The sequence below is a fragment of the Benincasa hispida genome, chromosome 12 (genome assembly GCF_027475165.1).
Source record: "Benincasa hispida cultivar pf3 chromosome 12, pf3_genome.v1.1, whole genome shotgun sequence".
NCBI lineage: Eukaryota > Viridiplantae > Streptophyta > Magnoliopsida > Cucurbitales > Cucurbitaceae > Benincasa > Benincasa hispida.
This window is the reverse complement of record NC_143489.1, coordinates 83,227,607-83,299,695: the sequence shown is the minus strand read 5'-3', so window position 1 is coordinate 83,299,695 and position 72,089 is coordinate 83,227,607. Positions and strand designations below refer to the sequence as shown.

General features: G+C 32.4%; 4 protein-coding genes and 1 pseudogene across 11 annotated transcripts; 3 read left to right on the top strand and 2 right to left on the bottom strand.

Annotated features, from left to right (window-relative positions):
- The first annotated feature begins 26,278 nt into the window (after positions 1-26,278).
- Positions 26,279-32,493, top strand: LOC120092997 (GPI-anchored adhesin-like protein, putative (DUF936)). The gene is made up of 4 exons (XM_039051285.2): positions 26,279-28,037; positions 28,419-28,727; positions 29,266-29,357; positions 31,285-32,493. Exons 1-4 carry the CDS (start codon positions 27,084-27,086, stop codon positions 32,156-32,158), a joined length of 2,229 nt encoding a protein of 742 aa, XP_038907213.1. The 5' UTR covers positions 26,279-27,083; the 3' UTR covers positions 32,159-32,493.
- Positions 32,494-34,222: 1,729 nt separating this feature from the next.
- On the top strand, positions 34,223-48,719 carry FPA (RNA binding protein). Of its 6 annotated transcripts, none has more exons than XR_016525556.1 (7): positions 34,259-34,753; positions 39,608-39,853; positions 40,337-40,429; positions 41,315-42,330; positions 43,220-44,352; positions 44,430-44,625; positions 48,315-48,719. XR_016525556.1 is itself a non-coding variant. In XM_039019890.2 (7 exons), exons 2-6 carry the CDS (start codon positions 34,526-34,528, stop codon positions 44,604-44,606), a joined length of 2,970 nt encoding a protein of 989 aa, XP_038875818.1. In that variant the 5' UTR covers positions 34,260-34,433; positions 34,507-34,525; the 3' UTR covers positions 44,607-44,625; positions 48,315-48,719. The 6 variants fall into 6 exon arrangements, 5 of the variants coding, with proteins under 5 accessions (XP_038875816.1, XP_038875819.1, XP_090164848.1 ...); XM_039019890.2 differs by having other exon boundaries at positions 34,260-34,433; positions 34,507-34,753; positions 43,220-44,625; XM_039019888.2 differs by having other exon boundaries at positions 34,223-34,753; positions 43,220-44,625.
- Positions 48,720-51,132: 2,413 nt separating this feature from the next.
- Positions 51,133-52,933, bottom strand: RBL13 (RHOMBOID-like protein 13). 2 transcript variants are annotated; one of them, XR_005479141.2, is made up of 2 exons: positions 51,315-52,926; positions 51,133-51,223 (listed from the first exon to the last, which is right to left on the bottom strand). XR_005479141.2 is itself a non-coding variant. In XM_039019990.2 (2 exons), exon 2 carries the CDS (start codon positions 52,384-52,386, stop codon positions 51,571-51,573), a length of 816 nt encoding a protein of 271 aa, XP_038875918.1. In that variant the 5' UTR covers positions 52,387-52,744; positions 52,816-52,933; the 3' UTR covers positions 51,133-51,570. The 2 variants fall into 2 exon arrangements, 1 of the variants encoding a protein (XP_038875918.1); XM_039019990.2 differs by having other exon boundaries at positions 51,133-52,744; positions 52,816-52,933.
- A 10,481-nt stretch (positions 52,934-63,414) lies between these two features.
- Positions 63,415-66,449, top strand: LOC120067920 (B-box zinc finger protein 24-like). 2 transcript variants are annotated; one of them, XM_039019551.2, is made up of 3 exons: positions 63,415-64,171; positions 65,136-65,435; positions 65,976-66,449. In XM_039019551.2, the coding sequence occupies exons 1-3, from the start codon at positions 63,989-63,991 to the stop codon at positions 66,201-66,203; spliced, it is 711 nt and encodes a 236-aa protein (XP_038875479.1). In that variant the 5' UTR covers positions 63,415-63,988; the 3' UTR covers positions 66,204-66,449. The 2 variants fall into 2 exon arrangements, with proteins under 2 accessions (XP_038875479.1, XP_038875478.1); XM_039019550.2 differs by having other exon boundaries at positions 63,417-64,171; positions 65,973-66,449.
- A 1,604-nt stretch (positions 66,450-68,053) lies between these two features.
- Positions 68,054-72,089, bottom strand: part of LOC150032245 (receptor like protein 27-like) — a 5,062-nt pseudogene continuing 1,026 nt past the window's right edge.

Sequence of the window (72,089 nt, the reverse complement as noted above, 5' to 3'; positions counted from 1 at the left end):
TCGTTCCCATCGATGATAGCTAAGCGATCGTTTAGTACTATTAAGCGATCGTTTAGTCCCATACCTGCCCCCTCTCTACCTGGTGCCCTCCTGTTCTCATCGATCATAGCTAAGCGATCGTTTAGTCCCATACCCGTCCCCTCTCTGCGCGCCCCCTCTCTACCCGGTGCCTTCCCGTTCCTATCGATCATAGCTAAGCGATCGTTTAGTCCTATACCCGCCTCCTCTCTGCCTAGTGCCCTCCTCCTACCCAATCCAATACTCGGCCGGGCCGAGACCGAGCGTCACCTACTCCTACCCGATTTTGCCCTCTTCCCCCTCGTCCTTTCCTATATTTCCCACCTATACCCGGTCTTTCCCGCCCATACCCAGTCGAAATCACTTACGGCCCGGCCGGTTTACCACCGGGCACAATCCCTCTTCCTCAAATCTATCCTCAAACTTGCCCGCTCGGTCACAATATTATGAAGCCCGACCGGGTAAGACAGATTTCTGGAAACACATTTTAGGCTCAAACTTATTCAGAAAATGCCGAACATGATGTTTTTAGGAAAAAAAATAACAGTCAACATAGATCTAATATAGATTTCAAATATTCACACAAGAACACCTAACATAAACTAACATATTGAGTGAAACAAAATAAAAATCCATACCTTAGTTGAAAAATCCCAATGATCTTTAATGAAAAGGAGAATGACAAGGAAATGTGGAATGGGAAGAGTGAAATGGAGTGAGATTGAGTTTTTGAAATGGAGAAGAATGAAAATGGAAAAAAAAAGTGAGGGTTTGGAGGGTTTGAGTGAGTTTTGAAATGTGAAGGGTATTAGGGTAATTTTCATTCATTTTCAAAATTGTGGGGGTCAAAAAAACGTATTTTTTAAAAAAGGTCCAAAAATCAAAATCAAAACTTGAAAAATGTCATTTTTGTCAATTGTCCTATTTGAAAGCGGTTTTTTTTTTCTTTTACCTTTGTTTTATTTTCGTTTTTTTTCAAAGATTCAATACTTTAAATTTGCAAAAAGAAAAACAAAAACAAAAAATAAAAGAAAAACGAAATCTAATCTTTTTTAAAAAGCAATAGATTTCATTTGTTGAAAGATTTATATTTTTTTTCTTATTTTCTTAGTGGATGAAATCACTCACACATCTCCTTAAGAAAAAGAGAGAAATCATCCACACATACTGAAACAGAGTCCTAAAGAGAAACACACACGTGATTAAACTATTACTAGTCAAAGAAACGTAAAATAGTAAATAGTCTCAAATTGGAATTACTTTGAAAAACAAGAAATTGTTAGGCACATGATAAGATGGCTCACATCCCTATGATTATGAGCTGATTTTTAATATTAAAATAATCAATAAATACCGTAGATTTATTAATTTGTAAATCAAGAAAATGATAAGAGACTAAATATAAAAAAGCAAGAATGTAGATAATACCAATCATCATTAATTTGCTTTTAACCCATATGGAATTAATGAAATCAAAATCAAAATTATGGATTAATGAAATAGAAACATAGACAGTTTCACTAGAGAAATTGGATTAAATGACTCAATTAATGATGAACATTGCAAGATAAGAGTTGAAAGAAATTAGATATACAAAATACATAAATAAAATGGATTCTAAAGAAAGATTGGTTAGTCAAATGAGATTACATGGTCGAAGATTCTTTGGTTCCCATTGATTTAGGGAAGAACCTTCATACTATTAAGATGTGCTCAAGAAGCATTTAGATGACAAATGGGAGAACTCATTTGAGATAATTAAAATAAAAATAAAAATAAATACCACAACTATCCATTCACTTTTTTTTTTTTTTCTTTTATGAATTTTCCATTTTCGTCCAACACAATTTCAAAACAACATTATTCTTCTAATTCATCCAATTTGAGATGCTTCAAAGAAAATATGCCACTATACTTAACATAAAAATTTATAAATTTATAAATCAACCTACAAGCATTTGGATGACAAATGGGAGAAGGAAAAAGATAGTGACAATTGAGGAAAAAAAATGATGAATGAAAAAAAAAATAAAACCTGAATTAATTGTGGTTGATCTTGAATTATTTTTTCTTGTAATTGTGATGTTCTAATGGTAGTGTGGAATTGAGTTAATAAAAAGAGAAGAATAGATTGATAAAAGAAAAAGTGAGTGAAATCAATGGATTAAAGAACGATTGTAGGAAAAGATTATTTATTGTTAAAAAGACACCTGATTTATAAAGAATCTAAAAGTGAAAGCTAGTCTTTAGCATATTTTAAAAACTAGAAGAGACTATTTGAGGCGCTGAAATGATATAGGATGTGGAGAGTTTCGATGTCTAGAGAGTTTTGATGTCTGTGTTTAGGTGAGGAGAGTTGTTATGTTTGAATTGTTTTCGTACTCTATAATAATTTGCATGTATGAACACTATTTTTTTTAAAATCTTATAATCCAATTATTGTATCCATCCTATTTGGAATAAGACATTGATTGTATTTTTTTATTCTTTCCAATCTCAAGATATGGTATACAGTTCAATTTTATATTAAAATAATTAAAAATGATTATATTGATAACTTATATTAAAATAATTTAAAATGATTATATTAATTACTGAAATTTATTAAGTCTAAGTAATATATTTATATTTATTAATTAATTAAGCTATATTTTTATTGTTCAATTTTTTGAAAATAAAAATCTTACACTTTTGCAAGATAACTTAGGTAACTTCAATATTAAGAAGCGTGTAAACATTAAAATAAATGAAGACAATGAAAATACTCATAAAAAAATTAAAAAATTAATAATAACAAAATTAATAACATCAAAAAATGTCAAACAGTCCGTGTGATATATCCATTGTATAATTAACACACCAAAAAATATAACTAAAATGGAATATAGGGGAATATAAAAAAAAAGTAACACACCATCCTCAAACTAATTGAATATTCCGAATTAGTTTGGGTTGCATAACAAAACAATAAAAAGAAGTTAGAAAAAATCTAGAAATACTTATAATGTAGGAAGAGAACTAGTTCAAATAGAGAAATTCCTATGTTACTCCTATAAAGTACAATATGGATGGAGTCCACGGGTTGTCAGATCAAAACAAAATGAGGCACCCTACCACCCACCAAACAACCAAAAGTTAGAAACTTAATAATATGAAAATAACTTAACCAAACATTAGAAAGTAGAGAAGGAGAAACCGAAGTTAAACAACTCACCGGGTTGGCAAAATAAATCTTGGACATTGGAGGCTTTGAGCAAATAGAGAATAACCAATGTTGTTATATAGGAAAAGTGAAGGGAGAGGGGAGGTTGTTGAACATTAAGTTTACATCATGAATGAACTCAAATCTAATTAAGAAATTGTTGAGTCATTAATGAAGTGGTTGAATGGTACTGGAAATACGCGAGTGGAATAAAATTAACAAACAATCAGAACAGTCATTACTAAATTCGGTGGCCAGTTTAATAAATGATGTAACTAATAATGCATGATATTGAAAACGTGCAAAATACGCAAGTATGTTCAAGCATGATCGAGTATGAACAATTGAGTATGATCGAGTATGTTCAAGCATGATCGAGTATGTTCAAACATGATCGAGTATGATCAAGCATGATCGAGTATGATCGAATATGTTCAAGCATTGAGATGATATACAATACATGGAAGGAAAATGACGGTAAGATACGAAACACGTTCCGAAAATGGGCCCACAAACAATTAAATTTTGTGAGATAGGATAATGGACCTCCCAGATTGTGAGGATATATTATCTCATATTGGGCCTCCAAACAACCCAAAGTTTAAAAAAGTGATTTTCTATAATTTTTTTAAAAATCTAAATTACCAAACACTTAAATTTTTTTCAAATGGTTTTTTTGACGCAGTCAAAGCAATGCCAAACTCAGCCTTAGTCCCTAACTTTTAATTTTGTAACAATTTAATCCTGAGTTAACAATTTAGTTATTGTACTTTAAAACTTGTAACAATCTAGTCCTTATTTTAAAAATTAGTGTTAAGATTTAATGAGATTTATTGCATAAATAAATTGATAAACTAATTATATATTTAATTTTTTTTATAAAATACAAAGTCTACATTATAAAATAATAAAACTTTGACATAAGTTTGTTTACAACATGGACTAAATTGTTACATACTAAAGTTTAGAGATTAAATTGTAACAAAATTGAAAGTAGTGGATTAAATCGTTACAAACCAAAATTCAAAAACTAAATTGTCACTTTAAGAACTAAAAGTGTTTTTTAGATTTAATAATTTATTTATTTATTGATCTACTCAATAGAAAATATATTACTAATAATTCAAAATATATATATATAAGGAGTTTGGCCTCCCAGTTGAGTTCTTTAAGGTTCGACTTTATTTGGGTCACATACTTCACAAATTGAGTGTAAAATAACTCCAACTTATCAACTTTCTACCGTGTAGAAAGTCTGCACGGTAGAAAGTCTGCATGTTTAACAGGAAATTCATCCTCCTCTCTCTCATTAGTAATTAAAAATTTATTTTAAACCAACTTACCAAAATTGCAATGTTGTCAAATTATAATCTACAAATTGGTCAAAATTTAAATCCAAAGGACGAGTTAAATAAATTTCAAATTTGATTTAGGTTGAATAAGTTGGGGCATGCTCGAATTTTTATCCAAATCACACTCCACCTCCAAATCTAAACCAAAATTTGAATAGAATCTAATATTTGCTTGAATTAAATTTGGACATCTTCTGACTCTATTCCTAAAATGTTTAAAAAAAATAATGAAAATTCAAACAATCTAACTTTCCTCTCAAATTAAGAAATTTTGTTATATTCACATTCGATTCCATACCAAATTTGAGTGAGATTGTTTGTTATCGCTGAAAATTTTGATTGAAATGTAGCTCTAATGATGGAGTTTGCATAAATAATAATATTTTTTTAAAAAAGCAAAAAAATGGAACAAGTTAGCCTACGAATTTCATAACTCCAAATTAAACAATTTTGTACCTCAAATATAAAAGCTTGTTAAACCTAGGTTAAAAAAAATGCATTGATCCAAACACATACTATTTAATTCAACAAAGTTGTTTAATAACTCAACTCAGCGTCTCAAATGCTCTCTAATTACCTAATATATCATCATTAATATGCCTTATATAAAAATACATCAACATTTATTCTATTTTTGTAAATAGCTTTATCTTAGGACAAATTTATTATCATATAGATCAAACCTATTATTATCACAAAAGTTGAATTTTTTTATCACTTAGGGAAATAATTACTCAAATGTAAGGTGGCGTTCATATTGAGGGAAATGAGATAGAAATAAGTGTGAGAATGGGTAAGGGATACACATCCCCTTATTTGGTATGAGTCTTGAAACTTTAGACATGAAAATAGGTTATTTACATGCATTATGTATAACCATGAATGATACCCATTCCAAAAGTATAGATTTTCTTAATATCCACTCTCTCCGTTTTCAATATATGAATTTATTTTTTTATTTTATATATTATTAAAATTAATTAATTTAATATTCATAAAAAAATTAATTAATTAATTAATATATGAAAATCAAATTTATTATTTAGAAAATTATATTGGAATTTAAATTATGATATTTGAATTTAGCTACCATAGTTCATAAATCAAATTGTTTTTTGAAATATAAATTAATTTCTTTAGATAAGTATATATATATATATATATATATATATATATATATAGATACGGATATAGGATATAACAATATGCCAATTTTTAAAAAATTGGGACACTGATACGTTGAAGATACATTTTCTTTTTCTTAAAAGAAAAACTAGAATATAGGTAAATTTAGCATACAAGTTAATGACAATAGTACAAAATACAATATAAATACTGAAATACAATACAAAAAGCAACATCTAAGATGTTGAAGTACAATGAAAATGCATTAAAAAAGTGACTCATATTAATCAAAAAAGAAAAAGAAAAAGATTAGAGGGAGGAGTATGAAAATAAACGAAATTTTTTTTCATTGAATTGTTAAATATATCTAAGTGGGTTATATTTTGGTGGATTTTGTGGGGACTTAGGGGATGTTTGGAGCAAGGAGTTGATTATTATACTCCTAGGTTATTATAGTTGGGTTTTAATAGTTTGCATTTGAGGTGTAAATTATTATAGTTTGGGTTATAAGAGTATGTGTTTGAGGTGTAAACTATTTTCGTTTAAGAATGAAATAGTAAACACTGTAGTAAAGAATAAAAAAAATGATTAATGTAGGGTTTGAAATGGTGTTTACTACAACTAATTGAGGGTTTTGAAATAGTATTTACTATAGCAAAAGTGGTTATTATAATCTTATGATAATTTTTGTCCCAAACGCCACCTTAATTGTGAAGATGAATATTAGATTATTCTAGGATTCTGTCTTTTATTTTTTTTTCTTTTAGTTTTGGTCGAGTAGTAAGTTTTTTAAATAGGTTGTCTAGTTTTATATTATAAAAAATTAGATAAGTTTCTTATTTTTTTTCTATAAAAAAATAAGTGTAAAAATAGATACGACGTCAAATCGCGTGTCAAATATCATCTGATAAGTATTTAGAAGTATCGGTATCCAATATATGTGTGATATAGATTTGTCTCAGATGAAGCATTTGTGCTTCCTAATATATATATATACTCATATTTTGATGCATTAAAACGACTAATTCATTCATAAATCATATATGTGGCTAATTAATTTTCATTATGCCTAATATTTTATGAGATTACTTTTTAATAATTATAATTAGATTATCATTTATTAATTACAATTCATTTAATTTTTAATTATAAAATGTTATATTTATTTCATCAAACTAATTCTGATTATTTTATTTATTAATAAATCATTATTATATACCTTCATCAAATTATTCCATCAATTATGTAATCATATAACTTTAATTATAACTTGTTCATTTTCCAGATACTTGTAATTAATAATTTAACTAATATAATTATTTGATTATTAAATAATTAATTTTATTCAAAATTTTGAATTGAATTTATTGTTTATCAATTAATCTACTAAATTTTTATAGAGGTGTCATGACTAATTTTATAAATTAAATATAGAGATAAATTATTTCATGAAAATTCTATAACATTTTCATGTACAAATATATGCAGTCATCATTGATTCTCAATAATCTTATTTTCATATTTTTTTATTATCAAACATCTTTAATTTCGAAACATTTATAAAATCTTAAACGAAACGATTCTTAAAAGATTTTGAAAATATAAAATTGTTGTGATCCAGACATATCTCAGAGCGGAATCCACTAAATGCACGTGCTTCCTAATTTTCCACAACGTAAAAGTCAAAGGTCAACAAAGGTAGCGTTGACTGGATGCCACCAGTTTTCACTCCAAATGTTTGATTCATCATCAGACGCCTCATAGTCGGTGGTCCATTTGAGGCCATCCTACTCCGCGGCTACAGAAAATCCCTCCCTCTTGTCGTTTTTGTGATTTGTTGATATTACCAAAAAGAAAAGAAAAAAAAACTAAATTATATAACATACCCTTGAACTTCGAATTTTCTGGAAAAAAAATATAATTGAACTTTAAAACGTTTCAAGATATCCTTGAATTTTTTAAGATGATTAAAAATATTCTTGTCATTAGTTTTGGATGAATATTGTTAGTATTTTGTTTCAAAATATTCTTGAGCATAAAAAATTTTCAAAAATACCTTTATTATTATCGTATGAATACAAACAGTTAATACTTGTCTAAAAAATATAATTGAACTCGTACCCTTATAAAAAAAAAAAAAAAAAAAAGTAATTTGTTTGAAGTTTTCTTGAATTTGAAAAGAACTAATTTTTTTTAAAAAATTATATAGATATCTTTTTTCTCTTTTATATATATAATTTCGACTTTCTCTCATTTGTTCAATTCTTACCCCAAACCAATCTGTCACAACAAAATATAAACCAAAACTTTAAGTTAAAACATACAATCCTACAAAAAATCCCAAATAAAAATATTTCTTTAAAACGTACTAAAACGACAAATAGCTAAATATAAAAAGAACGTCATAGATTGAAGTAGAAGAGAAAGAGGGAATGGAAGAGGGAAGTGATAACACGTAGATAAAGGATAACAAAACATTTTTATTTTTTTTTTTAAGGTAAGAGTACTAATGCAACTTTTGAAAGTTTAGAGCTATTTTTTTACAACGGTATTAACAAAGTTGCTATCTATATATCAATGGTGAAGGTATATTTTTGAACTTTTCTTTAAATTTAAAGATACTTTTGAAACATTTGAAAGTTCAATGGTATTTTTTAAACAAAACACTAAATGTTTCCATCCAAAAACTAACTAGAATGGTTTTTTTTAACTCTTCTTAAAGTTTAAGGGTATTTTTGAAGCTATTGAAAGTTCAAGGATATTTTTGACATGAAGTACAAAGTTTAAGGGTACTTTATATAATTCAGCTAACAAATTTGTACACTCATCTATTTGGCTCATTTAGTTGTTCATCTACAATTTTGTCATATGATAAATTTTTTCTCTTTTTTTATTCTTAGATATTTTTCATTTGTTTTTGTAGTGTTGTCTAGAGAACTGAAAATCGACCAATACATAACTCAAAATGAAAGTATTTCTTTATTATTGTTATTATTTTTCATGTAATAAATAGTAATATTACAAGTACAATAAACTAAATAATTATTAATTACGAGGTTTGAGGACATAAATTTCTAACACTGATGAAACTGAATCTAAACATATTAGAAGAACATCGTGAAATGTATGCTTTTGCATGGCAAAATATATAAAAATAGGATTACCTAGTTACAAAAAAAAAAAAAAAAAAAAAAAAAAAATTACACCGACCACATAAAATTCAACTACAAGTATATGTTTAGTCTAATCTTCAAATGATCCATATTAGATCGTTAGATTTATGATCAATATATAGTTTACATAGTTATAATGGTTGAACTTAATGATTCAGACGGGTTTTTGTTTAATGTTTTGAATATATATTTCTAAAAAGTATTTTTAAAATGTTTATCCTCACAATACAAAACATTTTGAAAAATGTTTTTTTTGTCTTTCCCACGTAGCTTTAGTAATGCGCCAATATTTAATCATTTGGTAACAATAAAGATGTGTTTCTAAAAACTAAAAAGATGGCTTTAATTGAGTTATTCTTTCAATTTATTCATAAAGGTCATAATGTTTTAACTGAAAATTTTAAATGCATTTGTCACATCAATTTTCAATCCAACGTTATCCTATATTTATTGCCTTTATTTCTGGTATGTTGTTTGACCTCGTTTATATTATTATTTACTATTTTTCTTTTCACTTTATATTTTTCTATTTGCCAATCTCGAGGAAACCCCTCAATCTTTTGCTACTTGGGAAATTCTCTAGTTTAGTTTAAATCAATTTCAATTTTTTTTAATAAGCATAAAAAAATATTTAAGAATATTTAAATTTTATAGTAAAAGGTTCTAAAATATAGAACTTAAAGTATAAATATTTTTTTGATTTTTCTATTTATAAGGATTTCATTTTTTTTTTAACTTAAAACTTTTTTAAAAATTTTTTAACTTAAATTTAAGTTAGTTTGTTTAAGCCGACCCATTTCAATCTCATAAGCTTTAGTTTAATTTTTTGAAACCAATTCCAATCCTTTTTTTCATAAGTTTAAGTTAGTTTCTTTTTTAAATTGAATTGGGGGATAGTTTTTTTTTTTTTTTTTTTTTTTTTTTTTTTTTTTTTTTTTTTTTTTTTTTTTACCATTTGAACAAAAATCTAACGATTTTGTTTGTTGAATTTTTTTTTCAAATTTTTTCATTTTCAAATTCTTATGGATCAACCTTACTAGAAAGTGGAATTTTTACCAAGATTTTTCATATAAGGATTTCGGAAAGTTAATTCTTACAGTAAAGTTTTGATTAAAAAAAAAAATGGTAAGAAACTACAAAAAGTTGTTAAAAACAACCTCTACCTCCCAACAAAACTTTTTTTAACCAAATTTTTTCTTTAAAAATAACAACAAATATACCATAAATATTGGTTGGAGCTTGCCAAAAACATAGATACAATTAAAAGGAAAAGGTGAAGTTTAAGGTTCAGAAGTGAAGCTGAGTCTTAAAGATTGTGTCAGGTAAATGTAAAATTGAAAACATTTAAATGAGAGATAATGATATTTTGATTATGTGGGCACTCGACTTAAAATTGGAAAAAGTAAGAAAGAAGTTAGAAAAAGAAGTTTTTAGAAAAGATGCTAATTTTGTCAACTCAAAAACTTATCAGGTTAGAAATAACAATTTTCCATGAATTAATATATATTATTAAATATACAATTTTATTATTTTATTATTAATAGTCTAGTTAATGTACAATCATTGTTAGTAATTAAATCAAATTATTTAGGCCCGGTAACCATTTTGTTTTTTGTTTTTATTTTTTAAAATTAAACCCATGACACTACTTTTAGCTCCAAATTTCTTATTTTGTTATCTACTTTTTCACTAATTGCTTAAAAAACCACACCAAATTTTGAGAACTAAAGAAAAATAGTTTTCAAAAAGTTGTTTTTGTTTTTTAAGTTTAACTAAGAATTTAATCATTGTACTTAAGAAATATGCAAATCATTATAAGAAATGTGGATGAAATAGACTTAATTTTCAAAAACAAAAACTAAAAACCAAATGGTTAACAAACGAGACCTTACTTATCAATATTACTCTAAATTAATGTTTAATGTAAATTTTTTTATTTGATTAATTAATTATTTGATATACCAATATATCAAAAATACTAATTTTCATGTATAATTATATCGAATTGTTCTCTTACACTTAATTAATTAATTACTTAAAAATTTTATCAACAAATGTTATATAAAGCCTAAACCCACAATATTAAAAATATAATTATGAATTAATTATGAATATTAAATAATTATTTATATTATTTTAATATTTTATATTTAATTATTTAATTTTAGTTTCTGTATATATAAACTCACAAAACAAATAGCACAAATTAACTACCACACACAAACATTTAAATTTCAAATATTCAAACTCATATCCATGAAACAATATATTCAATCCAAAATAATTTATAGGGAAATAATAATTTGACATCATTATTAAAGTGGGTTTAGTTCAACGGTAATTAGTATGACTTTCTTTTTTAAATGTCAGGAAGTTCTAAAAAAACTTAGTTATTTTTCACATTTTTATTTAGTTTTTATAAATTAGTAACACAATGCAGTTTGATTTATTTAGCTAACTAAATTTAAAATCAATCCATTGAATGATTAATTTATATAAAAAAGATATAATAACTAATTGAGTTATTTTAGTAAAAATCGTATAAAATTTAAGCTCCAGTTATTTTTTGCGAAGGATAAATTCTAGGTACGCTCGACTGTTTAACTCAATGATCGATTGAATAATTATTAATAAATGTATTTAGCTAAAACCCCACATATACCTCTCTCTATATATATTTTAGGCAACATATAGCTATATACTGATTGTTTAACAATTAGTACAAGATTTATTATAAAAAATATATATAGTATTTTTATCGAAAAGTTAAAACAAATGAGTAAAAAAATACTAAATAATTTTCTCAACTAGTATAAGAAAAAATATACAAAATAAACTGTTAATATCTTAGATAAAAAGAGAAACTTATTGATCAACATTTGATAAACCCATGAAAATGGAAGGGTAAAGATATATATATATTTTTTTCATAAATAGGTTTGGCAATAGGGCGGGGTTGGGGACTTCTCATGAGGGAAAACCAATCCCCATCTCTACCCCCATTTCTCATTATTTAAAGCGTAGGGACGAGTCGAAAATTTTAGGTTGGAAAATTTGATCCTTGCGAGGATTCGTCCATGTTTTTATGTAGATTTTTTTATTGTTATATTTTATGTTGTGCACATTTTTAAATAATACCATTTAGGTTGAGTTGGAGACTTGTTTTTAATATAAATTGCACTGAAAAAAAATTAATAGACACAAATGCATACAATTTAAAATAAATATAAAACATGAATAATACAAATCCATAAACCTACAATTATTATTATTTTTTTAATAAAGAGAAATCAAACTATAGACTTGATAAGAAACTAAGCTTCTTTTTTAACAATTATTCTTTTAATTCATATTTTCTTTTGTATATAAAATACACTATATTTATAATAAAATATATATTATACTTTTTAAAAATATAAAAATTATTCAAAAAATTAAACGGAGCGGGTTAGGAGTAGGGATGGGGTGGGGATACCCTCTCCATTCCTACCTTGTCCTAGATTGGGGAGTCATTTTGTATATTGGTTTGATCTCCATCTTCGGCCAAACCATGAAACCGAGATGGGATGGGGATACTCTCTCCATCCCTATTCCGTCCTTGATTGGGGAATCATTTTGTATATTGGTTTGATCTCCATCTCCGTCCAAACCTTAGAACCGATTCATAGGACTTTTCAAGAAAACTATATGGTGCTAGGAAATAAGTTGTTTCTAGGTAAAGTACTCAAAATTGGGTAACAAACTTGAATTGAGCTTGTATATACACTTAATACCCTTAAATCTATCGAATAATACCTCTGATCAAAGTGGGCTGAGGGAAGATTTTTTTTTTTCCCGTCGAATAATTATAGGAGCTAAGGGTCAACAAAATCCTATCATATATATTGAAAGAATGAAATATTAAAAATTCATAGTTTTCATGAAAAGTAAAGTATATCGAAATAGAGATTCTGAGATATTTGTATTTTCAAATTATTTTTCTATTTAAATATGAAAATTTAAATTTTCTCGAGGTCGTCATCTTGAGTTCATTCCCACCCAATGAAACAATCCTAAAAAGACACGTGACACATACACCAACTTATCAAAACACCTTTGAGGTAAACAGAAACGGTAAAAAAAAAAAATCTAAAATTTATAGGATTTGGATATTTAAAAAAAAAAAACAAGAGGATAAAAAGAAAATGAAAATAAAAGGAGGAGACTTTTGGGTAAGAAGGTTGAGTAGGGGTCCACCAATAGATCTACCACATGTTTGAATGTGGTAAGCATATGACCTTTGTTGCCTTTACACAAATGATGAAGAATATAAAAAAGAAGTGAATTTTGTGAAAGGATAAAGAGGAAAAAAAGTGTATGAGTTGGCCACTTGGCTTTTTTAAGTCTCATTTTTAATGGAAACAACGCAATTGAATAAAAACCATTGGAAAAAAAAAAAAAAGATAAATATTAATTTATACCTCTAAATTTTGAAAGTTGTATCATTTTTTAACTTTAAATTTGTATCAATTTGAAATTTGAAATTTGGGGATTGTGTCAATTTTAAATTCCAAACTAATAATTATATCCATTTAAACCCTGAACTTTCGTAATTGTATCAATTTAAACCCTCTACTATGTTTTATTTGCATTCAATAATAAAAGTTTAGGGTTTAAATTAATATATTTATGAAAGTTCAGGATTTAAATTGATACATTCTTCAAAATTCAAATTTAAATTGATAAGATTATTAGTTTAGAGTTTAAAATGGATATAATCCTCATATTTGCCTAAATAAAAAAGTGTGTTTATGTGTTTGTATATGTGTGTAAGTGCAACTCTCAATTATATAGTGGATTGTGACTCTTTTGCTTCTTAGCCGACACCACCTTTTTTTTTCTTTGTTTTTTATTATTATCTTTTTTCTCTAACAACTATAGCACATGCCTCCAAATGCAAAATACTCAAATACCAAGGTCAATAAAATAATCATTGACCTTTTTTTTTTTTTGCTCTATTAAATAAAAGATTATTTCGATCAATGTGTAGTTCTATTAGTAAGGTCGGATTTAAATTCCATGTTGATAAGAAATATTATTTTTACTTTGTATCTCATAAACTATTTTGATAAATCTTAAAATTACTTTTTCTTTGTAATATTGGTTTGAAGTAAATTTTATCTAAAAAGGTATATAAAAAAAAAGAAGATTAATAGAAAGTGAGAGACTACATTTTACTTTTTATAAAGTTAACAACCAACTAACCGAAATTTAATGAAAGTACAAGAATTAAATTTGAACATTTGAAATTATATATATTCATAATATAAGGAGATTTTCTAAAGTACAATAACCAAAACGGTGTCATTTGAACTTTTAAAATACAATAACCGGTATTTTATTTATTTTTTTAATTTGAACTTTTCAAGCAAGATCTATTACAATCATGGTTGTTATTTTGTCAACTAATAAATTCCTAAAATGTTTACTTTGTTACAATACATGTTTACATATTTATGTATAATCACCCTTTATCGTAATTGTATATACCTAGGTTTCTTTGTTCCCTATATATATGTAACTTTATTTTGAATAATATGTGAGATAATATATTCCAAAGTATTGAGTATACGGTATCAGAGCCTCATTAGGGTTTAAAATATTCGTTTGACAGCTATGGTCTCATAAGATTAGGGTTTGAGTTTAGATCGAGTTCGAGCGGTCGTTTGTCTATTGGGAATGGTATCCTAAATCTCCTTATAATCTCGTAGTTTGTAAACTCTGTATAAACATATTGTTGTTAATAAAATAAGTGTTATTTTATAAGCATATACTCAATCCAATAAACTAAGATCTGAGGTTATTTCATGTAATTTAAACAAGTATGTAGAGACATACAAGTGGATATTGTTTAAATAATAACCTAAATGGTCTATAGTAGATGGATAAGGTTGGGTACCTTATCCTGGTGACACTACGGATACGACCCACTTTGTAGATATTACAAGTACTGTAAAGTGCTACAAATGATCTGATCCTGATCATTCATGTGGAGACATGCGAGCGGGGTATTTTATATAAAGAGTTTGTATAAGACTGGACCACGAAATGTAACGGTGTCAATAATAGAGACTTACATTTCATTAAGATGATCATAGCTGATTGACCCGAATCTTGAGTGAGTTGTGAACTCCTGCTCATGAAGGTGATCCTTTGATTTGTATGAGTGAGAGTAGCCAGATTGTCAACTTAACAAGCCTACCATTTTAAGGATTCGTCTGACTGAGGAGCTGGGAACTCAGCTACACAAGACGAAATTCAATCTTTCCCCGATGCAAGGGCAAGTAGATAAATTGCTTTCTTAAGGGCTGATTCCGGGTCTTGAACATAGTGGCCACACCCTCTCCTAGCCCAAGAGGACTTGGTCATAGTGGGACTATGACTTATTGTTCATTAGAGGAATCAATGGTACTTAAGAAGTTAGATGTCACTACAGAGGCAAAACAATATTTTGGCTCAATTGTACTTACGAGCAATTTGTGAAAGATCATCGCACTGTTGATTGGTTATATCTAATGGACACATAAATTTATCTGTAGTTGTCGGTCTTTAGTGGAGCGGCAGTTAACGGATGTTAGGTAATTTAATTAAAGAGTTTAATTATTTATCCGAGTATTGTTGGAGCTTTAATCTACAGGTCCATAAGGTCCCTACTATAACTCAACAAGGATTTAATCTTTGGATTGATTTGGAGTGTTCAAATTAATTGATGGAATTAATTATATATGATATAATTAGTTATAATGTTTTTGATGCATTATAAGAGGAATTTGAATATGATTCAAATACCAATTATATGAATGAGATCATGTAATTAAATATGAATGTGATTTATATTGAGAGGAATAAAATATTTGGATATGATCCAAATATCATTTATATGAATGAGATTCATATAAATGGATTTAATATAAATGTGATTTATATTAAATGTCACGTATAGTTAAGAGAGAATAAAATATATAGTTTATGTTGTATTTGATGCAATATAAAACTGTAGGCTATATGTTATATTTGATATAACATATAGTGTATATATAATAAAGTAGTTATTATATATTATATTTTTATTAATTTATTTGAATTAATAAAAGGGAAAGAGTTATAACTCCTTCCCCACATTCTCTCAAAGAATAATTAACAAGTGATAAAAGAAGTTGAGAGATCATCTTCCTCTTTCGATTCACACTTATAGAGAAGAGTTCTCTAAGACTAATCCTCTCCTTCTCCTTTCCTCGACCAAGGATGCAAGCAAATCCCATAACTCCTGCTTGAATCCTATAATCCCAAAATAGAATACAAAGGGTTTTCAACTGGTAGTGTCCGTGCGTGAAGAAGAAGAAGATCTACGAAGAAGGAGTTCTGTTCGTGATTGTTCGAGGGATTCGAGAAGAAAGGTTCTTCAAATGTGATATCTCTTAAACTTGTTTCTTGTTTAAAGCATGTTGTAATTTAACGTCAAATGCATACTTGTTGTATGTTTACTGTAAATTATGTTTTCAATAATTAATGAAATTTGGACGACCTGCTTCTGCTCAAGGATCTCTTTATGTCGAGTTTCCTTCATTGTCTACTTTGCCCACCTTAAGAGAAGCGTCGTCATCGTCATCCGCCTCCTTCTATCTTCTCCGTTCGCCGAAAAATGCTGTATGTGAGGTTCACGAGCCGTCGAAAGTTCTATGCGCCATCGCCACGTGCCGACACATGAAAGCATGTGGAAGCTCCATTTTGTGCTCCATCAGTTTGGGGTTCATCTTGGGTCCCATTTTTTTTTTATTAGTTTGTGCATTTGATTCCATCAAAATTTGTTTGGGTGTGAAGATATTTGAAGAATACACCTTTGTTTCTCAGCTTTGTGGTTGTTTTGTTAATTTTGTGGCTGTTTTGATTAGCTAGTGTGGTTTTACCCTAGTCTTTAATTCTGTTTCTTTATTCTCTTTTCGTTTGTGAGATCTACGGTCTGTGTGTGAATTCATTATGAATGAGATGGAGAATTTGGTGGAATCTAATGTGATTCTCCTAGCCTCAAAGATCACATAACACAAGTTAAATGGATCTAATTACTATGATTAGTATAGGACAATTCTATTTTATTTACGAAGTACTGATATAGATAATCATATGACTGAGGACTCACTAAAAGATGATAAGAAGAAAAATGGTTGCCTTCGTGATGTCGCTCAAATTTATCTTCAAATAAAAAATTCTATTGAGAGTGAGGTAATTGGTTTAGGCAATCATTGTAATTTTGTGAATGAGCTTTTAGAATTTTTTAAATTTCTATACTCGGGTAAAGAGTAAGCCCATAGAATGTTTATAGTTTGCATGCAGCTCTTTTGTGTCGAACAGAAAACAAAATCCATTACCAACTACTTTATGAAACTTAAGAGGATAGTTGTCGAGCTTACTTTGTTATTACCTTTCATCCCAAATGTTAAAGTTCAACAAGCTCAGCGAGAAAACATGGCTATTATGATCTTTTTTAATGGACTTTTACCTCAATTTGGAATGGCTATAACATAAATTCTTTCTAACTGTAAAATCCCATCATTAGGAGATGCTTTCAATCGTGTTCTTCGCATTGAGAGCTCTCAATCTAGTTTGTCTATTTCTCAACCCAACAACACTCTTGTTAGCAAAAACAATAATCTCAGGGTCCCTCGAGGGATGGATGACAATTTGCAGAGAACTAATTATGATAATTGAAAATCAGATTCTCAGAAGATTATCTGTAACTACCGTTGTAAGCCTGACCCTTTGAAATGTGACTGTTAGAAGTTGTTGTGTAGGACTCAAAGATTTCAACATGCTCAGATAGCTTTCACTAGTGATATGATAGAGAAATCGGTTACCATGTTCGTATATGAGTTTGCTAAATTTTAGGTGTATCAGGACTCATCGCAAGCGTCATCTTCATCTAATCTTATTGCCACCATTGCTCACACGGTAATACGAAATATCTCCTTACATCATCTACCAAATGGGACTCTGATGTCACAACTCATATGACAGGTAATTTTAGCTTATTTTCAACACCGTTGTCCCATGCCTCTTCTTCATCTGTCACTTTGGCAAATGGCTTAACATCCTCTATTCTTGGTTCTAGCACCATTAACCTTACCACATCTTTTTTTCTATCTTCTGTTTTATATTTTCCTCAACTACCTTTTAATTGAATTTCTATTAACCAACTTACTCATGATCTTAACTATGTTGTCTTGTTTTTTCTTGGCTATTGCTTGTTTCAGGATCGTATGATGAAGAAGATTATTGGTAAAGGATATGAATTGAGGCGCTTTTATATTTTTTTATCACTAGATACCAAAAGTTGTGGCATGCTCTGGAATCAACATTTTCGTTTGATGTTCATTGTTGTTTGGGTCATCCATCTTTAGTCGTGTTGAAGAAACTTTATTTAAAATTTTGGTCTTTGTCTTCTTTGAATTGTGATTCGTGTCAGTTTACTAAATTTTGTCGTCTTAGTTCTAGTCCTAGAGTCAATAAACGAGCAAGTGCACCATTTGAGTTAGTTTATTATGATATTTAAGATTCTTGCCCAGTCGTGTCTCAAACAGGTTTTCGTTATTTGTTATTTTTGTTGATGATTATTCTCGTTTGACTTGGTTATACTTAATAACAAATTGTTCTAAGTTACTACCTCACTTTTGTGCCTTTTGTGCTGAAATTCAAAATTAGTTTAATGTCTCTATCAAAACTTTGTGCATTAATAATGTTGACATATATTTTTCTCATGTTCTTGGATCTTACTTGTATGAACATGACATCATTCATCAATCTTCCTGTGCCGACACTCTATCCCAAAATGGAATTGCTGAATGAAAAAATAGGCACTTACTTGAAACTGCATGCCCATTATCCTTTCATACGCATGTTCCAAAGTATTTTTGGGTTGATGTCATTTCCACTACTTACTTTTTTATTAATAAAATGTCTTCCTTTGTTCTTAATAGTGAGATTTCTTATTGTGTTCTTTTCCCTACCAAATCTTTTTTCCTATTGTTCCAAAGATACTTGATCATGTTTGTTTTTCTTAGGATGTTTGTCCTTATCGTACCAAGTTAGATCCATAATCCTTGAAATACATATTCTTAGGTCATTCGTGTGTTCAAAAGGGTACAATTGTTATTGTCCTACTCTTAATAGGTATCTTGTCTCTTTTGATGTTACGTTTTTGGAAGATATGTCCTTTAGTCCATCACCATCGAGTTCATGTCAGAAGAAGGATGACGATATTTTTATCTACGAGATTACCTCTCCCACATTATCATTTACTCCATATTCTATTGTGTCTCTTCCTTCTCGTCCATCCATTACTCAAGTCTTCTCCAGACGATTTCCCTAATAACTTTCAAGCACATGTCCTCCACCAACGACTTCTTCAACATTTGATCCAAGACCAAGTGATGATCTTCCTATTGCCATTCGAAAAGGTAAATGCACTTGTACTTGCTCTGTTTCTTCGTTTGTTTCATACCATCAGTTGTCATCGCCCATATATTCTTTTATTACATTTCTTGATCCCACCTTTATTCGTAACTCTGTGTATGAACCATTGTCTCATCCCGACCGGCATAGTACGGTGATTGAGGAGATGACTGTTTTAGATAATGATGGTACTTAGGATTTAGTCTCTCGTCTTGCAGGAAAGAAAATAATTGAATGTAAATGAGTGTTTACTATCAAGGTTAACCCTAATGGAATAGTTGCTTGGTTGAAAGCCCATCTTGTTGCCAAAGGTTATGCCTAAATCTATGAGACTGATTATTCACACGTTTTATTCAATTGCCAAATTAACTTCCATTCGACCTTTTTTTTTCCATGACTGCTACCCACAATTAGTCTTTGCATGAACTTGACATAAAGAATGTTCTTCTACATGGTGATCTTCAGGAGGAACTTTATATGGAGTAGCCACCCGAGTTTGTTACTTGAGGGGATAGTGATAAAGTATGTTGCCTTCGAAAATCTTTGTATGTTTGAAAAAAGTCCACGTGCATAGTTTGGTAAGTTTAGTCACGCACTTGTACGTTTTGGTATGAAGAAAAGTATTTCTGATCATTCTGTTTTCTATCGACTCTGATAATGGTATTACTTTGTTTGTTGTATATGTTGATGGTATTGTTATTACTGAAAATGATGCATCGGATATATCTTCTCTTAATATTTTTCTTCAGGGCTAATTTCATACGAAAGATTTGGGACAGTTGAAGTATTTTTTAGGTATTGAAGTAATGAGAAGCAAGAAAGGTATTTATTTGTCACAACGAAAATATATACTTGATTTGTTGTCTGAGACAGGAAAATTAGGAGTTAAATCATGCAGTACTCAGATGATACCAAATCTGCAACTTGTTAAAGAAGGAGAATGATTTAAAGATCCTGAAAGATATAGAATATTAGTTGGGAAGTTGAACTATTTAACAGTGACACGACCAAATATTCTTATTCTGTAAGTATTATAAGTCAGTTTATGTCTTCTTCTACAGTGGATCATTGGGCTGTAGTAGAACAAATTCTATATTATTTGAAAATTGTACCTAGACGTGGGATTTTATATAAAGATCATGGTCATACAAGAGTTGAATGTTTTTCAGATGCTAATTGGGATGGATCTCGAGAAGATAGAAGATCGACTTCTGGATATTGTGTTTTTGTATGAGGAAACTTAGTATCATGGAAGAGTAAGAAACAAAATGTAGTTTCTCATTCGAGTGTTGAATTATAATATAGGGTCATGACACAATCTGTGTGAGGAATAACATGGATATACCAATTGTTATTCGAGAGGAGTTTCAGTCTTATCGTGCCAACTAAATTACGGTGTGATAATTAAGTTGCACAACACATTGCATCTAACCCAACGCTTCGTGAATAGACTAAACATATTGAAGTTGATTGCCATTTTATTCACAAGAAAATACAAGGAAGGTTAATGTGTAGGATATGTGAAGATTGAAGAACAATTGGGAGACATTTTTACCAGAGTTATAAATGGAACAAAAATAAGCTCTTTATGCAACAAGTTAGACATGATTGACATGTTTGCTCCAGCTTGAAGGGGAGTGTTATGATACATGTTTACATATTTATGTATAGTTTTCCTTTAGCGTAATTGTACATACTTGGTCTAGGGTTTCATTGTCCCCTATACATATGTAACTTTATTATTAATAATAGATGAGAGAATATATTCCAAAATATTGAGTGCATACTTTAACAACTTTAAAAAGTTTTATCATATGCCTACACTAATATGATACAAATGTTTGAAGCTATGATACTAATAGAGTGGTCGGAAAAATTACATAAGCACTTTAAAAAAACAAAAGAACCACCCCTAAGGGATTAGTGTGAGTACTAGAGTGGTATCAAACACATTTTTTGTTTTCAAAATAGATCGACAATCAACTCGTTAAGGACACCATTGACATTTGCAAAACTTGACTCCATAATTAAAGGGCGGTAAGACTCCCCTCTCAATTTGAGGAGAAGCTAAGCCAATCTGAAAATTTAAGGATAAAAAACACTAGATATTAAAATCAAATATTTCTAATCATTCTTTTTGGTTAATAAATTTTCTAAGAAGTTGGATTCGTTTTGAAAGCTTATAGTTAAAATAAGGGTAATTGCAATGAGTAACATTTTTAGGGCTAATAGTTAAGTATATAATAATATTTTTAAAGAATTACAAATATAATAAAATCTATCAGTAATAGACTCTAATGTTGATAGAGTCTTACCAGCTATATAGTCTATCACTAATAGACTCTGAGAGCTTTATTTAAATTTTGTTATATCTATAAATTCATTCTTAATATTAAGTTATATTTACTAATATGTTGGGTCTGATTGCTATATTTGTAACTATTTCTTTAAGATATGTGATTTGTGAGCTTGAGAGATTATTATTAGTGGACAATATATTTGATAAATCAATAAATAAATATTTGCTAATTGATTTATAAGAACTTAATAAGATCTAGCATTAGACCAATTCTCTCTCTCTTTTTCTTTCTTCAAATTTATGGATTCTAGTAGAATAAGTACGAGAAAATTTAGGAATCAAAATGCACTTTTTCTCCTTTGAAAACTTTAAATTCTTTTTTTAAGGCAATAATAATAATAATAGTAATAAATAGAAATCAGATTATGGATATATATTTTTTGGGATAAATTTCTACTATATAAGTTTTTATTTCTACTATCAACTCTAAAAAACTTAACATAAGATTATGCTGCAAAATCTATATATAATAAGTGTAGAATTTAAAAAATAATATCAATCCTAGTCCAAGAAGCATATATACGGATACGGATATGATCAGACACGACAATTCATCAAATTTTTAAAAACTAAGATACAAATACGTCCAAAAAGATACATCATATTTTAATATATATATATATATATATATATATATATATATATATAACGTAAAAATACTAAATGTAATCCACCTCTATTGTTAAAAACTTTAAATTAAAGAAATTTTAAAACAGAGTAAAAAAAAAAAAAAAAACATAAAGCTTGGATATTAAAGCTGACTGGTGGAAAAAAGAGTTTTGAGTTGAGGTACGGTCGACGACGAGCTGAGACGTGGTCGATGGCAAGTTAAGGCGTGGTTGGAAGACGAAGAGAAGAGGAAGACACGACTGTCACTCATTGAAGAATGAAGCCAAAGAGAAAAGGAAGACTCATTAAAGAGAAGAGGAAGACTTGTTGGAGAGAAAAGGGAGACTCGTTGAAGACGAATAAATGGTTTTAAAGTTTGTGTTGGCCACGAGTCGTTGATGAGGAAGATATGAAGAAGAAGATCTAAATTTGAGCCGTGAGGGAATGATTATAATTTTTAGGATTTGTTTGTTTAAATTGTCTGATCATTTTTAGTTTCAGTTATTTTATTATTATTTTAGTTATTTTTCTTTTGAGTTGAGACTAAATATAATTGAAATTATAATAATAACGAATATGATGAAATTAAGTGAAAAAGTAAAGTATTGGATTGCTGGGTTTAAAATTTAGCTCAAGATGTCATTTTTTGGTCTTGTTGTATCCACTCATGTATCTGGAAATGGATACACGTATCTGATTTTTTTTTATTTAAAAAAAGATACTCTATTTCACGTATCTGCCACGTATTCACATATCAGATACGCATCTGATATCGATTCTTTGCCATTTTTAAAGTATTTGTACTTCATAAATCCTAGTGATAAAATTACTATTACATAAATGTTCTAATTAAGTTTAACTAATCTCGAATGCCTAGAAAATGTTTAATTGATGTTGAATATTATATTAATAATTCGTTAAAAGAAAGGGCATTAAATATAGTAATTAATGATTTGAGTATAAACAATTTATTGATTGTCTAAGATAAACTTTAATTTAAAGTTATTTACAAGAAAGGTTATAATATTTTAGGAATCCAACCAAAAAGCAGAAAAAAGGTTATCCATTACAAGATTATTACCTATAGATATAAATGTTTTAGAAATACCATTGAAATACATTATTATTGATATGTCTCTTTCTCCCTCTTCTTTTATTCTTTTTGTTAAAGGGTTTAGTTTTGAGTTGACAGTTCAATTTTTTAAAATTTTAAATTACTCAATCTCCATGAAACCTTTCCCTAAATTTGACAAATTTTTTAATTCAATCTTATAATTAACATTTAATGTTAAGTGCAAGAAAAGTGATTAATGAACTATTAGGTAATAATTTCTTGTCAAGTATTTAGGTAAGAATAGTTTGTTTGAACTTTTTGGCCACTCAAAAGAGTAATTAGATGGAAACATTTAGAATTTAATATACGAAAATGGTGGAAATGATGTACATAGGTTTTTTTTTTAAAATTTATTTTAATTAAAGAATCCCATATTTTATTTTAGCCTATCTCCAATGATTTTCATTTTTCATTTGGTTTTAGAATCTCGATCTCGGCAAAAATGTCAAAGTTTCAATTTTACAAAAATATTGATGGAACTATTGAAAAGAATTTATACGAAGATAGATTCGATAGACTTTTATCATCGATAGATTATTAGAGATGTCTATCACTAATATAGCTCTATCACTAGTAAGCAATTTTTTTATCTGATCGATGGATCATTTCTACATTTATTATTGATAGATGTTTATCAATTATCAACCACTTTTTATGTTTATTGTTCATTAACAAGTTTTATGTACGCTATCGATAGACTATTAAAAAGTTCAACAGTGATGCTTTTTATTATTGATAGATTAGTTATATGTATTAACCACTGTTTGTTAGACTATTTTTACCATATACATATATATTAATGATACATTGTTGTTTGTTATCATTATTGGTTTGTTATTAATATTAAGTTATCATTAATTTACTATTTTGAATACTTTGATATAATATATCAATGACACACTAAATGAGCATACAAAACGACCACTAAAAGAAAGAAAAAAAAATGGTTTAGACATCATTAATTAATCCTGGTATATTGACGATAGAAAATAGCAAATAAGTATGTAAATTATCTCATATTGAAAATGAAAGTTAAATATCGTCAATATATCAATTTTGTGTTGTAAGAAGACTAATATTCATTAGGTGGTCTAGTTTATTGATAATTATCTTCTTTCCTCTTATGTTGGTGTCAATTTGATCTTTATTTTTATAAAATTAGAGAGTCGTGCGAGGCAGGACGGGTGTTATTACTTTTGTTAAGTATAACGACTCTTGTAATTTTATCGTTCACTCTTTGGCGTGAGTAGTTCTTGATGTTTTTATCTAACCTATTTCTAGTTTAAAAGCTTATGAGACTTGCTTGAACACTCATTTTCTAGGTTGGGTGTCCTTTGCACTTAATAAGAACTTGGTTGGTTGATTCTTTCTCTTTATTAATGTTATCTTTTTTTTTAAAAAAAATAACCTTCTTTCATACAACTTTAAGTTTATATAGCTCCCTCAGATGGAGAAGATTGAGATTTTCGTATCGGAATCTTCTCCATCTGAACTACATGCCTACAAAAGGGCCATATGTAGACATTCTCTCTTATCAAGCTCTCGTACTCACATTCCAATCCTAGCATACTCCAGTCAGCATTCTCAAGGCACCAACATAATCCGAATGGAGACACTTGCTAAACAGTGAGATCTACTTCTTTCCAAGAAAAGAGATGTAATAGAATAGAGCTCAATTCGTCTAATGAAAGGCTTTGAAGCTAGAGGAGAACAAGAGAGGTCAACTAGAGTGGAAGCCAAACGACGGGGCCGAGAATTTGTGATCGATCCGAAGAACTACTGTCAAATACGATTCTGCTTCCCCTTCGTACTACCGAGATTCTTGCTCGACTTTCTTTCGGCTTAAGAAGAAAGTGGTGAGAATGATGATCACTTTGGAACTCGTTGAGAATGGGCGTTTTAGGGTTGGATCTAAAAGCTCTCCAACGTGCTACGGATCCTTCGGCTGTGAGATGGTCTTTTGGTTGGCGTCTAGATTTTTAACCAAATTTCAGAAGCTAAGTTTTTAAAATTTCTTTTTTAGTTTTCTACTTGCTTGATTCTTTTAAAACTCTTAAAAAGAAGATAACAAAACAAATAAATTAATATATAGAAATAAAATTTATACATCTTATTTTAGAAACGTAAAATAAAAAATTACATGATTATCAGATGTGTCTAATGAACAACACCCATATATACTTTTAATTTCTTTTTTCTATTTTAGAAAAAAAAATTAAGAATATAACATTAATAGAGGGGAGATTTCCTTCTCATAGACTAGGTAGGGACATGAAACATCTATTATTTAGGAATTGATATTAGAGGTGAGACTTTAAATCGTTTAACCTATAAAAAATCATTACCAATCCTTACGGTATATCTTCCCTTTTTTTTTTGAGTTTGCTAATTACATTGTGGAGACAAAACTATTATTTTCTTAGTTCAATAATTACGAAGCAAAAGATAAAATGAGTAATATTTAATATTTTATCTATAGAACTATATTTTTTTTAATACAATAATTGGAGTTGGGAATTTGAACCTCCCACCTTCAAAATAGAAGATCATGACAATTACTCAGCTAATAACTATATTTTGAATGGTCAAAAACTATCCATTAAAAAAGGATTATAAATGAAGTTAGGCTCAAATGGATACTAATGCTTTAAGTTGAGGCCAACTTTAGACATCAAATTTGTGACCAAAATTAAAAAAAAAAATTAAAAATAAAAATTCCCCTACTAGAAATGGAAGGGAAAAGACAGTGGGTCAAGTTAAAATTTGTGTAAAATCTTTATAATTTGCATGTTGTAATTTGTATGTATATGGTGGGTGTCAGACACTGACAGCTTCTCTACTTAATCATGTATTGAGCCTGCCATCATTTATTCCTTCTCTACTTTTCTGATTTCTCTGTAAGATTTTCCATTTCCATTTCTCACCATCCCCACACCCCATGTTCTTTGTCTAAATCTCTTCACACATCTCCTCTTGTTCCCTTAAAAAAAAGGGGGGGGTTTAAGTTCCTCCAGAAATTCCCAATTTTTCTTTTTCTTTTTCTATTTCCATGGTGCTTTTGCAGAGAAATGGAGTATTTGTTTGTGTCTTTTTGCGTAAAATGCTAATGGGTTTGTAAGTTTAAGTCATTTTCTCATCTGGGTTGGTGAGTTTTCTTGTTTTTCCCTGTTCTATTCATAGCTGTACCCCTCTTTCTTTCTATTGATTCTTCATCGATTTTTGAGAGCCATTTTGTTGTGTAATTTCGTGGGTTGAACCTTTACTGCCTGATTTCTACTTCTACGAGGTTCTCTGGTTTTTCTCTTGATTTGTAATAAACCGTGTGTTCATTTTTGAGGTAGCAATTGGTGAAACCTACCAAATCTGAATCTTGTACTATGCATTTTCTTTGCTGGAGATTTGTTTGATTGAATTTATATTTGGTAAAGATTTTAATCTGGGTCTAAAGGGTATCCCCCATTTTTCCATTTTTCCAATTTCTCCCTCTTTTGATTTGGATCCCCACACTTCGCCATTGGCGCTGGAAGAAGAAACTCTTCTTTCCCCCTCTTTCTTTCTTTTTTCTTGAAGAAGGGGTTGAGATTTCTGGGGTTTTCTTCAATTACTGCTTGGTTTTCAGAGTGATGCCTTCTGAAGGTGTCCAACAATGGCGAATCTCGTTCCTGGAGTGCTTCTCAAACTGCTGCAGCACATGAACACAGATGTGAAGGTTGCTGGAGAGCACAGGTCGACGTTGTTACAAGTTGTGAGCATAGTTCCGGCATTGGCCGGAGGCGATCTCTCACCGAATCAAGGTTTTTATCTCAAAGTCTCTGATTCTTCTCATGCCACATATGTCTCACTCCCTGATGAACATGGTGATCTGATTCTTAGTGACAAGATTCAATTGGGTCAGTTTATTCATGTCGAACGGCTTGAGGCTGCTTCCCCAGTCCCCATTCTTCACGGAGTTCGACCGGTGCCCGGTCGACACCCTTGTGTGGGGAGCCCTGAAGATATTGTTGCTACTCATTCTCCTGGGTTTCTTAACAATAATCCTAATTTGAAACCTTTGGACAAATTGAAACCGACCCCGAAAGTTTTAGGCCTTGGCATTGGTGGGGAGAAGGAGAAATCTGCGCCTGTGAGACTCAACGGCAATGCCAAGGAGGATAAGATTGAGAAGAGAGCCTCACCCTTGAGTAGATCCAAGTCTCAGGCGTCAAAATTGACAGTGAATGTAGATGTGAAGAAGGAGCCTCTGACGAGGCTAAAGTCGATGAATTCACGGTCTATACCCTCATCTCCAACAAGCTGTTATTCATTGCCTTCTTCATTTGAGAAGTTTGCCAACAGCATTAAGCAGCAGGGGAAGGTTAAGGCGTTGTCTAATGGAACAGCCAAGGTAGGAGCGGTTGAAAAGACGAATCCTGTTCGTTCAGCCAGTCCTGTCACCAAGAAGATGGGAGTGGGACATCAGATCAAACATTTAGTTCAGGGCATTGAGGTTGGGGCCAAGGCTCTGAGGAAGAGTTGGGAAGGGAATATGGAGACAAAAAGAAGAGACAATTCGATCTTAAGGGCAAGCAAACTTGATCCCAAGCCTGAAGCTCGGGTTACTGTAAGTTTTATCATACCCAATATGATCCTCGTTTCAGATTTGATTTGTATTTAACGTGGCAAATGTTCATTTGTCCTGCTAAAATATCATATATAGACATTTACGCTTGTAAGTTGCAACCATGAATCTTTTTGAGGCATTTGAAAAACAAAGTGGTGTATGAAATTCAAATCCTGCTCTTCATGTGATGAGCTTAAAAGATCCTGCTAAATCCACTGCCTTATTGTTCTTTTTTGTATAATTTTGTATGTCTTCTATAAAGAGCAGATTAACATGTTGCATTGTTGGACTAGTCACACTGTTAATTTGTTTACTAGCGTCTACCTCTCGACCTCTTCTCCTTTCTCTTATGTATGTCAATAACTTATTTACATTCTTCAGACCCCGAGAAGAAGTACATCAAGTGACAAGTTGCCATCAAGAGAGGAGAATAGGATTCAGATGCCTGCAAAGTCATCTAAAGATGATCATAGCGTGCACGCATCTTCAAAGAAGAATGCTGCTAATGGAGCTTTAGATAATCAGGAAAGGTCAAATAGACAAAAATCTTCTAGTGGAAGGAAATCTTCCTCAAGTGATGCAGCCGGATTCCCAGGAAACTTGGTGAAAATTCCTCTTAATAATAAAAGATTGAGTGAAGGGAGTGTTTCATGGGCTTCACTTCCATCATCTCTTGCCAAGCTTGGGAAGGTATGGAATCTCTGATATTTTGATAAGCAAAGATAGCTCTTTTTAGTGGTAGTTACTTAATAAATCTTCTGCCAAATAGATAGGTTTGGGAGTTTATATGGGCTTTATTTATTCTCTTTTCATGTTTGTCACTTGTTTCTTTGAAACTTCGACTCTATTGTACATTCTTCGGTCCAGTGAAAACTATGCATATTCTTGATGATATGGCATATTTCCTTTTTTTCTTAAAATAAAAAGTGCAAAAAAGATTAGTACAAAGGCATGTCCGAAATTCAGAGCTCCTCTATATCCAATTACACCCGTAGTAGAGGGATCCGGCAATAGTATAAGCTACTAGAACACATTTTCTGCAATATAGAGCAACTGATAATTCATTATCTCGAATTAAACTCAGTTTCTCATACCAAAAAAACCTTGGGGGGGGGGGGGGGGGTTTGAATCTACGAAGATCCTGCTTGTGTTAAAGTATTGGCAAGTGTTACTTTATGGCTTCCATTTGTCTTACTTCTTCCATTGTTCTTCTGTGTATGCACAATAGGAAGTTATGAGGCACAGAGATGCTGCACAAGCAGCAGCAATAGAGGCTATTCAAGAAGCTTCGGTGGCAGAGAGCTGTCTACGATGTTTAAGGTATGAAAGCTTACCCAGTGCAAGACTTGTAGCTCTTTCTGATTTGTAGTTCTATAGTTGAAAATCGAAATGCCAAAAGTTCTTTGGCTGAAAGCTGTGAGAGCTAGTTATAGGACATTTGGTTAGAAAAGATTTGAAGAATTTACCAGCTTTTATAGAGAGCTTTTGGATAACATAGTTTAGTCACCTCCCTTTGGAGCTCTTGCTCTAATGAGCTCTGTATTGTTCCCCTCCCCATTACTTCATTTTTAAAAGGAAATATTTGTTTCTTATAGAATGAGGCACGAAAATACACGGACTTAACCGTAATATTTTTCCTGTGATTGAAGTTGAGAGTTATTTCTTGTTTGGACAGATCAAGCGTGAGTTGTAATTAACTTTGACTTGGTTTCTTGTTTTAAAAATTACTTTTAGGATTTTACCATTTACATTCAGTCCCATAGATTATGGGTGGCTGTCAGACTTTTTGTAATTATGAGCTTGATTTGATCTTCTTGGATTGGAGTCCGTTTCTGTAATTAGTATGTGGACTCCTTTTTTTGGTTTTTTTTTTGAATGCCCTTGTATATTCTTTTATTTCTCTCCATGGAAGTCTGTTTCTTAAAAATAATTATAATAGTTATGAACGAATGAATAAATTCAAAGGAGTCTTATCCAGTTAGTAATAATAATGAATGAATGAATAAATTCAAAGGAGTCTTATCTGGTCAATGGTTACCAAAGCTTTCAAATTCTATCTTGTCTCACTCTTTTCAATTTTTCTATTCTGATTTCTTACTGATCAAAATGTCAATATTATTGATAAGGAAATATTTCGCTCAAAATGGATGGGATTATGTGTAATTTTTGTTCTCTGTACCCAAGAAATGGATGTGGAAAACTATGGAGAAAAATTTCTTTAATAAAGTTGTTAGGAGGTGGAAGCAACCATTGTCAGTTAGCAATGCCATGGCAACAATAGTGGCGGGTGAATGCTGGCTGGGTAATGAGATATCTTACTGAAGTATGGAAAATATCTTTAGTATATCCTCAAATTTATGAGTAGACCCTCTATAATAATCCTGAAATACCATGAAATCAATTATGGAGATTAGAATAAAAGTTAAAAGTAAGCAGAGTTAAATAATAATTTTATAACAAAGGTTATCTGTCCATCAGATCCTTTTACCATCAAAGGGCCAAAAGTACCCAAGTATCATTTTTACCAATTACCTGGTTGTGTTGATCTGAAGTTGTTTTGGACTCTGATAAAACTAGTGTCTCTTGTTTCTGATTAAATTGCATTGTTAAAACTATGCGCCAAGAGTTCAAGTTCCAACCTAAAGAACAACAAGAATGTGCCCCACTGCCCCAAGTTCCAAATCTGTTTGCAATATCAATTCCTAGGTTTTTTTTTTTTTTTGGGGGGGGGGGGGTGGGGGGTGGTGTGTGTGTGTGTGAGATGTTAAATAAGTAGTGGTCAAAAAGTCACATGCTTAGTTCAAGTTTCAGATGGTTGCCTGTCGGATTACCTTGTTTCTTTATACCTTTCTCACTTGGTTCTTCCTTTTTTACCTCACTTTTGGACATTGACATTAGCAGCTGTGCTACATTTGTGTAATACACAGCAAAATGTATCTTTTCAAGACATTAGATGCTGAACATTGTCATATGGTTTAACTGCAAGAACTTCTTTCAGATGGATCCTCGGTCTCTTGGCCGGATGTGTTGTGTGTGTCCATTCCCTTTTATCTTTTTAATAAAAAGAAAAGTCCCGGTAGATGGATGGGTCTGATTGTAAGCAACTAATCAGGTGCTTGAAAATTCGATACTTTCCCACTGATTCTCACTATCTCAAGTTTTCTCCATGATCTGTCAGCTGGGTTCATTTTGTTTCTTTTAGTTAGTGGAAACATTCTTCTGTTGGCTTACGTTCTTTCTTTTGCAGTATATTTTCTGAGTTACATACTGCTGCGAAAGAAGACAATCCACAGCCTGCGGTAGAACAGTTTTTGACCCTTCATGCGAGCCTAACCAATGCTCACATGGTAGCTGAATCTCTTTCGAAAACTAGTCTCTCTGGTTCGACCAATGAGGGCGAAGAAACTGCTTCAGAAGAAACAATGAAGGTCACGTTAATGGCAAGAAAACAGGCATCTGCTTGGGTCCAGGCTGCTTTGGCCACTAACCTTTCATCATTTGCAATTTACAGCCGTGATCCATCATTGGCTCTAAACCCGACCTCATCTCTATCTCAAAACCAAAAGAGTGCATCTGCCAATCAGCCTATAGTGGTTTTAGAAAACTCATCTAAGAACAGCTCGTCGAAATCTCAAGGGAAGGTCCGCCAGATGATAAGCTCTAAACCTATTGGATCAGGAAATCTAAGTCGAACAAAGGAAGGAGTGACACTGGGTCAGAAGGTGCAGCCTCAACCTCCACCAGAATGGATAAGAGGAAACGGTATTGACGAAGCAGTCGACTTAGCTGAGATGTTACGGCTGCAATCCCAGGACTGGTTCTTGACATTCATGGAAAGGTTTTTGGATGCAGGTGTCGACACTGCAGCCTTGTCAGATAATGGACAATTAGCAGGAATATTGACTCAGCTGAAAAGTGTAAACGACTGGTTAGATGGCATAGCTTCTAGCAAGGATGAAGAAGACACCACTCACATTTCGACTGAGACGATCGACAGGCTGAGGAAGAAGATCTACGAGTATCTTCTCATGCACGTCGAGTCTGCAGCCGCTGCACTTGGTGGGGGATCACAGCCACTGCCACAGCAGATACAAGCAACTGAAACAAAAGCAAGAAGGTAACTGTCAAATATCGGTGTTGGTTTGATCTTAACATGAATTCTTCACTGTGCCCTGAGTTCGGTGTTGAGCATTAAATCATGTACATAACTTCTGCATCGGTTCACGTCATAGATGAAAAGTGGCTATTAGTGGTATGGAAGGATTAAGGAGTTAGATTACGGTTACCATTCTCTTTTCTTCTTTTTAATTTATGGGATTTGATTACTGAAATTTATACAAACATGGGTTTGTTCAGTTCAGCTTTACACATATAGTCAATTGTACATTCTGTTGTTAGTGAGAGTGCATATTGATGTTCCTGAAGAAGCAGATAATTTATTCTATTTGTTTTAGTACATGAGCAGCTCTCTCTCTCTCTCTGATGTATTCATTCCAATGTATGTCATTTGTTTGAGTTTAATGGGTGGGGACTCAAACTTTTAGGGAGGTAAGTAATGTCTTGAACAGTTGTTATTTCAAAACACAAGTGAGTTTGCTAAAAAGTTTGACATTTCATTCATAGGATGAGAGTACAAAAAAGAAAAAAGGAGGCTTTATCTAATGAATGAAAAATGCCTTTCCATTTGATTTTAGTAATCTGTTTTAATCTTTAAAATGTTCAATCTTTTCCAAGGAGAAGCAAGTTCTTACAACTCTTTTTCCAATGTGATTTGATTGCATGATCTCTTTTACTTTTGCATATCTTATAGACACTTCTCAATTTGCAGGTACACACGTGCACAATTGGGCAACTCGTTAAAACCTTCAAAACTTGACTCTTCTTACATTGTTAAAATATCTTTACTTAATAAATCAAAGTTGAAACACATAAGCTTACTTGTTTTTACTTTTTACTTACATTTGTTCTATTTGGTATGAGTTTCATAACTTTTAAAGCTAAATTACCCTAATTAGTTTTGAACACTGATCTCGTATTGTCCATGGTTCAAAATTATACTTATTAATTTTCTTGTAATGGATACTGTGAAAATTACAACTAAAAATTTCCTAATAAAAATACTAGTTACGAGATCTTATAACATAAATTCCAACAATAGTAACTAATGGAGCCAATGAATTAAGGAATGATAATAAGATTAATGAAAGTTTTGTAGAGAAATGAGATTGGTGAGGGCGGCTTAGAAAAGGAATCTGTTATCCATTTGAAGGAACAAAGATTTCTAAATTAGTGATGAACTCCACCCATTGTTTACATTCCTGTATCTTGGTAAACATCACCTCGAAGTAAACGTGGCTAGAGATGTCCATGGGATCGGGGAGGGATTTCCCGTGGGGAATTTTTCCCCGTTATTTTTATTTTTTTATTTTTACTTTTTATAAAATGTCAATTAATTTAAATCACTAATGTAAGCAAATTTTAATTAAATAATTAACTTTATCACTAAATTATTTATTTTGGTTAGTTTTATCAAATTACTCAAATTTTGGCCTAGAAAAGCTAATTAATTTTTTAGTAAAAAGAAAGAAATATAAATAAAATTATTCACATATATAATCTAAATTTAAACATTCAATTTAAACATATTCATTATCTTTTCCAATAAATAATCAAATTTGAAATTTAAATGTATTATTTATACAATAATAATAATAACATAACATTAGATAACTATACTAAATAAATATGTAAAAGCTAATCGGGGAGGGGACGAGGACGGGGAATGAGCTCACAGAGAATTTTTTCCCCCACTCCCTCCCGCATTCCCCTCTTAATCGGGGAATCCCGTCCCGAGACAGGCACTTGTTCCCGTGGAGAAATTGGACATCTCTAAACGTAACTTTAAAGAATGAAAGTATAAATCAAACATTTGAGAATATTTTGATGTGAGACTTAAAAAGTTCTATTTGGGAATGAGGGTAGATCTCATATAACATTTATCTTTATGTATTCCATAAAGAAATTGTCCAATTATAATTTGACATGTAAATTTTCTTTATTTATTTTTGAAAAACACAAATTAAAAGAGGCATCTCCATAATTACATTTTAGACCCTTCATCTCACCATTCAACTACAAAGTTGTAAGCAAGGAAGCCGTGTCTAATATGGTAATTTTATTATGTTCCTTAACAGCCAAACCGTTCCCCAAAATTTCATTCCAAATTCTTATTTCCCTCTGCAAAACCTAATCCTATCTTCAAAAAAAAAAAAAAAAAAAAAGTTCTTTCTTTACGAATTCCTTTTTCTTGAACCTCAAATCCTCTCTCTCGCTCGTCGCCACATTCCCTTTGCCCTAATTCATTTGCTCTGCACAATCGGTGATAAAAGCCCAAAGGTGAATTCAGTATCTGTTTCTTCGTTTCTATTCCAATGCCGCTTCCTCCCAAACTGAGCCGACAACTGCACAGGGAATCAGACGTTGCGGATATGCCTTCCAACAGCTTGTGGGTTGGTAACTTATCCATAGATGTCACCGATGCGGATCTCATGAATTTGTTTGCGCAGTTTGGTGCGCTTGATAGTGTCACTTCCTATTCCTCCAGGAGCTACGCTTTCATCTTCTTCAAGCACATGGAGGATGCTCAAGCGGCCAAGGAGGCTCTTCAGGGTTTTTTTCTGCGTGGGAGTCCTATCAAAATCGAGTTTGCCAGACCGGTTTGTTTTTGTTCTGATCTCTGCGTTGTGTTAGGTTTAATTGGATTGATGTGTCTGTATAACATGACTGACGTGCCATTAATTACTCGTTTTTTTTTTCTTTTGCAATTTAATGGTTTTACACCTCCTTCTGGACCCCTTTTGTTTGATAACGCGACCAACGTTGATATAGGCGTAATCTTCATACGATGAAACTGTTCCTTTTTTTGATATTCAAAATCGAATATAACAAAATCGACACTCATGGCATACATAGCGATCAATTACTCTTTCGAAAAGTCTCCTGGCTTCTCTCATTTAATTAAACTTGTAGCTTATGGAGGAATTAATGATTCCTCTGCATCCTCAAGTTTATTAAGTTATTAAGCGGATCATGCTCAACGATATTTTAATGAAGATCACGGGATGCAGAACTTTTCTTTCTTCAAGGCAGAGCTAGCTGGTCATGCGAAGAGGCATGTTTGGTAGAATCTTAATAATTGGGATAACATATCAATAATCAATATAGCTTAGGAGGATTGTACGATATAAACCTTTCAACCTGATAGCATTCGGCTACATTAAAACTATGTGTTAATCATCAAAACGATATAAGCCTTGCAATCATATCCAACCTCGGGGAAAATCTGAATTTGTTGCTTAAGTTGTGATGCCAAAATTACAAACTCTTCAAAAGTATTATGTCATTCCATCACTATTAAATGTTTAAAGGTAATAAGATTGGGGTGGGTGTGTTCTCTGGTGGTCTTTGTTTATTCTTCCCTCTTAATTAAACATGTTATTGGTACTATCTAGAGGAGACATAGGCTTCACTTTTGAATGCTTAGCCTTTTTTTTGGTTTACAATATGAATTCTGAGGAGGTCAACTTATATCATATGTGCAAGACGATATAGGTGTAAAGATCAGTTAGCTAGAAATCAGTCTAGTAACGTTATGTAGTGGAACAAATATTTGAGCTTATAGTGTTTGTAATCTGCTTCAATAACCGTTTAGTGCAAGTGTGGCGCAAGGAAAAAGACACTATGGCTTCAATGAGGTGAAGCACACAATGAATCAAATATGAACACTTATATATAGTATTAAAACTAGTATGAAACATGGGGCAGAGAAAATAAGAATTAGTTTTTTCAGACTATAAAAACAATGTTCTATGTATAACAGGATTTTCAATAGCAAAAAAACTCAATAATTACAAAAGTAAACTACACAATGATGTTGCAAAGACCTACAGGTTAAAACTCATCACCACGACTAGATCAGTATCTCAATTTCCTCAGCATTAAATTTCTTTTACATCTTCCTCTTTAGTGTAGTCTCCATTTTTTTTTGTTTTGGTTTTGGATAGAGAAACATAATTTCCATGATTCTCCACAAGTATTAGGAAGGAGGAGAGCTTTGAATGAGAAGGTTAAGCAAGGATATGAACCAACAGTTTCTTATTTTTATTATGCTATTTCCAACCTTAGTTCATTAAAAAATCATTGCCTTTAAGCATGATGTGCATGCTCAACATGTATGGGTCCATAATTCTTGTTACTTTGTTATTGCCAATTCTACTAGTTGATGGATAATGCTGGGAAGAAATCAAGATTCAAGGAGTGTCTAGTTTATTAGTTTTAAGGACTTAATAGAATAGTGAAGGTTACAAAATATTAGACGTTGCTTTGTCGATTTTGGAATGTGCACAGGCATGCAAGTCAGTTCGAGCGAGGTCCTTGTTTTGATTCCCATATATAATAGTAAAAGCTACATATCTAATTTTATTTCAATAGCAATTAGTCTTGGTGTCCTCGCGCCACTACTTGTCTGCCTAAAAGAAATCTGATCTGTTTTTACTTTGAGAGGAGTTTGTTTGAGGAAATGTTTTTAACTTGGAACACTTCAGTTTCGTATACTTCTGTTTGGTAACTTTTTTTTGGGCATGCTAAGCCTTCAATATTGATTTTTTTTGGAAATAGCTTTTCCTTTTAATATCAGTCATCGAACAACACTCTGACCTTGACCTATACTGGCTGAACATAAACTAATCTCCATTGTTGTGGTGATCCTAGGATGGGACAATAGTGAAATTCTAGAACCTGTTTCCCTTTAAAAGGAAAAATAAAATTAAAAAAAGGAAAAATAAAATAAAATAAAATAAAAATAAAATCAAGATTCAAGGATGGGATGTAGTTCTTTTCAACTTTGAGAGATTTCAAACCTTGAAGACAGAAATACAATGAGGAAACACAGTTTTCTTTCTTTCATTCTTTTTTTTTTTAATAAAAATTTTAAGCAAGAAACTGAGAAATATATATTCTTATAGACAAAAAAGAAGATATCTTATCTTTCATCATAAAAAGAAAGAGAAGATATTTAAAGGGCCATGGGTAGAGAGAACCCCTTCCCAAAACAAAAGAATTGACTGAAAAATGGCTTCCAATTTCTAATAATGAAAGCAAGGCTATTGGTACACCAAAAATGTTTGTGGCTTGAACTCTGACAAGAAGCTAAGTTTTGTAAACTACCAAGCTCCTCCTACCTTCAAATGGTCTCGGTTTTCATTCCTTTCATGTTGTCCATAAAGTAGATATAACAGTGCAACCACCTAGGATCTTTGCTTTTCCCCAAAATTGAGTTCCCAACAAAGCCTCAAGTGTAACCAATATGAGCATATTGTCAATTACTAATGACTGCTTTTTGGTTCATGCTTGGTGGCTAATGCTTGATGTATAGATAAATGACATCAGTGAGTTGTGTTGAAAACCTCTTGCGATGCTTGTTTAGTGGGCAATGGGGAAAGAATATTACTGTACCCCTTTCTTTGGGCTAAGAATTCCAAATTCTTTTTTGACATTGATCAATATTTTAAAAAGCCCTCTTAGGCGCGTGTCTAGGCCCAAGACATAGGTTTGGTGCCTTGCCTTCCAAGGCAAGGCTCACAAAATAAGGAACGCTTTAGGCGCGTGCCTTTTGTGAAACGCCAAGGCTCAAAGCTCTGGGCCTTGGGACTTTTTCATTATTTTAAAAAATAGTAATAATTAAAGGTTTTCCTTCTTTATTAACTAAAAGAATCAAGTTTACTAAGCTTAAATGTAAACTTCCTTGTGTTTGGGGTCTTTTTTTCCCATGTTTCCATTTCAACTATGCTTTCCCATTTTAATGTAATATTTTTATATATAGTGCTCCTCATAAAAAAAGTATGTGCTTTTTTGTGCACCTTGTGCCTAGGCTCAGAGAGTCATTGCACCTTAGTGCGTCTTGGACATTTAAAAACACTGATATTTATTAATAGAAAGGTAGTATTTACATTTTGGATCAGTGAAATTTCTAATCTACACTCTTCTCAAGTACCTTCTCTTGAGTTTCCCAATAAAGTAGAAAAAGGAAGAATGTCCATTGTGAGGGATTGTAATCTTTATCTTTTGCAATTTTCAAATGTTTCTTTCGGAAAGCCACACTTGTTTTTGAGAAGTCTTCTCGTGTAAAGACTTTTGATGCATATGTGAAGGAGATGCCTAGCTTGCTATTTGATGAAGTTTTATCTAATATATAATTTCCGTTGCTGGAAATGTTATCATATACATATGTTGATGGATTGTTCATGATTTATAACCTTACTTCGAATTACAAGTTATATTACATTATAAATTGGAGGAATGACTATTTCCTTGCTAAACCTTTTGTAGGATCTACAATTTTTATACTCTCTTTCCATTTTTCCTTGGGCTTCTACTATTGTGACTTTTGCTGCTTGTGTCCTTTATATGTAAATAGGATTAAACTGCCATAGTAGCCTAGGGATTGTAAGGAAAACTCTTTAACTTAGATCTGTGGTCAGGTTGTGCTAGTCTAACATCGGTTTCCTATGATTTCCCTTTTTTTGGATAAAAATGTAGGATACACAGTAGTCTCTAGGTTAGTCAACATGCGAACTCACTTTCGTGGATACACTATTAAATAAAGCTTCTTAAAGTCTATTGGATTGCAATACTGTTATCAACTTTAACAAGTTTTGATGTTGAATAGATGTTGTGTAGTTTCTACTTCTTGTTTGTATACTTTGTCTGAAGGAATACATTTTTTAAAATAAGAAAAATGATTATAAATGATTATTATCAAGATCAATTAATCACTCCTCAGGATGGATTGTGTAGAATCTGGCTTGTAGTACATGCCTGATGCAGAAAATTAACTTTACCAAAGTGTTGGTTTAATTGTACTTTGCCCGCTGATAATGTTAATCTTCAGTTTGAGGATGAACTACGTTGTCATCAAGCCTATTGGATAGCCTTTTCTGAGGATAATTACTGTATACTTTTGGATAGGTTTTTTTTTGTGGATCATGTGAAGATTGTAAACATTTTATTGAAATTTTATGAATTTGAACTAAATGTTTTGTTTGTGAAACAAAGTTCAAGTCTTTAAAAAATAATTCATGCATTGCATGTTTGTGAGAGAGAAGCGATCATTACTCTCCTTTAATGGTAATCCTATTGGAGAGAAGGGTTTTATCTGATTCGATACGAAAGAAAAACATCAATACTGCAAGAGCTACTATATTTTTCAGGGTGGTACTCTGTTGCCTTGAGATGTAACGATTGCCTATTAGATCATTTCAGGCTAATGGGTCTATCTAGTAGTTCCGTGAATTACTTATAGAGTTCTCATCTTCAACTTTATGTATAGCATTTTTGTAGTTGTTAAAAGTTAATTCTTGTATCTTTCTGTACCAAAAAATAGAATCTCGACTCGAGAAAATTTTGTGTATTTTTTCTTTAGGGTCATGCATGCATGTTATTGAGGCACATTCATGTATTAGGTTTCTTGTTGATTAGTTCTAGAAACTGGAACTGACAATTTTTGTTTTCAGGCCAAACCTTGTAGGAATTTGTGGGTGGGTGGAATTAGCCCAGCTGTTTCAAGGGAACAACTTGAAGAAGAATTTTCCAAATTTGGTAAAATTGATGAATTTAAGTTTTTGCGAGATCGGAATACTGCATTTGTTGAGTATGTTCGATTGGAAGATGCATCACAGGCTTTGAGAATGATGAATGGGAAACGCATTGGTGGAGACCAGATTCGAGTTGATTTTCTTCGGTCACAGCCAATGAGAAGAGTAAGCTTTGTTGAGATTTCAATGAGCATCGATGTTTATGTTAGATGTGTTTGTAGCATTTACAAACGAGGACAATTATTATTTTTTATGTATTGACTCTACCCTTGACTTTTACTACTCATCGGGCTGGATTTTTTTGTCCTTGTATGTTCTGAACTAATATTATATTATTATCAACTTTCTTCTTGCTGGAAAAATGGAGTTGGGGACGGGAAACTTTGTGTTTAGATTTGTCCCTCAAATTTGAAGAAAGCTTGAGAGGGTCTTGCATATTAGTAGTGTCTGTTCTAGATTCCTGTGCATATCTTCTTTCTATTCTCAAGGAATATGTTAAATTTGAGTTCCTTCATGCTTGAACAATCTGGATTGAATATCATTATTTGAAGATGTCCTTTTATGGCGAACTTCTGTATTCATTTTGAAATTGGTTTATGTGACCTCTTCTCTCTCTATAGTTAAAGCAATTAATCTGAATCTCTTTAGGATCAGTGGCCAGACACCAGAGATGGGCATGGACAGCTTCAGGGTAGAAATGTGGGGATGGGTGATTTCCAATCTGGTTATAAAAGACCACTGGTAAGTCTTATTGACATATGACCTGTTGTAATCATTGATGTTTTACCACTATATTTCGTTGGTGATTCTTTACGAGTGCAAATATGTGAAGGCTTTTACATGCCTGTGCACATTGTTGGCGTTAAAGTAACTACAAAGTAGAAAGTACAAATATTCCTGGGTCCTGATGGTATTTTCTAAGGTTTGTTCTTAGGATATGATAAATGACTATTTCCCCATCGGATAATCTTTTTCTCACTTTTATAAGCTTCTCATGGACCATGATCATCATTACAATACCTTTGATTGACCATTTTAAGAACCTCTTGAAGAACCATCACAGAAGGGGTATTATTCTAATTCCTAGAAAAGGCAGCGAGGTAGCCAATTCATTAACAACCCATGCTCATTGGGTGACCGATTCACAAGTTTGGTAGAATCCCATCTGCCATGGGTTCACTGCACTCTCTCCCACGAGATGCCCGGTGGATGTTCTGGTTTTTGCTTGTTTTTGTTCTTGTATTCTTCCTCACAAGAAAAGAAACCTTTTCTCACTTTATCAATTATAGCTAGTTTCTTGAATATTGTTATCATAGCATTACAACCATTTGACAATGAAAGTGGGTGCGTGCTCTTCTGTGGGATCTTTGGGGGAGCAGAATAAAAACGTGTTTAGATGGTCGGAGGAGATCCTAGTGATATTTGGTCCCTTGTTAGGTTTCATGTTTCCCTATAGGATTTGATTTCGAAGATCCCTTTTTACTATTCCTTAGGTACTATTTTGTATAATTGAGGCCCCTTTCTTTAGTAGGACCTAGTTTTTTTTATGCTCTTCTATTATTTTATTTCTGAAAGCGGTTGTTATTATAAAAAAAGTGGAATATAACCATTTGATATTCATTGCAGCATGCTCAATCTTCAGAAGTGCGTAGAGATGGACCTCCCAGTAAGGTTTTGTGGATTGGTTACCCTCCATCTGTTCAAATTGATGAACAAATGCTCCACAATGCAATGATTTTATTTGGTGAGATAGAGAGAATTACGAGTTTCCATTCTAGGCATTTTGCATTTGTAGAATTTAGAAGTGTTGATGAAGCACGACGTGCTAAGGAGGGTCTACAAGGACGGCTTTTTAATGATCCTCGGATTACTATTATGTTTTCAAACAGTGATCCGGGACCCGTAAAAGAGCACCCTGGCTTTTATCCTGGTGGTAAAGAGGCTAGGCCTGATATGTTCTTCAATGAGCATCAAATCCGTCCTCCACCAATGGACCTGATGGGACATCCTCACCCAATGGTGCAAAATAAGTTTCCTGGACCACTGCCATCTAGTGGTATTCTTGGACCAAACACAGCAGTAAGACCACCACCCTTTGGTCCTCCACAGGGTATCTCAGGGCCCCCTGAGTTTAATGACTTGGCCACACCGCATAGTTTCCAGGATGCAAATTCAAAAAATATGATGGGTCCAAATTGGAGAAGGCAATCTCCTCCTGCACCTGGGATACTTTCTTCTCCAGCTACTGGTATTCGTCCACCTCCACCAGTGAGGTCCACTCCAAATTCATGGGATGTTTTGGATGTAAATCAATTCCAGAGGGATACCAAACGATTAAGGATAGATGGTCCAGCATCCTTAGACGATGCTTCTTTTCCTCCAAGAAAGATGGATAACCGGGGCATGGGTTTTGATCAGCAATATGGGGTTGGTCCAGTAAGTGATGGAGGTTCTTCTGTTGCATATGCCAATGCTCCAGCGAAGACTCCTGCTATTCCTATAGGTGCAAGGGCACCAGTGAATGGTCCTGGCCAGAGCCATGCTGAAAATGATTTTATATGGCGTGGAATAATTGCCAAGGGAGGAACACCTGTTTGTCATGCACGTTGTGTCCCAATTGGCGAAGGAATAGGAAGTGAGCTGTAAGTATTAATCTTCTTGATATGTTTTGAATAAAATGTTCGTATTCATATAATTTGTTAGCTTCCCACTTCCCCTTGGATGTGATGCTCATTCCATGAAGTTGTATGGAAAAACTGCACCTATTTAATTCAAGCGGTATCTGGGAACAAAATGTTTTGGTTCACACTGTGTGCATAAATATTTTTGAATGCTGTCTGTTCCTTAACTATTTTATCTTTTATTATTTTATTATTATTCTTTTTCTTCTATAGAGAAACTATCTTTGTAAAAAACTGGGGCCGACCCTACATGGGATTAATTGAAATTATAGAACTCATGGACATAATTGTACAACCCATAGAACATATCATGTTCAAATAAGGGCGTGATTATTATAAATTATAGAAACAAATCCCAATTGTTGGTAATAGGAAACAAAGGATAATTACGAAAAAGATTTGATGTGCCAAATCCTGTGGAAACCTTAAATTCTCCCGTTTCTTCCCAAGTATAAATTCCACACAAAAACAAAGAAACTACCTTGACAAAGGGGTATCTCGTGGAAACCTTATGTGGAATTAAATGGAGGCCTAACATTTTTCCTAAAACATAGAAATTATTCAGGTAGGCTGCTTGAATCAACACCACTTCTTAGAAGCTAAAGGGAAACATCACATTTTTGGGTTCTTTGAATTTAAACCAAGAACCCTGAAAATAATTGTTAAATGAATTGCAGATATTTGCTGTATGTTTTTATTATGGACTGAACTTAAGTTAACGTAGCCAGTCTAGATGTGAACTTGAAGATTCCAACTAAAGACCAGTTTCTAGTTGGTGTGGATGATGATGTTTGAAACCTTATATTCTCACTATCCATCTATTTTGATGTTTTTGTTTACTATTTTGCAGTCCTGAAGTAGTCAATTGTTCAGCAAGAACTGGGCTGGATCAACTCACTAAACATTATGCTGAAGCCACTGGATTCGACATTGTATTTTTCTTGCCAGATAGTGAGGATGATTTTGCATCCTATACCGAATTCCTGCGTTACCTAGGTGCAAAAAACCGTGCAGGTGTTGCTAAGTTTGATGATGGAACGACAATGTTTTTGGTTCCTCCTTCTGAGTTTTTGAGAAAAGTCTTGAAAGTTTCTGGTCCTGAACGGCTTTATGGTCTCGTTCTCAAATTTCCTCAGGTGTCTATTAGTGAACCTGCTCCCCAACAGTCATATCTACCCATTCTCACATCTGACTATGGTGAGAGACAGCATGTTTTGCCTTCACAAACTGAATATGGGACGGTGCCTCCAAAGCAGGATCAACTTCCTCCAATGGATTATAAAAGGGTTTTGCATGACGAAACCAAGGAGCCCCCCAAACCACTTCTGCCCACAAGTGAGCCACTACCGCTAGCAGTTCAGCCCTTGCCTCAAGAGTATTCTGGTAACAATAATACAGCTGCAATCTCGCAAGCTGGGTTAGCATTAACACCCGAGCTTATTGCCACCTTGGTTTCTTTACTGCCTGGTAAGACACAGTCATCCAGTATAGAGAGTGCCAAACAACCAGCAGTCTCACCACAACCTCCAATTCCTCCTGTTGTTTCTAATAAAGGGGCTACATCTGAGGGATGGATGGTAGGTCATCAATCTTCTGATCTAACCGGTCAGCCATTTCAGCCAATGGGAAATCATTTTAATCCTCAGGGACAGAGCCTTTCTCAATTTCAGCCTTATCCACCTCTCCCCCAGACACCAAACCAGCTTGCACCACAGGTCATTGGAACAAGCCAAATCCAAGATGCCGCTGTCAGTCTGCCACAGCAGCAGCAGGTACCCATTCCTTACAGGCCTTTGTCTACTTATTCTGCTCCTCCTGAAAATGCACAAGCTTCTGGTTTGGCCTTGGCCAATACTCAGTATCAGCATGACGTCTCACAAGTTAACCAGAGAGGTTATGGGTCAGTCAATGGAGTTGATACTTATGGGTATGGTGCACCAGTTATGCAACAATCAACAAATACTGTGACCTTATCTAATCAAGGTCAGGGTTCTACTACACAGTCACAACCTATTACTCAATTAGCATCAGATAGAGTGAACCCTGAGCTTCCTTATCAGATGCAGCATTTGCAACCTGCCAACCTTGGCACTGGCACTGGGACCAGTGAGGTTGAGGCAGGCAAGGACCAGAGATATCGATCTACACTCCAATTTGCCGCCAATTTACTCCTCCAGATCCAGCAGCAGCAGCAGCAGCAGCAACAGCAAACAGGCTGGGGTTCAGGAAATCAATAGTGAGCAGCCCTTCGTTTAGGTAATCCCTCATACTTGACTTTTAATCTTTGATGGCCAAGCTCTTTTAGTGGAAATTTGCATATGATCTCTGATTGGTTTATAATTTTCTATTTAAATGCAAGTTTCTGTAGTTGGCTGAAATAGAAAATGTTCTAATTCTTATGGCATGGCGTTCTTTAGCATCTTTTATTGTAGTTGTTGGTATATGATACATGATGCCACTTCAACTTTCTGATTCTGGTTCTCCATTTCTCATTTAGGTTGTTATATTTGTTATACAAGTCCTTAGGATGTTAATTGGGTGTTATTGCTGTCATCTGAAGTTACAGATTAAAGAATTTGATTGCTGCTGCATGATCTATTTATCTTCATAGAGGTTTTGTCTATCTAATTCTAGGTATTTGGTAAGAATTTTTAGGGGCTTCTCTCATTTTGAGCCTTTCAATATAGAAGACAGGTGTGAAACTTTTGATGTAACAAGTATAACCGTAACCACTAAGTAGGTGACGAGGAGTAAAATAGAAGGTTCTCCAAGTTCTCCATCTAGATACAAGAAATAGCTAGTCCTTAATTTGGAACAAATTCCAAGATGTACAAGTACTGGCCACCTAGGGATTTGACTTGTTTAACCAGATAAACTTTTAGATCATAGTCCCCATCTAGATACAAGAAATAGCTAAATCCTGAATATGGAACAAATTCCAAGATGTACTACCTACCACCTGAGGATTTGACTTATTTAACCAGATAAACTTTAAGATCTTAGTTTCCATGGTTCTGGGGAATTTCATTTAGCGAGTGGGGGAGAATGATTGATGTGTATGTTCATAAGTGCACTATGGTTCTCTGGAAGTCATTTTTGGATGCGCATTTCCCTCTTTGGTTATACATATTCAAATTTTAAAATCTAGTCTAGATTTCAAGAACTAATTTTTAAAAATTAGCATATAAATACAAAAACACTTGGATCCCGTTTGATAACTATTTAGGCTCCATTTGATTATTTATTATTATTATTATTATTATTATTATTATTTATTGTTATTATTATTTTTGTAAATTAAGCCTATAAATACTATGTTCACGTATTGGTTTCTTTGGTCTGTTATTAATTTTTAGTTTTAACATTATTTTTGAAATCGAAAGCCAAGTTTTGAAAATTAAAAAAAAAGTAGTTTTAAAAACTTGTTTTTGTTTTTGGAATTTAGCTAAGAATTCAATGTTCACTTAGGAAAGGTGAAAATCATGTGGGAAAAATTGTGAAAAGCATGCATAATTGTAAAAAACCAAAAGCCAAAAGGTTATTAAACGAGGCTTAGGTTTTGGTTTTTGAAAATTAAAGCTTACAAAAACTACTCTTATCCAAAAAAAAAAATGCTTACGAACTCTACTTCCATCCATGTAGTTATTTGTTTTGTTATCTTCTTTCTAAGGATGTTATCAAATTTCTAGCCAAGTTTTTAGAACTAAAAGAAAGTGCTTTTTGTTTGTTTTTGGAATTCAAATGTTTCCATAAGAAAGATATGGATAGTTTTAAAGAGAGAGAAAACAAGCATAATTTTCAAAAAACAAATATTTACCAAACGGGTCCTAGTTTTTCTAAAAGCATAGAAATAACAGAGAAAGTGGTTAAACGAAATGAGCCCTCATAACTGGATTGGTTGAGTTGAATCAGATGTCAATGGATTGAAACTAATGGCAATGGCATAATCTCTTACTTTCAGTTATAATTTCAGTCTAGGAGCCAGTAGTTGGTTAAATGATTTGATTTGATTTCATTGTCTGACATATGATTCTTATGTTGTGCATAGCATGAACTGTACTATCAGAACCGCCTCCTGTTGTTCTTTGAGATATATGTTATTAGTCTTCTGCTGAATGCATCTTGATTAGTAATCATACATTAATATCTTTATTGCCATGTCTGACACGTCTAATTTTACTAATTTGTGGTTTGTTAGCTATTTTCTGTGAGAACTTGTGCTTAGTTTGTCACTTCTGTAAAATACTGTAAGCTGGATTTTGTTTTGAGGGTAGTAAAATGTTTAGTCTTGTACAATACTGTGTAGCTGACATTTTTTTCCATTACCTTAATGAACTTCGATCCAAAATGCGTACAAATGAAACATAAAGTACTTAATACCAATTTTTGAAGCATATGTGTTATTTTATATCTTAGTCGAGGAGCTCAATAAATACAGCTACAACCTTAAAACAGTACAGATCCATGAGAAGTTAAAAATTTCCCAAGGGTAAAAAATATACTAGCTTAGTGTCTTTCGTGGTTGTGGTACAAACCATGGTGACACTACTTTTGATATTAAAGATCCTGAGTTTCTCGATATTTAATATTATAAGATGAAACAAAGATTAATTGAAGTGCACGATTTTGCTTTTCTTTTTTATTCTAATTCATGGTAAAAATGTGTTTATATGTATGTATATGTTCATCACACTCTTTGATTGAATCAACTTAACCAGGCTCGTGATCATGATCTCGTGTAGAATCTTTAGCTTGACAGCCTACCTTCATAACCAACCTCCATTACTCTATAACCTAGAAGGCAATGCCCCTTCGTGGACATCCCATAAAATAACCTAGAAGGCAACCAGACTTCCTTTCACAATGATTAACTTAATATGAATTAACAAATCTCTGACTGCTTATCGAGTTTTCAAACTTTCAACTCCTAGTTCGTGAGAGTCCCATGTAAGAGTAAGATCTTCTGCTTGGTTCACAGTTGGCTAGTTTGACATGCTATTTCGTTCTGACTTCTTGAGTAAATCAGATGGTCATTTATTATGTACATTCGAGTAAATACATAAAGAAAGGTTCAATAAAAATTATGTTAACTGCCCTACAATTTTTCGTTTCCAAATTGTTCGAATGTATTGTGCAGGGGCCAACCATTTTTCCTCATTTGTTATGAGGTAAGGTTTTAATGCATCAATTAATCGGTAATTGCGTAGGAATTGAATGGAGGAATCTTTTGCGCCCATCGTTTCCCCCCCCCCCCCCCCCCCCCCCCCCCCCCCCCTTCTCTTTTTTTGATGCTGAAAAATGAGAATGGGTGGAAATTTTGGAGAAACTTTGTTTTGCTTAAACTAGACTTGGTCCAGCCTAGAAGAGTTAAAAGAAATAAAGCACTTGGAAATTAGGAAACAAGGACTTCTCTGTTTAGGATAGTCTGTCGTTTACGGATACATCTGGGCGCATACGTCTGGATGCACTTTGAATGTCTAATCATTTTATATATATGCTTGAAGTTGGAAGAAGAATATAAAATAAATTTGAGCTAGAAGTGGAGAATTAATTTCATCACAAATAGGGAGGTGTCCGAATCGAACCTACTCTTCTTGGATATGTTTAGATGCATGATTTTGATCCAAAGGTGATTAAAAAAAATTGATGGCTAGTATGTGATGGATGGAGTGCTTCAAACTCGACAATTTAATCTGGGTTAGTGTTATAGTGTCAAACTATCTATCGGGTCTTTCAGGCCTAACTTCTCTGCTCTTGAAACTTAATGAACACTGCAATGTCTAAAACGAGGTAAAATTTCAATATCATAAAAAGGGCATTGTATTGACCTTTAATTTGGGTAGGCATGTGCCTGTTATAATGATGAAATTGTGGCTCTTTTCCCTAGCAAAGCTGAGGATGGTTCAAATGTTTTTTCTTCTGAAATGTAGCAAAAATGCGTGTAGGTAAATTGCGAGGGTGAAAGGGAGAAGAGTTTAATTATGGGGTTTGTTTCAGAAGTCAGTGGATGGATGCATGCGCTCGCTCGTTCACGCACGCCTTCGTTTTCTCCTTTCAAACTAATGTATGTAGTCTGTGGATGGATGCATGTGCTCGCTCGTTCACGCATGCCTTCGTTTTCTCCTTTCAAACTAATGTATGTTCGTGTCGCACCATGGCCTCCTCATTTGCCCACACGCCAATACCCCTCGCAATTGTATCTCATTTTTGGAATTTCAGTCTTCTGCAATCTATGTAGCATAGCTTGTTTTTAGAAACATTAATATTTCTTTCAAGTTTCATAATTAATTTTGGTTATTGCACAAAATGGCCTTAAAGATTAATCGAAAAAGCACTTTTTAAGCTACCAATTTATGCCTTGCCTTCTCACCTAAAGGTACCATTTTTGTTTACCTATGGCTGCTTTGCTTTCTCATTTGATTGTTTTTTTTTTCAAGTAAGAAGATCAATCATTCTCGCATGATTGCTGAAGTTAAACATCACTACACTAATAATTGTTTTATCAATTGTTTTTATTTTATAGTCTGGCAATTTTTTCTTAATAACCAAATGTAAGTAAAGGTTATGTGGAAAGTGCAAGAGTAGTTAATTGGTCTCATATTCATTGAAGTAACAACGTAGGTCATAAATTTTAACACAACAATCTAGTATCTTTAGTTTAAAATTTGTAACTATATAGCAAGTAAATTTAATGAATAACAATTTTGTCTTTTAACTTGAAAAATCTTGTTACGGTGGGAGGGTTTGGCAGTGGCAACTACTAGATTTAATGCATACAAAATGAAAGTTATGTGTGAAAAGAAAAGAAAAAGGAATTGATAGGTGGGTGGACTTTATGTGGATGCCAAGCGATTAACATTAATGAATAATTTCGATAGAGAAATCATTCCATGCTATTTTAGTAAAAATATAAGTTCAAAATATTTTCCTTACTAAAGTGAGTAGTTACAAAAATAGAGTGTACAAAAGTTATTTGAAAAATCAAGGGATATGGTTATCCTATCCCTTTTTCACTTGTAATAAATATGAGACCATATATTCTCTTGCAAACTAATTTTGTTAATTTGTATTATTTGAGTATACATTTTGAACATACTTCATTCCATATTTACAGAAATCTTCTTAGAATGTGGATACTTTCTTTACTCTATTTGGGTTTCTTAAATTAATATTCACTCTAGAACTTAGTACAAATTTTATAACTCAAGGTTATAACTTTGTCATCCCCTTGATACTTTCATAAGAAATTATAATGTTAATTTGAAGATCAAGTAAAAGAACAAGCCAAATTCATTAACATTATATATCAGTCCTTTATGCTTGACCTTTTTTTTTTAAAAAAATAAAATTTTGGTTCTTACTATTTAGAAGTTCTAATTTCATCATGTATGCATTAATTGTTTTTCCAATTAACTAACAAAATGATGGTGTGGTGTCAAAATAGACTTTATTAATCTCATTGATAAAACGTTAATTTTAATTTGATGAGACATTCGCCTATATAATAAAACCATTACAATATTAGTAACAATATGATAAAAATTAAATTTATATATTCTTGAGAGAGAGTGTAGGTGGATCAATTTGGATCAATTGAAGAAGAATAAGAAAAATTAATGTAGATATCAATTTCTTTGAATACCTAATCAACTGCCCAACCAAAAGAACCTTGATTTGAAAGTGTTATTGCAACAACTCCTATAGTTCAAATAAAATTTTTATTTCTTTTCCTCGAAATGAGTGAAAGTGTGAAGAATTTAATGATATTTTTTCTTCTTCTAATACATCAGTAAATACCAATGACCTAATTTCTTGAAAATTATGTCTATAAAACTCTCTCTTTAAAGTTTATGTCTCGCACTTTCACTATAAACTGTATAGCAACATATATTGGTGTCCATAATTAACATATTTCAAATCTTACTCGTTACCAATTAAATTTTATGTGAAATTAAATAAGCTATTCCATCCTTGTCAAAACTAATATACAATCCCTCTTTGAAACCGAAGGTTGGATCCTAAGAGAATAAATTCGAAGGTTGGATCCTAAGAGAATAAATTATTCAATCCATAAGCTGAATTTGGTTGATCACTTCTGTAATCTGAGAACGTGGTTATTACTAGTCTTTTCATTGAATCAAGTCACTTTGAGATTGTTTTCATTATTTGTTTATTTAACCTTTACAGTTTCAAAGAAGGATTTGAATCTTTTATTGATGTTTTTGAGCATTTTGTTATCTACATGTTTTTGGGTATTTCATAGGTAAGATTTCAAATAAACTATTGAATAAATCGAATTAAGAGCTTAAGTTTCATGACAGACCTTTAAACTTTAGAAATCACAAGTTAAGATATGTATTAGACACTTTTTAAAACTCAAAACTTATTAGACACAAATTTAAAAGTTCATTTCCGAGTATTTTTTCTCTTGATAATTGATATATGTCTTAACTAGTGAGTTATCTACTAAACATTTTATTTAACCTCCCTACTGAACATTTAGTAACACAAACATTTCAGAGTTCAACCAAACTATAGGAGTTATAATAAAATGTTTTGTGACTATACATGGGCCAAATTAAAATTCAAGCTTTAACTGGCTATATGTCAATTAGAAGTGGACATAATAATTTAACCTCAAATTCATCAACATGTTTCGTTAATGACTAGAGATGCATTTAGAAATACTGAAAACACTTAAAAAAAACACCTTCAAAGAAACTACAAACACTTGAAACAATAATTCACTTAAAAGCCCTACTCTTAAAAATCATCACAAACTCTATATTAGGGAGCTTGTTGCTAGGCAGTGCCTTCAAATGTTGAACAATAATCCACAAAACACTTGGCTAAACTACAAAGAAAAGGAGGAAAAAAAATCAGCAAAGATGAAATTTCAGCTTCTATGATACAAATGTGATTGACAAAATCCATTTATGTATTACTTCTTGGCTGGACCGTCTTATCTTCCATACAGCTGATATCTCCTGTGCAATTCTCAATCCCAATGAATGGAAGAATTGCACACCAGTAATCCTGTCACCAAAATGAGGAACAAGAGAAAATCCTGATAGCTTGACCAGATCTTCAACATGAGGGCATCCCAAAGACCAAATATATCTTTGGCAGAAACAACAGGATTTCACTATATTGCAAACTGTCAATTTTACCATCTTAAGTACGCAAATGACTCCTAAAACTTCATACAATCTCTACATCTCCAGTTGGCAATGCATTCATCTGCAAGGTTCTACCATTTCCAGATGAAAGAAATCGAACAGATGGCAAGGAAGGGTCCGTTACAGATTCAATCTCCAGAAAGTCAAAGTCGTAGGTGTTAGATTTCTTCAAGCTAAATATAAAGACGAGAACAACCCATCCTAACATGCAAAATGACCAGAAGTTATTCATTCCATGGATGAAACCCCAAGCTATAGCATATCCAACAATTATTCCAGATAGATGTCCAAGAAAACTTGCTTGTGGAACAATAATGGAAGTAAAGATCAGTGATTCAAATGGTGCAAAGCTGATGGGTAGTGAAAGGAAGCCAAAGAGGTCCAATTTCGAAGACGGTTGCCTCACAGAAAGTATAGTCATCCACCCGAAAACCACACAAGAATATCCAACAGCTGTAACTCGTCGAAAGTATTCAAGCTTAAACTTTTGAATCAAGAGATGGTACATTCCTAAAACTAGCACACCAGAGAGTATGACCAGAACAAGAGTGTAGTGGAGATAATAAGGAACACCTAAGCCAATATGCCCAAGCTGTTCTACAGCCCCAAGACTCCAAAGAGCACTCATGTTGAAAACCAGATGAATAACACTAATATGGGAAAAGGCTGAAGTTATGATCCTCCAATGGTGGCCTTCCATGGCAGTTTCATAACTCAACCCCACATGTGAATATCCAATGTTTTTCTTCTGGATGTAAAACCATATAGCACAGCAAATCCCTATAATCCCACTTGTGGCTGGTTTTTCAAGAATCTCATAAAATAAAGGCTTCCCCATCTGAAAATTGCCCTTCAAAACTTCCCCTTTTACACAATGCCTAAATCAATACTGCTCATATACAGACTATAGTTTTTTCCATCAGAATCAGAAAATTAACAACAATTTAGTACCGGTCATTAAGTAACTTCCTACAGTACATTCAGTTGATCAAAGCCCTATCTCGGAATTAAGCAACTCAAAGACACCCAGATCGAGATCAGAACGATAAAATCAAAATAGAGCAATATCCAACGAACAAAAGGCAGCAATTTAGAAATTTCGTATCGTGAGAAGCAATTCAAATCAGTGAAAGAGGAAAACCTGACCGGAAATTGGGAAACTTGAGCAATGGGTATACGCAAAGATTCAGATTTTTCTGTCAACAGTGAAGAAATTGATGAAATGAGTAAAATTAGGGTTTCTTAATCAGATGAGAAATTTTCTTACTTGGGAGCTCACAGATGTTCGTGAAGGCTCTCGAAGATTTGGCTTGCTCCCAAATGCACATTATTCTTTTCAAACTTCACTCTTATTCATCCCATTTTTCATTTCTTTAATGTTATTCCTCAAAATGACACCTATTATTATTTATTTATTAGGATTCATAAGAAAAAATAGTAAATGTTAAAAGACTCATTTTAAAAAATAGTAAAAATATTTCAAATTTAGAAAAATAGTAAAATGATTTTTAGAATTATTAATTATTAATTATCAAAAGACGAAAATATCCCATCGAGACCAAAAACCTATCAAACTGAAAATACCAAATCTAAAATTCAAATCATAACATCGAAAAATCCATTAACTATTAAAAAATCTAATTAATTTTTTTAAATGTCTATTTCAACAAATCTAAAATTCGAAACATGAAAAATGATCTAAGATTCAATTAATTTTTAAAAATCAAAATATTTCAAATCTACGACTTGAAATTACTCTTCCAAGAAAAACCTACGTAACACAAATTTTTTTTAGCATAAATAATATTGCCGCACAAATACATTATGCTAAAAAGACATTGTATTCCAAAAAATAAACAACCAAATTTAATATGATTAATAAAATCACAAAGTATTCAATAAAACTGTTAGTCCCCCAATACTAAGTCCCACAAATACAACCATATTAAATATATATATTATATCATATTCAAAGAAATTAGGCAACCAATTTTAATTAATCAACTACACAGATACCTTGTACTTGTATTCAAGTAGAAAACATGTTCACATTTGACTACACGAATACCTCAACCAATTTTAATTAATCTACTACACAAATACCTTGTAATTTGCGTTCAAGTAGAAAATTTGTGTGCATTGACTATACAGATACCTTGCATTTGCGGACCAAAAAAAGAGCATTTTTATTTGTTTTCAACCCAGGATTAGTCTTAACAAAACCAATCGTAATGTCTTGGGTGAATTGTAATTCTTCTAATCTCTTTAGGTGGTGGTATTTACCGAGGTGCATGGTTTCTGTTCTCCTTTCTCCTTAAGTTTTACCATTGATTAAAAAGGGAAGGAACCTTGTTACTCGGTCTTTACTCAAAAGGAGAAGAAACCATTGATCACCTCATGCTTCAATGTCTTTTTATTGTTTAGGGTGGTCCTCTATTTTAAAAGAGTTTGGTCACTCTATCTGCTTCCCAATAAAGGTTGAAGTTTGGTTGTTTGAGCGCTTAATGGGAACTTATTTTAGGGGAAAAGAAAAGATACTATCAGGCTAAGCTACTTTATAACTTACTACACAGATACGTTAGATGCATTCAATCCAAAGTTCAACATCTCATCACCAATAGGTTCTACACTAAAAAAATCTATCCTGAAGCACTGACTTAAAATAAAAAGTCTCAACGGTTAGAAATGACTCTTGGACTTAGGCTCATTGTAAGAGTTAAAAGAATCCCATATTGAAAAATTAAGCAATGCCTTAAAGCTATAAATACCAAGGCATGTTAGAGATAACTCTAAATTGTAGTGGTGGTGAAAGGGTTCATAATTGCACTTGCATGAAAAAAAAGTAATTTTTTATTACTACTTATCCCTTTAGTCTTTAACCTAAAAATTAAACTTTTTAATACTAAATAAGTTATTTTATTATTGGTGACTGTTTTTCTTGTTATGATTTATTATTGGTGGCTGTTTTTCTTCCTGTTGCTTCTTCAACCCTAGTCATTTTCATAAACTTCTTCTTCTTAAACCTAGAAACATCGATTTGAAAAAAATAAGCTTTCCAAATATCTCTGTTAATCTTCCTTCATCTGTTCTTGTTTGAGCGATATTTCCCCTTAATTTCAATCCTTTCGGCGAGTGCATGCTTGAATTTGGATGTTGTGTTAACCTTGGGAATAATTGGCATAGTGATCGAGGTGGCATCGTAATTTTTTTAGGTCAGTGGTTCCTCCATGGTGCAACAATTCTTTGACTTTTGTTTTTACATTTTGAAAGCAATTATTTTCTCCATATGTCAATCAAGAACGATAAGGCCCTCCCCGATTTGTCCAAACTCGAATCACTCGATAGAGCGAATTACCGCCGCTGGTCTAAAAAATTGCTGATCTTCTTTGAGCGGCTAGAGGTTGATTATATTTTCACCATAGAAGCACCTAGTATTACCAAGAAGGTACTTATTGTCACTGATCTTCATTGAATTTCAGAATAAGTTTATTGTTTTACAAACCACGAGTTTTAGGACATAAAACCCAATAGGAGCCATATCGTGGAAGTCTGTAAAATAGACATGCATAGCTAGATCCACCATGGAATTTGAACTTATTGCGCTAAAGTTAACAGGACAAGAAAATGAGTGGCTTAGAAGTCTACTAGGAGATGTATCATTGTGGGGGGCATCAGTACTAATTTTAGTACATTGTGATTCACAAGCTGCCATAGAGATTGCCAAGAATAGTATATATAATGGCAAAAGAAGGCATATTCATCTTAGACATGGAGTTGTGAAACAGTTGTTAAAAGAATGAGTTATTTCCTTGGAATTTCTGAGGTCTAAGAGAAATCTAGCTGATTCTCTGACCAAAGGACTAACAAGGAAAATAATCTTAGAATCCTCGGTGAACATGGGACTTAAACGCTTATAGTGGTTTATAGCCTTTTATATGGATGGTCTATTGTGATAGACTTGATGGTCCATAGTCCTTTTATGACAGGTCTATTGCGATAGACTCGATGATCCGTAGCCCTTTATTTGGGTGGTTCTAGTACGAACTTGATGGATAAAACTAAAAATCTTTAATGGTCCATAATCCTTTCTTTGGGTGACCTTGATATGAACTTGATGGATAATGATGAAATCTTCATAGCTCAGTATCTGAGTAGCTTATCTTTGACATACTCGATGAAGTTGGTTCTGCTACGGACTAGATGACGAAGTCTTCATAGCTTAATTTTGAGTGATTCATCTCTGATAGACTTGATGAAGCATTTGACATGATAGTGAATGTGTGATCGCCTTCTATGAAGAGTTTAAGGGTATCTTTCTAGAGCTTTCATGGTGACTCGAGGTTTATGTGCATGGCCTTAATCAGCACAATCTAAATCGCAGAATCAAGGAAAAGTACTTGGAGTAAAACGTGTTATGGGGGTCTCAACTAATATTATTGAAAGTTCAAGAGGTAACTCACTTTTTCTAATGAGGTTGTTGCCCAGTTTCATTATGCATCAATTTAAATCGTTAGATATTGATGTTTAAGTTTGATCTCCTACCTTTGCCCAGAACGATTTCTTCTTCAAATAATTTGTTTTATTTTAATTTTTCTATCAATCATTTGTGAGAGATTTTTGGAAATGACTCCTAGGCTGGGCTCATAGCAAGAGTTAAAAGAATCCTACATTGGAGAATTAAGCAATGTCTTAAAGGTATAAATATCAAAGCATGCTAAAGGTAACTCCAAAGTGCGGTGGTGGTGGAAGTATAACCCTTTCACTACACGTGCGTGTTGTCGCTCCTACCGTTTATCCAGGTGGGTACGAGTATGAGTATGGGTAACTGTTGGGAATGTCCTAAAATTCGCAGTTCGTATTCATGGAAACATATTTTATTTATCCATAAAAGTATTGTTGAAGAATTTATTCAATAAAAGTGTTATTAAAATTGCATTATGTTATAAAATCTAATAAACGAATCCATGACTATAGTATGAATAGTTTAACTTTATGTAAAAGAGGATCAAGTTATAGTATATAGCCAAAAAGGTCTATAAGTATATGGATGAGATTGAGTATCTCATCCTGGAGACATTATGGATGCGACCTACTTTGTATACTGATACAAATGATGTGATCCCAAAATCGTTCATGTGGAGACATATGAGTGGAGGTATCCTATGCAAAAGATGTTTGCATAAGACCGGAACACGAAATAGTTACTTTTTCTTTATAACGACCATTTACTGTTAAAAATGAATATTTCAATTCGATGACTTAGGGTAACCCGATCTTAATCCTGAGCTAACTATGAACTCCTGTTTATTCGGGATTATCATTTGATCTACGTAGGTGAGAGTAGTTCAACAACACTTCTCAACAAGCCTCTCATTATGGGATAAGAACGGATAGATAGTTGAGGACATAGTCTTGCAAGATGAAATTCGCTCCTACCCATTTTAGGGTTAGCAGATAGGTTGTTCCCTAAGTACTGATTTCTGATCTTCAACAAAGGGACCTCGCCCTCTCATGGCTGAGAGGGACATGGATTATTAACTGAACTATAAATCAATTGTTCAATAGAGGATTAGTGAGAGCTTAAGGGGCAAAATGTATTCACAGAGACAAAACGATAATTTTGACCTAGCTGTAAATACGAACGACCTGTGAAGGATCAACTTACTAATTATGGTTAAACCAAGTGGACAAAAATATATTACAGTGAGGAGAGTGCAGCTATCGAGTTATAGTGGTATGTCTTGGTGGTTAACGAATATTAATTAATTCTGGTTAAAGAGTTTAATCGATTAATCTCAAATCGTTGGAGCTCATGATCTGTAAGTTTATAAGGTCCCTCTACTAGCTCGTAAAAGATTAAATCTTGGATTAGAATATCCAATTTGAAATTAGGGTTTGGAATTTTAAATGTTCAAATTTCAATTTAGGGTTTGAATAATTATATTTGGTATAATTAACATTTAAATCATTGAAATTAAATGTAATTGGAGAGTTTAAAATATTTAAATATTGATTACATGAATAGAGATTTTATGTTTGAATTAGGTGTTTTATTAATTTAATATTTGATATTAAATTATTATTTATTTAATTAAATTTGTTTAATTAATTAAATTAAATTAATTTTCTTTTGGGAATTCAATTCTTTGAAAAATTGAATTTAAATCATGTTTAATTTATTTTAAAATTAAATATAATGAAAATTAGAAAAATTGGAAATTTTGACATTTGAGTGGAATTCTCCAAGATTTCATTTTTTAGTGGATTTCTCCAAATTTTAACACCTAGACCACTCACTTAGTGCTAATTGAAGTGTCAATTAGCTGAATGAATGAGTGCTTGCATGCTTGAACTTGTTAAATACTTCTTTTTTTTTAGAGATTTGAAGTTCATGCAATATGAAATTTATGAAATTTTTGCAAAAACTCTTTTACTCTCAAGCTTTCTCAAGCCCATCTTGATCTCTCTCAATTCTGAGTTTTCACCACTCAATCCAAGGCTGAGAATAGTAGAGAAGATCCTCTTGGTGGTCTACTGTAGATTTGGAGATCCAATTTTGTGGTTTTAGTAAGGAGCAAGTGGAAATCTACAAAGGTATACACAATGAAACCCTCTTTCGGTTAAAAGTTGTTTTTCAGCATGCTTTGTTCTCAAATTAAGTGTAATTAGAGTGCTTAAAGATTCTGTTAGCTTCCATTTTATGCGTCATTACTCTATTAGTAACCGCACTTTACGCGAAAAGAAAACTTTTTATTACTTATCCGTTTAATTTTTAATCTTTTAATATTAAATAAGTTAGTCGTTTTCATAAGCTTCTTCTTCTTAAACCCACTAATCTTCCTTCATATGTTATGATATTTCCCCTTCATTTCATTCCATCTTCTAGCGGGTGCACATCTGAATTTGGATGCGGTGTTAATCTTGGAGAGCAACCGACAAAGTAATTGACACCGAGATCGTGTAGTAATTACATTCAAGACAGTGGTTTATCCACGGCACAACAATTGTTTGATGTCTATTTTTACATCAACCACATAATTCTTAGTAACAGTCATCTCCTCCTAATCACTACACTTTTCTCGCTGCCACCCCTTCCCCTCCCCTACCATTCACACTTCCCACGGTTTCTAGTTAACATCAATCCACCCTCCTTCATCCCCATGAATCTCCTCCTCCTCTGCCCTCCACCCATTGCCTCTTCTTCAACAAAATGAACAATGATAAATCTTGTGTTCTTCTCTCTGCCCCTCACTCCCACCTAAAACTCAACTTAGATTTCAATGTCATCATCTATTTTTCTTAAAAGAATTGTGAGGAATTGGGTTTTGATTGAAATTAGGAGTTCAATCAATGTATTGACGACAATTTCGTATAGGGTTATTCATTAAAATCTTTAAGAACATTGTTAGTTGATAACAATAAATTATTAAACTTGTGTTTGGATAATAATATTTGCAATAAATTTAAAGAAAAAAAAAATATAATACTTAATTTGTAAATAAATAGAAATACAAATATGATTTTTTAATGACTAAATCTCAATTTTTTTAAAAGGAAGAAAAGGGATTTTTAAAAAAATCAAATATTAGAGATTTAGTAAAACAATTATAGCGTATCTGGATCCTCCGAAGGGTATTCTAGGATTTTCAAAGATTGAAATCATGTGATGCATACGTTGCTTGCTATAATTCTTATGAATTTCTAATTTTGCCAATTATCTAAACAAAACCTAAAATTTTGCTATATTCTCCATTTTTTCTATTTATTTTAAGTTTAATAATCACAAATTGGAGTGTCAAACCACATTTTAAGGGCTTTTTGGGGCGTTGAGTTGAGTCCATAGAGTTCATTGTTTGGGATGCAGAGTTATTTTATCTGAGTTAGAAGCCTGTATTTGAAGTGCTGGATTGAGTTTATATGTTTGGGTATTTAATATAGTTTTTTTACATAAAGAATTTGTTTTTATGGTCGTGGGATCATTTATTTTTTGAGTATGGGTTTGGGAGAGAGGTGTGGTCTGGGGTGTTGCGTTGGGTTCGTCGCATCGGGTGGCGGATTAGGATGTAGAGTTGAGTTGGTTATGCCGAGTGGGGTTGGGTAAAGGGGTGCGTAGTAAGTTGTTCTGTGTTTTCTAGTGTGTTTCCATATACTTCATTTGACAGGAGCGTAATCGGCGGCTGCATGGAGGTCGATCGAGGTCGGTGTCAGCTCTAGTTCACCTTATGATCTCTACGGTTCGTGCTCGTGCTAGTGTGTTTACATATGTGTTTTTTTTTTTAAACTTTACATTGTTATTTTTTTTTGCTGTTGTCTCTAGTTTGTGGGGGTTTTGGGTCCTTTTCTCTTGCTTTCTCCGGATGGTTTGTGAGTTTGTGGGGTTTTGTTATGGTCTTATCTTGTGGGCTTTGTTTTGGTTTGCTCTGTCTTTGCGTTTTGTTGTTTTGATGCCTTGATCCCAGGCTGTGAAATCCTCTTGTTGTTATATAATAATATCATCTATTCTAAAAAATTTGTTTTTATGATGATTATGTTTGTTTGAAAACTTTTTAATTTAATAATTCTACCTATCTTCTTGTTAATAAATAATGGATTGCATTTTGTTTTATTGTTTCTTATTTAAAATACACATGTTATGTTGGGAGTTTTGAGAAATGGAGTCTAGGGTTTACTTTTGTATCATGCATTTCATTTTTTTAAAAAAAAAAATTTAAGCAATCATTTTACAAATTTGTGCATGTGGCATTTCTGGATAAGTTGGCCAAAATTATATTAGATTCATTTGAATAAAACAAAATTGAATTTATATTATAAGTGGAATATCCTCAAAATGTAATTATGCTATATTGACCCTATTAATGATCATGTTATATGGTTGGTACAAAAAATATATAACAGATGCCATATTTTCAAACATAGTTATATAACACAAAAAAAGGTTATACATGATATGGGCCAACAAATGGTCAAGTTCAGTTACACAAAAGAAAATTATATAAACATCCATCCAAATCCTCTATTTCATAAATATGTTTGGCAACTTCTTTCTACCTTTTAGTTCATACTTATCTTTTTGCCATGATACAAGTTTTTGTTTAGATTAACATGGAAAAAAATGTTTTTCAAAAAGTCAATTTCATTTAAAATACTTTTGATAAAAATTGTTTACTCATGTGTTTGACAACTCTTTCTCAAAAGTGTTTTTATATATAAATTTGTTGTTTTTTTATATGTTAAAATATTAATGTCAAATTACTATAAAGGACAACCATAAAATATTATATACTAATAATTTAAAATAATGGTTGTCGAAGTTGGTGGAGGTCACTAGAGTTGACCACCGATAGTGGTGGTCGGATGTGGCCAGAGATGGCCTGCAGAGCTGCTGAGTTACTGTCAAAAGTGGCATTGGAGTTGGCCACTAGAGGTGTTGAATTATTATTAGAAACACAAAAAGAATCGTTCTATCTATTTTGTTTGATTTGAGGTCAGGGGCATGGGTAATGGCATAATCAGAAGCCAAACCCCCAAACAGTGATGCGCTTGGATAGCGTTTAAATGCACTGTCACCAAATTGGTGGAAATATGTATAAAATATTGATGGCAACTTATTACTCTCACCTCAAACACCTCCTAAAATATTAATGTATGTTTTACTCATTAGATATGCTTGAATGATTTATTAACTATTAATTACACTATTAATTACTCTTAATCCATATATTATAGAAAGTTTTGAACTAAGTTTCGGTTTGGATTTGATTAGAAAAAAATGTTATTCAAAAAGTCATTTTCATTTAAAAACATATTTTTAAAAATTGTTCAAAATAAAAATATTTTGTAATACTTTCTCTATATACAAGTTTGTTTGATTTGCTATATATTCAAAATGTTTCTATTAATAATTTCAAATTTTTATTTAAAAATATTTTCATGTCAGAGTGAGTTGCTAGAGTTTGTTATTAAAGATAATCGAAGTAGTTGGTCAGAGTTGGGCTTCAAAGGGTGTCTGGGGTGGTTGTTAGAGTTGAGAAATTAATTTTAAGTGTTTTTCTCAAACCAACTTCTATCGCATCAACAAGTAGAAAATAATTTGAAAATTAAAAGAAAACTACAAAAATATAAAACAAAAGAATTTACATGGAAAGCTCCAAAAGACAAAAAAAATCCAATATGTTAATAATTATTACAATCATATAGAATTCTCTCAATGGATTCAAACTGCAAGGACACTATCTCAAAACTTTTATGCTACCGATATCCTTTGATACACCCAAAGTCAAAATATTTCTAATTGGAATAATTTGAAACAAAATTATAGACTCCTTTTATAGTGCTTTCAACCATGACTATTTTAAAAGTTTCCAACGTGGGATTGCAACTCTTTTGATATTTTCCAAAATCCTAAATCTAAAATCATATTATCCTAACTAAATTGAACAAAAATCTTCCCTAGAAGACATGTGAGAATCTAGGATTGAAAATTTTTGTATGAATGAATTAAAGAGGTTGGATGGGATTCATTCCCTTTCCAAAAAAAAGGGAAAAAAAAACTAAAACAAAAAAAGAAGAGAGGTTGGATAGGTTCTAACCCCTACAAATGGAAGAAAATAGGACTACATTAAATCATTTAGAAATGCACTCTAGTTAGATAGTTGCCTTTATGAAACCCCTAGAATTTTTGAGAGTTATATGATTATTATTATATGATTATTAAACACTTACTAAAAGATACTTTCGTAATTAATGAAAGTCATTTCTATGTCAAAATAAGCATTACATATTCTGTAAAATCGATTTTCGACGGAATGAAAAAGACATATAGTAGAATCGTAACCATAGATACATTCTTAATCGAAATGCATACATTTGTCTCAGAGGTTGTAGATTCAAATTTATGCCATATCACTTAAAAAATCAATTTCCATTTTAAATCAATATTAAAAGCTTCTAATTTTAACTCTTTTTTTTTAACGGTCATTCAAATGTCTTTCCTCTTTTGAAGTAAAAGGTCGAATATCGTAAACTCTTTTTTAATTTATAAAAGAATTATTTTAATAGCCAAAATGAACATAATATACTTTATTGTCTACCTAGATGTTAAACATTCAATTCACACCATTTACATAAAAGAGAAAAAGGAGAACGAAAAAAAACAACAGAAAGACACATTTTTTATCGCTAAGTTTTGAAGAATAAGTGCATTTAATCCTTCAAATTAAAATGTCACTCTTAAGAAAAACTTTAAATTAATATAGAAAAAATATATAGATACTGATGTGGCAAGATGACATGGAAATGAAAGATTATTTTAATATATTTTCCTTTCTTTCTCCCTCCTTTCTTGTCTCTCTCCTTCCTCTTCATCCTCTCTCTCATTATCCTTTCTCTCTCTATATATATTTTAAAACAATCTCAATGGAAAGTCCCAAGTCATCTAATCCCCAAATTGCTCAAAACTCAAAAGGGGATCACTAAATTTGGAATGAACTAAAGAAAAGACCAAGAATACAAGACACATTTTAAACTATATTCTTACTGGCAAAAAATAATATGTAATTCCTCTCTCCACAATTGATAAGCTCATGAGAAAGTACAAATAACAAACAAAAACACCCACCATGTGCACATTCATAACCCCTAAATTATAGTACTATTGGCATCAACCAAAAAATCGACATGACTACGGAAGCTAATATGTATCAATGGAGACCATGGAGGACTATGGGGGAGGACCATGTCATCTTGTTACGCCAACATCTATATATTCTTTTTATATTAAATTAAAGAAGAAAATTAGAGAGGAACTTTTTAGATCTATTCATCAAATTTGACATCAAATACTAAATGTACATATTATTCGAAATTTAAAGACAAAAAATTTATCTTTCCAAAGAAAAAGAGAAGCAAATTCTTTGGGTGAGTTATTTGGCATGTACAATTGCAAAAGAAACACGGTTTGATTAGAAGAAGAGTTGTTGTTCCCCATCGTACAAAATGGATAATGTTCTTCATCAATAAACAAACAGAGGAGCAGAATCAAGCGTAGCTAATTTTTTAGGGCTCGAAATTTCTCAGCCACAAACCAATCGAGCTCCACAGCCACACAAATGGCGTCCACTCTTTTCCGCCTTGTTGTCTCCACCATCTTTCTTGATTTTGATTTCCCTAAATCTCAACCCTTATCGTCTCACCCTTCAATTCTCCACCATTTACTCCTCTTTCTCTATCCCCTTCTTTCTCCATTTTCATTCTCTTACACCCACTTTTCCTTCTTCTCTTCCATCTTCCCGGCGGCACTGTTCTAGCGGCGCTCTGACCCTCGGAATTGCTGTTTCTTTCCCTCCAAATTTAATGGGTTTGTTGATCTTGGTGTAGGAAAGGGGGAAGAGGGGTTTCTGGGAATCTATCGAAAATCGTGGGTTGTAGTTCACAGGGAGAAGATGAAAATACAGTGTGATGTTTGTGAGAAAGCTCCTGCTACTGTGATTTGTTGTGCGGATGAAGCGGCGCTTTGTGCGAAATGTGATGTTGAAGTTCATGCTGCGAATAAGCTTGCGAGTAAACACCAGAGGCTTCTTCTGCAGTGTCTCTCCACCAAGCTTCCTAAATGCGATATATGCCAAGTAATTACCATCTCTGTTGCTTCACCTTGGTATATTGCTATTTCATTTGCTATTTTGGTCGATCTGATGGTTTTTGTTCTGATTTGATGTGTATTGATTAACGATTTTGAGTGTCGGGATGAGAATCTCAATAAAAATTACTTAAATCACTACTAAATCCAAAGCTTTGAGTTCTTACGTATACTCTTGCCACTCTCTCGCACTTGTGAGTTTGAAAGTTAGTAAGTGACTATCGATGTTAATCGGGAGTGAAACAAGGTGGAAGAAGTGTGAACACAGGATCTTCGGTTGTTACTTCAATTTTAGTACTCGGGGTTTGAATGTAGAATCTTTGATAACATATTAAATTTGTCTGTGCACTAAAAGATTTGAGCTTATAAATTATGGTGAAGTTGGTCTAGTCACTTTAATGCGTGGCTACTGTTGGGTAGAGAATACTTTTCCCTGATATCAGATCGTTTAACTCTCCTTGATTGACAGATGATACTTTGAAAGTAAACTGGCTTCAAGATCTAGAATTGGCATTTGTTTTGAATAACCCAGATAAAAATCTGTATTCATACTTCGTCGTTCTTATGATATTTTGATTTACTTTTTTTTTTTTTTTTTTTTTTATGGTTTACATATTTCTTTCTACTTGCAAAATGTTAGACATAGGGCATCCTATAAGAAGTGCTTGCAGCATGATTTATTGATGCATTTAACTGTTAAGGTCTCAAATTGATGTAGTTGTCAGTGGTAGTGACAGTTAAAACATGGTTGACCAATATTTGGAAGAAATTATGAAAAGATATAAGTAAGTTACAAATCATCATTGTTAGTTAGATTCAAATAAGTAAATTGTTGAGAATCAGTAATGAAATATTCTAATTTACCTTGAGGATGTCCATTTTTTGGTAGATAGTGGGAAGAATTTTACATTAGATGAAATATGCTAAGTATTCTATGTCTCATTTTGAATCAGGACAAGGCGGCTTTCATTTTCTGTGTTGAAGACAGAGCACTATTTTGTCAAGATTGTGATGAACCAATTCACTCAACCGGTAGTCTTTCAGCAAACCACCAGAGATTCCTAGCCACTGGAATCAGAGTGGCCGTGAGCTCAAGCTGCACGAAGGATGTTGACAAGGTCAAGATGGAACCTCCAAATCCAAAGAACCCTCAGGTTCCTGCTAAAGTGCCTTCACAACAAGTTCCCAACTTCACATCCCCATGGGCTGTTGATGACTTTCTCCACTTCTCTGATCTTGAGTCCTCTGACAAGGTAAGTAAAAGCAAGTTAGATGCTCACCTTCTAGGCATCCATTTACTTGCCTTTTTGTGGATCATACTGCAACAGAGGAAGCGAATTCTTATAATTCTTTTGAAGAACTTATTCCATCATATTTTGTTTAAATAGTTCTCACCATTTAGAAGGCGTAAGTTTTTGAATTCTTACCTTCCTGCATATGTTCAGAGGTGAGTTGACACATCGTTTCTCCCAAAGATCACATACACACTAATTTAACGTAAAAGTTTCTGAATATTAGACTGTTAGTTCGAATCCATACCCTGCAGTGTCTCCTGAAATTTGGGAGTTCAGATGCACAACTGTATTAAATCTCCAAAAACATTGTAGAAAATAGGCAGGCTTTGGGTTGGGATCCATGCCCTGTAGTTTCTTTTGAGATTTCTGCTTGCTGTTTCTAACATTGAGGCAAATTTGTCACAAAGAATTGCATCACAATACTTAATTTATAGTTCTCCATCTACTTATGATTATTTGGGATATCACACTTATCCTCCAACTCCATAACTGCAGCAGAAAGAACAACTAGAGTTTGGGGAATTAGAATGGTTAGCAGAAATGGGCCTCTTTGGCGAGCAAGTTCCTCAAGAAGCTTTAGCTGCTGCTGAAGTTCCTGAGCTTCCTACATCACATTCAAGTAGTGCACTTGCATGCAGACCGACGAAGTCGACCATGTCATACAAAAAGCCTAGGATCGAGATGGTTGATGATGAGGAGTTTTTTACGGTTCCTGATCTTGGATGAACAGAAGAGAGGCACTGATGTTGAGTTGGTATGCCTTAATGAATGATACAGTTTATAACCTTACAAAATGTGTATGTATGTAGTATTTATCGTCAAAATCTATGGTTTGATAGTATGCATTATAGTAGTCTTCTATTATCTTGTGGCTAGAATATTCGTTCAGTCCGGTTATTTTTGTTTTGTATCTTATTAACCTTATTGTAACTTTTGGATCTTTTATGAAAAATGTAAGATTATTTTAAAGAATGGCAACACGTGTTCGAGATTCTTGCCCTCCGATACTTGTTGGACACATGTCATATACTTGTTAGGCTCATGGATATTGTAATGCCTTGTTGAATTCATGTCCTAGAGTTTTGGAAGTAATGCCACCAAGTTCATGTTGTGCTTCCCTTGTCTTTTGCCCATGCTTTTACAGTTAGGGGTGTTGATCGAGGTGCGGCTCTAAACAGTCGGAGATAAGGAAAGAGATTTTTTACAATGCGACTGTTACTCTCATGACCATGAGATGTCATTCTTATGCTAAAATGTGGGATGTTGAAAAACCATTTTTAGATATTTTTACCTCAATTACTCAATTAATGATTTTTATATTGCCAATAATGTATCTTTTATTTGATTAATTAATTATGTAATTTCTTTAAATTATAATACTTTCATATTCATGCGTGCACATACAAATTTTTAAAATTGCCAATAATGTATTATTTATTTGATTTCGACAAATTTTGAAACTTATAATTTATATCTTGTTAAACTCCTAATTTTCATAAACAAACCAATTATTATTCGTGCATCTGTGTAGACTTTTTCAAATGTCGGTTTTACAAAATAGACGATTAGAATTGATTCATGAACAATTCTCAAAGGAAATTCTAATGATGAATCTAAATTGATTTATTTAAGAAAGTTTAGGAGTTTAATTGATACAACTTTTAGTCTTATATCATGTTTTTCCAATTGAAGTATAATGAAGGGTGTAAATTAATATATTTGTAAAAGTTTAAGATTTAAATTGATACAATTACTACTTCAACATTTTGATTGATACATCTCAAATTTATGGATTAAGTGGCAAACTAACAAATTAACAACACAACTTATTAGATACCTAAAATCGAAAGGTTAAAGAGTTATTACACTTTTAAATAAATTGAGTACACACTGCGTGAATGTATAGAGATTTACTATAAATATTTTACAATATAAGAACAACTAAATAGATTTTCATCCTATAAAGTTTATAGAGCAAATTTATAATTTAACCAAAAAGTAAAACACATGTAAATTAAGAATTACATTGTTGATGATGATTATGATTATATAGTTAATTAATATCTAAGTTAAATTATGGACTTATTTTAATTTAAACCTATCATATATACAAGATAATAAAACATTGATTTACCATTATTAAAGTTAATAAATCATTATTATTCTTCCACTATAAATAAATGTCAAATTTGACATTAACATTCTTCTACTATAAAAAGCAGACATTTTTTTTTCAGTAGATTGTGTTGTAAGGGTCAAAGACAAGATGTGGAGATTTACTATAGAAAGTAGACAATTTTTTTTTTCTAAGAAAAAGTCATGTCGAGATAAAGTTATATCAACTTGTTTAGTAAAAAAAGAAAATGAATCACATCTAATCGTCAAAATAAGCTTAACTTTAAAGTAATTCACATGCACTTTATCTTTACTCAATAATCTTCCATCTCGTAATTATTGTACTAAAAAAACATATTAAGTCCATCCATTCACAATATAGTTATATTCATTCAGAGCGATGAAATACACACATACATACACATATGTTCACAATTTTTAATTGATGAAAGATATATAGGCTAGTCATCTCTTTTCTTAGGCCAACAATTCCTCTTCTTTGACCTTTGTTTCTTTGAAGTTCTTCTGCCTTCAACCATTCCCACAGTCCACAAAGGTTTTCCAAGTTGAAAAACAATATACCCAACAAATATTCCAAATACCATTCCACAGCCATACCCCATTAACACAAGTTTTCACCAAACTATCACTTTCTTCATGTAGGAGTTGAGATTTATGGGCCTTTTCTGTCTCACAATTTGGTAAAGGAAACCCACAAAGGCCAAGATTCCAACAAAATGAAGAACTGTCAAAAGTAGCATAACTGTTTGCCTTGAGGAATTGGTCCAAAAAGATGATTTTGTGAGAGGTTCAAAACAGAGAGAAATGTAGGAGCAGCTAACTGAAGTGGAATTGTACCCAACAATTCATTTGAAGAAAGATCCAACCATTCAAGATTGCTTAGATTCCCAAAAACTATAGGAATGTTACTGTAAGTTTATTGTGTGAAAAGTTGAGACCTTTTAAAGACATGAGCATACCAATAGACTCTGGTATCTCTCCACTGAGATCATTACTTGAAAAATCAATAGCTTTTATGGGGTGAAAATTTAATTTTAAAAATGAGAGAAAACCAATCTCATTGGATAATCGCACATTGAAAAATTTTGATTTAGAGACTTCCCTTTTGTACTCCAACCTTAGGCTTTGGGTTTGCAAAGGGTACCCATGTTTTGGAGGGAATGAGAAAATAGACCAATATGGTTCGGTGGATGTCCCACATGTGCACTGCCGTCGGTTGGGCAGGCGTGACGCGTGTGTGATTATTATTATTGTTTTTTTTAATAAAAATGTTATTATTTTAATTTTATTTTTTTAATCTCTTTTAATAATTAAAAAGGGACAAACTTAGAACCTCCGTGCACGCGTCTTCCAGCTGCTTTTTCTGGTGTGCCCTTGCATGTTGTGTGGCTGCCTGCTTCTTTCTCATACGGCAGTTCCATGCTGAAGGCCTATAAAAGACGTGGTCTTCAGCAGTTCAGCGGACAATTCATATTTTCACTTCCTTCCATTCTCCAATCGAAAGCTCTCCTCTCTTTCTCTTCCATCTTTCGTTTTCCGAGCAGTCAATCAGAAAGGGTGTTCCGATCGATAATGGTGCATTTCCAATCGGGTTTTCTTTTTGGGTGTTTTATCCTAGGGTCGACGTGGCAGTATTCCCGACCTGCTTACACACTTGGGCAGAGTCACGAAACGTCTTAAAGAGAGCGAACTCCGTGACTCAGCCTATAACGAGCTTTTATTTTGCAGGTTTTGTTCTTTGTTCGACCACTATGATCTGACCGTTTGCTGCTGTCCTGTTTATCGTTTAAAAGTCTTACCGTATCCAACAACTTTGGATATCAATAGAATTGTTTCCAACTTAAGATCAAACCCTTTCAATGATACCACCACTGAGTCCAGGTAGAAAGGGAATATGTCAGGGAATGAGAGTTGGGTTTTTGGTTTCCCAATTCAACATCCTTCATGGCTCTCATGTTTTTTAATAAGTTTGATGGAAGTGTCCCATTGAAATGGTTGCGAGACAGATCAATAATTTGTAGATTTGGGAAATAGTTTGGGTGATTGACAAAAATAACCCTTTTGAGTTTATATTTGAAAAATAAGTTTTTCTTTTTTTACCCTTTGTTTTTTACGATGAAAATGATGTAAGCATGAGAAATTTTTTTTGTGTACAATTACTCTTTCCCATTTACTAAATTCTTACTTTTAAATTTCAATCACTAACCCACCAAATTAATTTTAAATTCAACATCAACCTACAACCAAGAAATTGTTGTACAACCAAAATTAATTCACAAAAAATTCTCTACCAAAATTAATTCACCAAATTGTTTTACAACTTACGACAAAAAATTCTATTCACAAAATTGTGATTCACAAAAAGTTCTCTTTACCGAATCATCTCCAGAATGAAAAGTTTTTCATCAAGTCTAAAACTTGTACTTCACGAAGTTGTGATTTTATACATTCCGTAAGAAGGTATGTATTTCATTTTGTATTCAATAGTTCGATCATTTCTTTCATGGTAGAATTCATTTGCTTATATTGATGCTTGCTTATTTGTTTCTTTTTTCTAATGTCATATAGAAGCATATTTGAAAAAAAAAAAAAAATAAAAATAAAAAGAGACAAAAAAAAAACTATTTTTTAAGATACCCGGTCGGGCTTCACCGAGTACAAAGCAAATAGGTTGAAATTACCTGGGTGGACTTCATGAGATAGGAACCAGAAATGAATGAGTGTATTTGATTTTTTTTTTTAAAAAAAAGGTAATTTTTTTTAAGATACCCTATCGGGCTTCATCGAGTCTTCACTAGGTATATTAGAAATGGGGTTAAAACTACCATGGAGGACTTCATGGGATAGAATCGGGTATGGGGGTATGGAGCAACTTAGTCAAGGCCCGGGGTGGGTATTACGTGTATTTTGCATGAAAAAAGTTTACATGACCCGACTGGAAATTGATGCCTATATGAATGGACCTGACTGGGAATTGGTACCTACATGCATGGACCTGGCCGAAAATTATGTATATTTTGAATGTTCATGAACTTGGTCTGGCTGGAAATTGGTGCCTACATGCATGGACCATGCGGGAAATTATGTGTATGAAAAAAGTTTAATGAACCTAGCCAGAAATTGGTGCCTACACATATTGAGAATTACGTGTATTTTGCATGACCTGACCGATAATTGGTATTTACATGCATGGACCCGATCGAGCACCTACACTCATGGAGCTTGGCCGGGTAGGTGCCCAACTTTCCTCCCTCGTCTTTTCATTCCCAAGATCCAAGACTTGAAGATGCTCACAGTTGAGCAATGATAGTGGCAATAATTTTCCTTCTATTTGGTTGCCCTTCAAATCAAGGCTTCTCAATTGACTTCTGTTGGAAAAAGTATGGGAAAAGTACCAGAAAAATGGTCGTTTTTCATATCCAACACTGCAAGAGAACTCAAGTTTGCTAGACAAATGGTGGAATTGTACCACTCAAGTGATTATTGAATAAACTAAGGACAGCAAGGAGTTTGGCATAGCAAATTGATTTCTGAAGCTGTGTAGATTAAAATCATTCCTTTTCAATTCCAGCATCATAAGAGAAGTCAGGTTGAAGAAACAAAATGGGATTTCACCACTCAAGCTATTATTAGACAAATCCAAGAAAGTAAGGTTGGTGGCTTTGCAAATTGAAGGATGAATATTCCCACTGAATTCATTATTTGAAGCTGTAAATTGTTTGATAGATGATGGCAACATTGGAAAGGGTGGCTTGAACAAGTTAGAATCAAGAAAGAGATATCCCAAATTTGGCAAAGTGAAGAGAATCTCAATATCTGAGGAAAAAGAGTTTTGAGAAAGATTAAGGTGACTCAAAGCACTTAAATTCAGAAAACCACTTGGGAATTCCCCCTTGAATTTGACTATTTGAAAGGTCTAAATGCTCCAACTTCTTCTGATATCTCAAAAAGTAAGGAATTTTTCCTAATCTGCAAGAACCCATTTCAATGTGAACAAGATTATTATTATTCATAGAACTAACATTAGTAGACCGTATCAAAAGTTGGTTGTTATTGGAAACATCAAGTGATATTAAAAGACTTTGAACTCTCAAGAACATGTCTAAATTCAAAACTCCACTCAAATTGTTTGACCCTAATGCTAATGTAAGATTCACTTGCTCATAAATAGACTCAGGGGTTCCACCTTGCAAGTTGTTTATACTTAAATCAAGAAACTCCAATGAGTTTGATCTGCAATCCCTCATGAAAGAAGAGAAATGGTTATCAGAGAGATCCAAGTGATTCAAATGAGGTAATACATATAGCCAAGAGGGAATAGCACCAGTGACTTATTTTTCATGTTCAATTGAATAAAATTTGAAAGCTTATCTGAAGCAACATTTGTAGGTAAAGGACCTAAAATACATTATTATCATTATCATAAACAATATGGTTGAGGGCTTTTAATTTCTTCACCAAATAACTGACAGTGTC

Bases quoted from the DNA above. Each gene is read 5' to 3' on its own strand.
- RBL13 (XM_039019990.2), bottom strand. From the start codon at position 52,386: ATGGGGAAGCCTTTATTTTATGAGATTCTTGAAAAACCAGCCACAAGT.
- LOC120092997 (XM_039051285.2), top strand. From the start codon at position 27,084: ATGGCGAATCTCGTTCCTGGAGTGCTTCTCAAACTGCTGCAGCACATG. The intron at 28,038-28,418 runs GTAAGTTTTATC...TACATTCTTCAG, and splicing joins AGCCTGAAGCTCGGGTTACT to ACCCCGAGAAGAAGTACATC. The intron at 29,358-31,284 runs GTATGAAAGCTT...TTTCTTTTGCAG, and splicing joins AGCTGTCTACGATGTTTAAG to TATATTTTCTGAGTTACATA.
- FPA (XM_039019888.2), top strand. From the start codon at position 34,469: ATGCCGCTTCCTCCCAAACTGAGCCGACAACTGCACAGGGAATCAGAC. The intron at 39,854-40,336 runs GTAAGCTTTGTT...GAATCTCTTTAG, and splicing joins GGTCACAGCCAATGAGAAGA to GATCAGTGGCCAGACACCAG. The intron at 40,430-41,314 runs GTAAGTCTTATT...TATTCATTGCAG, and splicing joins CTGGTTATAAAAGACCACTG to CATGCTCAATCTTCAGAAGT.
- LOC120067920 (XM_039019550.2), top strand. From the start codon at position 63,989: ATGAAAATACAGTGTGATGTTTGTGAGAAAGCTCCTGCTACTGTGATT. The intron at 64,172-65,135 runs GTAATTACCATC...ATTTTGAATCAG, and splicing joins CTAAATGCGATATATGCCAA to GACAAGGCGGCTTTCATTTT. The intron at 65,436-65,972 runs GTAAGTAAAAGC...CCATAACTGCAG, and splicing joins ATCTTGAGTCCTCTGACAAG to CAGAAAGAACAACTAGAGTT.